This window comes from Canis lupus, chromosome 10 (assembly GCF_048164855.1).
Source record: "Canis lupus baileyi chromosome 10, mCanLup2.hap1, whole genome shotgun sequence".
Taxonomy (NCBI): Eukaryota; Metazoa; Chordata; class Mammalia; order Carnivora; family Canidae; genus Canis; species Canis lupus.
The window spans coordinates 6332854-6404942 of NC_132847.1; the positions used below are offsets into that span (position 1 = coordinate 6332854).

At 40.3% G+C, this 72089-nt stretch overlaps 2 long non-coding RNA genes and 1 pseudogene across 4 annotated transcripts in view; 2 read left to right on the plus strand and 1 right to left on the minus strand.

Moving 5' to 3' along the window:
* LOC140641174 (uncharacterized) overlaps positions 1-8342 on the plus strand; it is a 17914-nt gene extending 9572 nt beyond the window's left edge. The window contains exons 3-4 of one of the 2 annotated variants that reach the window (XR_012037692.1): positions 2017-2215; positions 7498-8342. This is a non-coding gene — a long non-coding RNA (uncharacterized lncRNA). The remainder of the gene's footprint in view (positions 1-2016; positions 2216-7497) is intronic. The other variant, XR_012037691.1, reaches the window with a different exon arrangement.
* On the plus strand, positions 670-1093 carry LOC140640848 (cytochrome c oxidase subunit NDUFA4 pseudogene; annotated as a pseudogene).
* Positions 8343-34717: 26375 nt separating the features above from the next.
* On the minus strand, positions 34718-55200 carry LOC140641173 (uncharacterized). Of its 2 annotated transcripts, XR_012037689.1 has the most exons (4): positions 53647-55200; positions 51032-52487; positions 46185-46251; positions 34718-35436 (listed from the first exon to the last, which is right to left on the minus strand). It is a non-coding gene; the product is annotated as an uncharacterized lncRNA (long non-coding RNA). The 2 variants fall into 2 exon arrangements; XR_012037690.1 differs by lacking the exon at positions 46185-46251 and having other exon boundaries at positions 53647-55199.
* Positions 55201-72089: the final 16889 nt, after the last annotated feature.

The following is a 72089-nucleotide window of genomic DNA, read 5'->3' on the forward strand; positions in this document are numbered from 1 at the left end:
GCAGACCTCAGGTCAGAGACTTTTACAGGCAAAAATATACAGGCTGAACTTAATAATATTGTTTAGTCCCCATTACATTTATATTTTACACTTAAATTCTATCACCAGAGAGGTAACAAGTGTCTGTTTATCTTTTAAAATTAAAAAAATATATAAAAATGTATAAAAAATGAGTTAATTTAAAGAAAACATTAGGGAATAATGATGGGTGATATTTGAATATGCAAAAAAATATGCAGGCAAGTTGCAAGTGACTGAAATTTGGAAAATTTTATTTTATTTTATTTAATCCTTCCAATAAATCTGTAAGGTAGGTTTCACTGAACACATGTTTTGTTTTGTTTTTCCATTAAGTTTTTGTATTACTCCAGTCACTTAACATACGGTGTTCTATTAATTTCAGGTATATGATATAGTGATTCAACACTTCCCTACATCACCCTGTGCTCATCACAAGTGCACTCCTAATCCCCATCACTTGTGTCACCCATCCCCCCATCTTCCCCTCTAGTGACCATGTTTGTTATCCACAGTTAAGAATCTGTTTCTTGGTTGGTCTTTCTCTCTCTCTCTCTCTCTCTCTCTCTCTCTCATTTTTTTCCTTTGCTAGTTTGTTTGTTTTTGCTAGTTTGTTTTGTTTCTTAAATTCCACATATGAAATCATACTACTTGTCTTTCTCTGACTGACTTATCTTGCTTAGCATAATATACTCTAGCTCCATTGGTTCCAGGCTGTGAAGACTTGGTTTTTAAATTCTGGACAGGAGGCCTCTGCCGTGACTATGTTACGCCAGATCATTGGTCAGACCAAGGAGCATCCAGCCTTGATCCCCTTCTTCTTATTTATTGGGGCAGGAGGTACTGGAGCAGCAATGTATGTCTTGCACTTGGCATTGTTCAATCCAGATATCAGTTGGGATAGGAAGAATAACCCAGAATTCTGGAACAAACTGGGTCCTAATGATCAATACAAATTCTATTTGGTGAATGTAGATTACAGCAAACTTAAGAAAGGAGGCCCAGACTTCTAAATGAAATGTTTCACTATAAAGTTGCTTAGAATGAAGGCCTTCCAGAAGCTATCTGCACAATTTTCCACTTATTCAGGAACTATTTCCCCTCTAAATGCATGAAATCATATTGGTGTATTGTGTTGGGGTTTACATTGAATAATAAATATCTGAAACTTGGGGGGGGGAACACTCTAGCTCCATCCAAGTGGTTAAAAATGGCAAAATTTCATTATTTTTGATGGTTGAATAATATTCCATTATACATATCATTTTATATATACCACATCTTCTTTATCCATTCATCAATCGATGGACACTTGGGCTGCTTCCATGTCTTGGCTATATTTTGTAAATAATGCTGCTATAAGCATTGGGTACATGTATCTCTTTGAATTAATGTTCTTGTTAATTCTTTGGGTAAATATCTAGTATTTACCCACACCTAGTATTTAATCACACCACAGTGTGATTCCTGGGCCATAAGGTAGTTCTATTTTTAACTTTTTAAAAAAAGATTTTATTTTTAAGTACTGTCTATATCCAACATGGGGCTTGAACTTACAACCCTGAGATCAAAAGTCACATGTTCCACTGACTGAGCCAGCCAAATGCCTTCTATTATTAACTTTTTAAGGAACCTCCATACTGGTTTCCAGAGTGGCTGACAGCAGTTTGTATTCCCACCAAGAGTATATGAGGGTTCCTTTTTTATCCACAGCCTCACCAACACCTGTTGTTTCAGCCATTCCGACAGGTGTGCGGTGATATCTCATTGTGGTTCCGATTTGCATTTTCCTGATGGTAAATGATGATGAGCATCTTTTCATGTGTCTATTGGCCATCTGGATGTCTTCTTTGGAGAAATGTCTGTTCATGTCTTTTACCCATTTTTTCATTGGGTTATTTGTTTTTTGGGTGTTGAGTTGTATAAGTTCTTTATATATTTTGGATACTAACCCTTTATCACGTAAGTCATTTGCAAATGTCTTCTTCTGTTCCCTAGGTAGCCTTCAGGTTTTGTTGATTAACATATGTTAATGAAGAAGAAACTGAGGTCTCAGATTTGTTCAAAATCACCCATCTTGTTATCTGCAGAACCAGAATTCACATGTTGGTATGTTTGGCTGCAAAGTTTTTGCTCTTAACTGCAAAACGATACCACTTGTTCATCAGGCCCATAGCAGCTTTTTGAGTAGAAAAAGGTAAATGCTTGGAGGAAAACACTCCACATATGGGAATGTGATTAAGGAGGCTAAAACAGCTTGGTAGGCGAAAAATCATTTCTTTAGTCAATCCATATACTTGTAGTGAATGTCTGCTATCTGCCAGCCAATAAACTTTGTACTACATTACAATTTTTCTGGGAGTAACCAGAGACATTAGTTCCCAGACTAGAAAAACAAAAATCAAACAAAGCAAAACAGAACACAAAAACAGGGAGATTTCTTTTTCCATGGAGATCACCAAGTGCCTTGAGAATGAAATAAATATCAAGGGTTCACCAAGACCTGTCTGCAGCAAAGTGTGCTGACCTTTTCCTCTGGATCAGAATGGAAATATTAACCATCTTCTCTACAGAGGAACACTGCACCATAACTATTTTTAAGGCATGGAACTTTAAAGAGAAAGGTAGGAGGTTCACTCATATCCAATCTCTGAGTTTCTGAGTGTGAGATTCTTAGTGTTGGCAACAGTTTCCCAGTAATTTTGCCAGAAAAGTCATTGCAGTCTTTTGAAGACTTTACCTAGGAGGACTGCCAAGACAGAAAATTCAAACTGCAACAGGGACCAGAATCCTGCTCACTCCTGCTTCCCCCACCCCACCCCCACCACATATTGTCATCTATTATAAAAAGAGGTGGTCTGAGAACTTAAACCTGCTGGTTCACAACTGGCCACAGGAGGATGAACAATTCCTAAACTCCCAAAGTACCAGAACAGCAGCAAGAAAAAGGGAATCAAATGCTTCTCTGCAAATTCTGGCTTTTTAGGGGGCCCTCAATTAGGAGCCATGTCCACAAGGCATCCACAGAAGTCCTGCCTTAGCAACCCAACCATGGAAACCCCCCTCCCCACCCTTCACTGATCCTGGGAATCTTAAAGACCTTCTCCCTCATCAGCTGGATAAAAGAAATAGAGTTTGCTGCTGAACAGAAGCCCTCTGTGTGTGGCCATTTTGGGAGTTTCTTTTTACTTCTTTTATGTGAAGGGTTCCCAACTTTTGGGGGGAGCACCTGAAAAATTTTGGTTAAATATTGCCTGAGCATTGGTCTCTATCCTGCAATATCTCAGTACTAACTGCCACTCTTCAGGGGCAGAATTTCCTTTGCCTAAGCAAACATGATTATTTGGGTTTCTATCACACCATGCTGTCCACTCAATTGATAGATCCGGATAGTTTAGCCATAAGAAGCACTTTTTGGTATCCTCCCAAAAATGTTGATAACCACCACATGATCACATCTATTCCCTTGATAATTGGTTGAGATAATATAGAATGACAAAAAATATGAAGTAAGGCATCCTTCTAAATGAAACCCCAAAGTAACCACATACGTTTTTAAAAATAAAGTATATATGTCTGAGGCGGATCATTTATTCAGTGTGATGAACAAATCAATTCTCAGAAAAATGTCTCCCCAAGGAATCTCCAGTCTACAGACCGAAAACCATTATATTATGTTACGAGCTCCTTGCTATGATTTGTTCAGCTTCATATAACCTGATGGCTTGCCCAGTGCTAGCCCATAGCAGGTGCTTAGAGAGGAAACAGGTATTTGGGCGGAGTTTTATTTTAGCTAGCACTGGTAAGTGCTCAGTGACATTCATGTGCCAGGCACTGTTCTAAGCACTGTATATGTATTAACTCATGTCACCACCAAATGACCCTGGGGGGTAGATGTTATTACCACCCATATTTTACAGATGACAAAATGGAGGCTCAGAGATCTTCAGTAATTTATTCAAAGTGCAAAGAATTTAAAAAACCAGGATACAAAGTAAGATTTTATTATTTTCCATGCCTTTATATATAACTTCATGGAGTCCATGGCTATGGGGATTCAATGGAGCCTTGGACCCTGCTGACCAATCATGGGAAGAGAATGCTCTTTGGGCACCCCTGTTCCATAAGAGGAGCAATGAATGTCCTTTGGAAGAAGTCTCTAGGGATCTCTGGGTGGCGCAGCGGTTTGGCGCCTGCCTTTGGCCCAGGGCGCGATCCTGGAGACCCGGGATCGAATCCCACGTCGGGCTCCCTGCATGGAGCCTGCTTCTCTCTCTGCCTCTCTCTCTCTCTCTCTCTCTCTCTCTCTGTGACTATCATGAATAAATAAATAAAATCTTAAAAAAAAAAAGAAAGAAGTCTCTAGGCTACAAAGAAACAGTTTCACAAACTTGTATCACAGCATGATCTGGCCTGATGTATTTCATACAGTAAGCTCTCACTTGGTGCAAGGGATTCCTAAGGGATTATAGGAATGAATGATTGAATAGATTAATATCCATATCTGGAGGAAGACTTTAAATGACATCAATTACCTTTCGGGCCAGGAGGTTTGTGCCTACACCATAAGCCCTTCTATGACAGAAAGGTTATGTCAGGGCTTTAGTTCTAGTGGTTGGAGAATGAGAAACCATATGTAAAATAGACAAAAACACAAGGCAGAGAGGCAGGGAGGCAGGGACTGTCTCCATACGATCAGCCTGAGTACCATGTCCCTTCAGCTCCGTGCACATGGAGTGCAGGTACTAGGGGAGCTGCAAAAAGAAACGTGGCTGTGTCCTGCCGTCCAGGAGCTCATGATGGATTGGAACAGTTGAAACATGCACATCAGTGAGCACAATACGAGCCAAAATGTGATCTGTGCTTTAAAAAACCCAACCAAACCACCACCACAACAAAAAAAAACAAACACAGACAAAGATTTGAACTAAGTGTTCTAGGAGCACAGACCAGGGCCCAATGACTTCCAGCTCAGGGAAGCAGGAAATGCCGACTTCTGAACTAGCTGAATTTTGGTTAATAGAGATTAGAGGGAAAGAACTTTCTACATAAGGGAAACTCTCTCGAGATGTGGCAGGGGAGGGCAGCAGGAGGAGGACTGGCAGTTCATTCTGGCTGATTAAACAGTAGTTGCACACCGGCCAACTCCTGGCTAATCTTTATTTGGCGAGTACATGACTGCATTTAAAAACAAAGAAGTGTTACTGGAATGCTCTGAGCAAAGACATGGGCTTTGTATCAGTCGTTAGAGTCCTCCACTCTGGCTTTTCCACCTAGTCACATATTCTTGTTACCTGCTGTCTCTGCAGCTTTAGGATGGGGAACTCTGCACTGAAACAGGGGCCTGTCAGGAGACTTGGGGGTAGGCAGGCATTTTTAACCTGGAGTGAAGGCAGAGGAGGAGTGGGTAAGGGACGGTATGTGTGGAGGGAGGTTGAATTTGATAGGGGAAAAATATGCACCTTTATTTTCATTGGCTTTTAACTGAAACTTAGCATCTCCTTCCATTGTGAATGTGGGCAAAGAACCATAAGACTATTAGCAGCATGCGTTACTTCCTCACCAATAAAACTCACAGAGTATTTCCTTTCACATGACATTTGCAGACATCATAAACTATCATTTTGCTCGTCAGTACTTTGAAACTATGGTAGTCATGAGATATATGTCATGAGTTAAGAAAGAACATAAATGGTTATATCACAAACTGTATAGGTATTTTGCTATAATTTCCATATAATTGGTTTCCTTTGTACTCCAATGTGTTTTGTCTTAGGTATTTAAAAACATTACTCTCAAAAGGAGTCCATGGTTTTTACCAGACCACCAAAAGGGTCCATAACATAAAGTAGGTTAATAACCATTGCTGAAGGTAGCTTGGGGCCATAGAGAAGAGAGATTTAAATACCTACTTCAGCAGTGTGAATTTAGTCTTATAGATAAATGGGAGCCACTGAAGAGTTTTGTTTTTAGTGTCAATTATTACTTTATTGAGAAGTAATCAAAAGCTGATTATAGCATCATTATTTTTAATCAGTTGTATTGAGATGTAACTAAGTGCATCCCTTTTAAGTGTAAAGTCAGTGAGTTTTGAAGTGTGTATGTGTGATACACACATGTAGCTACTACTACAATCAAGACTCAATTTGAGTAGTAGAAAATAAAGTTCCAGAATTATACATCCTGTTTTCCCATCCTCGAGAAATCCTTAGTTGGGCTCACAAGTGCACCAGCACTTCACTGAGGGCCCCAGTACCTGATGAGAGAGAACAGTCCTCAAAGAAGTTCAGGTAGACAGAGGGCTGGCATATTGAAAATCAGGGACTTGGACACAGACGTGACACATACACGAATAGTCAAATACCAGTCTTCAGATAGCTACTTAGGCAATAATTTATGTAACCACTATCACAACTTTTTACTGGTTAAGGGCCAAAATCTGATCATCTATTCTTATCTACTGATGGCATGCATGGCTGCTAACCAGATTGGCACATGGAGTGATGATATTTGTTCTATCAGCCACAACTTAAGCTCTATCTTGCTGAAACTTCTAAAAACTACAGACACGCAAACAAAAATTTTTAAGTTTTACCCTCTGGGACTCTGAGAAATCATCCCAATTTGGTTTGTCAGGTCCTACAGATATTTACCAAGATGGCATAAGAGAAAGTCATGAAACTGTTTGCATAAGGACTTGTCACTTTAGCTGCAATAGTGTGGGTCTCCACCACCCTAAGATAATTCAGCCTTTTCTCCTGTAAATACAGAGGCTAGGGGGAAAAATTCACTCACTTTAGAACAGCCCTTCTAATCTTCTTAAGGAATTTTGAAGTTATTATTAACACCCTCCAGACATATCTTTATAGTGTGAAATAAAACTGAAAAAAGGTCATTTTCTAGGAGCATACATGCAGAGGTCTACTATACAAGTCTTCAGTCATGTGCTTCCTTGTATTCATGGAAGACAAGCAGATTACACTCAATAAATACATTTTTTTCTCATATAAGATTTCTGTGAGAGTATTCATCATTGCATAATAATGATGATGGATATAAGTAATGTAACGATACAAGTGATTGTCTTCTCAATGTAGATGGTGCATCTTCTATTTCAATAATAATAGCTCACATTTATTGAATACTGGTGTGGTCCAGCAATGTGTAAGACACTCTTTTATTTATTTATTTATTTATTTATTTATTTATTTATTTATTTATTTATTTATTTTTAAAGATTTATTTATTCATGAGAGACATATACACGGAGAGGCAGACACAGGCAGAGGGAGAAGCAGGCTCCCTGCAGGGAGCCCGATATGGGACTGGATCCCAGATTCTGGGATCAGGCCCTGAGCCAAAGGCAGATGCTCAATCGCTGAGCCACCCAGGAGTACCAAGACACTGTATTTTATATGTATGTTCTCATTTAATCCACTCAATGATCAAAAGCAGTATTAATTTCCATATCTTTTACAGGTGAGACCATTGAGTTGCACAGAGCCTTAAGTGGAAGATCCTCCTTCCAAGATTGTACTCCCTCCACTTCCTTACTTGATTCAACAATGAATCACTAGTTCTCTCACCTACTAGAGTTTCTTAATTGTGCTCCAAAATCTCCTTTTACAACATCTGGATTAAAAGGTCTGAACTAAGAATAATGGGTTCTATTTTGCCAGGGAGAGGCCCCTGCTCTGTAACTGGTAAAGGGTAAATCCTCAAGGAGGGTTAAGATCCCACCACCAAGCTCCCCAGTATTACATGGCTCCATTCTTCCATCTAAGACCTTTTCTGTGAGCTCCTTCACTTCTTACTATAGACTGCTTGTGTCCCCCCACAACTCCTGTGTTGAAACCCTAATCCACAGTATGATTTGGAGATGGGGCCTTTGTTAGGGTGGAACCCTATGTTGGCATTAGTGAATTTTTAAGACCAGACAAAAGAAAACTTCCTTCCTCTCTGCTGTCTCTGCTATGTGAGGATAAAACAGGAGACAGTCATCTATAAACCAGAAAGAATGTCCTCGCCAGACACTAGATCTGCCAGTGCCTTGATCTTGGACTTCTCAGCCTCCGCAAGTGTGAGAAATAAATATTTGTTCTTTCAACCACTCTTTCGATGGTTATAGCAGCCTGAGCTAAGAAACTTTTTTAACTCTCAGGTACTATACACCACCATACAAATGCACCTAAGGCTATATTTAATAATTTTTTCCCCCACTCTTATGAACTATTCTCATTAGTTTTTCTTCCTAAGAGCAAGTTTTCTAGATAATTTAACACGAATTGCAGAGACTGGTCATAGGATTACTGCAGGGGCTGCTTTAGCTCTGGTTAATTAGGACACATAACAAGTACATTCGTGAGATGTGATAAAAAAAACAAAAAACCTCAAGCTTTGTCTCCTAGTGCCTTTAAAATGTGTTTTGTTTCCCCTTTCCCTTAGCAAAACCCAACATGTTCTATGCTTTTTCTGCTCTTAGGAAATAGGCCGTCCTAGGTCACTTTATGTCACAAAAACAGTTTTCATTTGATAATGAGAATGCTGAGTCCCATGTAATATGCAGAACTTTCTCTGCGGTTCATTGGATCTTTTGATTCTCCTGGCAAGGGCAGGCTTCAAACATTTATTTCTCTCTCCACCTGCTAAACCAGACCCCTCGGGTTGGAGGGGAGAAGAGAAAGGAGTACAGAAAGTTCTTTCATGACTCATGTCATTCTGAGGAGCTTTGCACTATCTGGCATGGCAGACGTCTAAAGCCGATTCTACCCTGAGAACTATGGTGGGTGCTTTAAAAGTGCTCATGATGGGTCCCTCCCACCACACTCTGCTGGACAAACCAGTTGTCCGGTGGTTCTTTGAGAGGTTTGCATTTTGATCAGCCTCATTACCCCCTTTGCTACCCGAGAGCTAGCCTATCTCAGAGCCTTAGTCCAAATCTCCTATTTAATAACCTATAACATTAATCCTTTCATAGTGTGACTCATTGTCACTTGAGTGGGTCCACAGAATGACATCCCTTTCAGCCAGCAAAACTACATGTAAAAAGTGTTGATGGACCCCTGTTGGAGTATCTGAAAATTTTCTTATGATTATTATTTTCCATTCAAAGTTTTGCTTTGACTTCAATTTGAAATGGGTTATTTGAAATTGATCATATCATCTCTGCCACAGGCATTGCTTCTTTTTTCAATTTGTACCACATTTTGGTGCTTTTCCATAAATAAGCACTCTCACCTCTTGTCAACCTGGGCCTAGACTTGAAATCAATTTTGTCCCTCCTCACTGATGCAAATTTTCACATAAGCTCATCAGATTTTACATTTTTTTATGGCATAAAAATACAGAAGAGAGCATAAACTCCAGTTCCCAATCCCCAGAAGAAATGCATTCGAATTGAAGATTATGCACTATTCTTAGCCAGTATCACCTGTGCATATCCCGGGCAATACGTTTTTCAATAAGAGTAGCATGTGAGTGCATAAACTCTCCAATCCATTTTCCTGTCTCTCACCCTGCCCTTGGAATCATGTCAGACACCACTGTGGCAAGTGAATCCCCAGGGCAGTGACTAAGGTGCGGAGGGTGTGGCATCTGGGAGACAAAGTAGAAGGAGGGACTCCCTCTGATGGTCCTGCCTCCATGCCCCCAGGAGGCCTCACCTTACTCTAACGAGTCCTGTCTCTGTGTATCAGACCTGCATCTATTCAATAACATTCCTGAGTACCTTCTGCAGGCCAAACACTGTTCTTGATGCTGGACATCCAGAGGTGGAGCAATTGGATCAAAGTTTCCACTCTCAATACTGGATAACAAGTAGTGCTAAAGAGAAGATAAAGCAGGGAAAAGGAACAAGGACGTACAGAGTGAGGCAGGGAGAGTCATTTAAAATAAGGTAGTCAGGGGAGCACCTGGGTGGCTTGCTCAGCTGAGCCTCTGACTCATGATTATGGCTCAGGTTATGATATCACAGGTTGTGGGATCAAGACCCACATGGGGCTCCGTGCTCATCAGGGAGTCTGCTTCAGATTTTGCCCTCTTTGTCCCTCCCCCTACTCTCTCTCTCTCTTTTAAATAAATAAATAAATAAATAAATAAATAAATAAATAAATAAATAAATATTTAAAAAAAAAAATAGGGGAGTCAGGGAAATCCTTACTGACAAGGTGACATTTGAGCAAAGCCTTGCTCTTGAACATCTGATGAAGTGTTGAAAATATTTTGAGTTTGTTGCCTACAGTGTATGATGAATAGATTTCCTGTAAGTATCTGGCCTTTCTTCGTCAAATCCAAAGATTTTGCAACATGGAGTCACATTCCTGGATGACAAGAATTACATGGAACAAAGAGGTGCTGGCTATTTTAAGCCAAGCCAGGACCTTTATATTGGGCAAGAGCTCTGCGGTTCTCTGCATCTCCATGTGCTTGCCTTGTTCAACTGTATCACCTATCTGTCCCCTGAAAACATTTAAGATTGCAAACTTTGGCTAGAACCCTTAAGAGAGACCTCAAATGCTGCTACCCTCCCTCTAAGCAGTAACTCAGATGCTTGGTGGCTGTTGCAATGAGAAGTCAGCTCACCAGACCACAGTGAAGTCATTCCTCCAGCTAAGCAAGGGAGGCCTTGATGCTAGACCCCAGAGATGAGTGCTGTTTACTTAGCTGCTTGAAGCTGAGGGACACAGATACCAGCGGGCTGTCCTCTTGCACAATGCCTGATATTCCCAGAACTGTGTTAAAACCCTACAATCCTAATCCAGACATGTTCTAACTTCCCTCTGGTCCCTCCCCCTCTTTGGGGGGAGAGAAGAAAAGAAACAAATTTTGGGGTGTGCAAGGCATCCTTTTCTGCATCAGCAGAATTTCAAGACAACAAGCAATCACAGGTCTTAGGGACCCCACCTATCTGTTGGCTTATGTCAAGGACAGTAACTTTCCACATGGATGAGATGCCCATATCATTCACTGAAACCACCCCCTGAGGGAGAAATCTGTGGTGGCAGCACCACGCAGAAGTGAGGTGATGACAGGGCATCATTCACTATAGGCCAAGAAAAGCAAAGGCACATTGCCATAGAAATGATCTCTCCTGATTTCTACAGTTTAGATGTATTTTGGCCTCTGCAACTCTCTGTCTAAATTATTTAAAAAAAAGATTTTAAACTAAAGCCAATTAGGTGAGAACAAGTTAAGATTTCTCAACTTCAGGGCGCCTGGGTGGCACAGACAATTAAGCCACTGACTCTTGGTTTTTGGCTCAGATCAGGCCTCACACATGGTCTCAGAGCTCAGTCTGCTTGAGATTCTCTCTTTCTCTCTCCCTCTGCTCCTCCCCAACTCATGCTTGCTCTCTCACTCTCTCTCTCTCAAATAAATAAATCTTAAAAAAGAGATTTCTCAACTTCAACTTATGTAAAAATCTCAACTATGAAATTGCACGAAAACCAGTTTTGCTGTAAAATGAACAGAACTGGGAATGCTGTGACTTTGAAGCAGATTACAGCATGAGTGCTTGACAAACAGTGTAGGAATCTGGATATATTTCTATCCACTGACTATTTGCACTGCATTTAAAAACCTCAAACCCTCCTTAGTATAGGGAATACATTATGTGTCTGCATTATTTCATAATAAGTTGAAAGGAAAGAAAAAGAAAGAGCATATTTTCAATCTTTAAATGAGGTATTGGAAAACTGAACTTCACTGTTAGTAGAAATGAAAACTATGAATTAAAACATTAGAACTATTTTTAAAACTAGTTCATAAATAAGTAGTGGCTCATTCCTATAACTTGAATACTAAGCTCACATGACTTGAAGGGAAATTTATTTTAGGGTGACTCCTAGAAAATTGTGAAACGGAAGAAATTTCTCTTCGGTGTGCAATGTCTCCTTATTTTCTTTCATCTTTGGTAGGTTCTCCTCCCTACTGGCTCAGAATCATGCTCTCCCACACTTCCGCCTCCCTGTATCAAAATATGGGCCAACAGGAAGACACAAGAAACTTATCTTTTTTTAAAGAAGTTCCGGTTCTAAAAAAAAAAAAAAAGAAGTTCCGGTTCTAAAGATTGCTTCTGATTTTAAGAGCATGAGAGAAAGAAGGTCAAGGGAAGATAGAGTTTGTCCCCTTCGCAAATTCTTATGATCTGTTCCTCCTATTGAGCAAATGTTTCTAAGAATGCCAATCATTTTTACAATGAAAGGTTTTTGTGATTTTCTTTTGGAAATCAAAGATCAAGTAGCAGCATCCGGCTTGCAGACTGTTCTGTTAACTCATACCTTCTTGTTACATGCATTGTATCAGTATAGGAGCTTTACAAATGTGTTCTTGCGACATCCTGGACAAATGTATGCTTTAATTATATAGTAGACTTGGGCTTGAAAAGTAAGATTTTTATTTTTAAGTAATCTCTACACCCATCGTGGGGCTTGAACTTACAACCCTGAAATCAAGAGTCACATGCTCTACCGACTGAGCTAGACTGGCACTCCAATCAGAGTTCTTTTTTAACCTGTATGCCTTTTTATTCTTGTTTTGTTTAATCTGAACATAGGTTTGCAAAAACATGCTTAGGAGCCCCCACTCAGAGCTTGAATACTAAAATCATATTAATTGCAGGAAAACTTAATTTTAGTGTGAACTTCTGCTTTAAGGAAGTCACATGTGAGAGAGGTTAATTTATTTTAAAATATCACTTAAGATGCAATAAAGCCATTTAATAAGAAAAAGAATCTTAAGGATTGAGGAAATAATTTGGGGAAAGAGTCTCTGTGGTGCCCTCAAAATTATGACAATGACAATGGGGAATTCTGCTTTTGCTGAGGTATACCCTGCTCACCTGTTTTCCTTCCATGAATTGTGACTAAGAGGCAACAATGTCTTAGGATGGTCCAAAGATAGATGACCCAAGCCAGCCCCTCTGCTCATGGCTGTGCATTATGTGAGAAAACAACCATCTTCTCTCCACTTCTGTGACCACACTGTCTCCTTCTCCTCTCTCCCATCTTCCTTCCTTCGTCAGAGGGAGAAGCTTCTCTCCTCCCACTCCTGGGCCCATCCATTTCCTTCCTCCAGCTCTCTTTTGAATATCTTCTCCACCTCTTATCCCTTCCTTTCCAACCAAAAACCTGTGCCCATCTTCCCTATTCTGAAAAACTCTTCCTTATGATATGCTGTCACCTCAAGATACTACTGTCAACGTCCTGTCCCATCAATCACCTTGAACAAATAATCTGCAGCTTCTTAAATATGATCATGCATGTGAATCACCTGGGGAATGGTGTTAGAACAGATTCTGATTCAGTAAGGGCAGAGAATCTGTGTTTCTACTGAGCACCCAGGGGTCATTGAGCTAGAGGACTCCTCTAGAGGACTCCCGGATATCTTTACTCTGCATTGTCTATTCCTTCACTACCAGCTGATATCCATTTCTTCTACCTCACTAAAATGGTTCTTAAACATCACCGTTGATATTCTTTTCCCCAAATCTAATTTTTGTCTTCAACTTCTTTAATCTGTTCACAAAGTCATTCATCACCATTGGTGGCCTACCATACTCTCTTGACATTTTCTTCTCTTGGGTTCACTGACACCACATTTTTCTGGCTCTTCCTTCAAAGACAACTCCAGTAGACAACTCCAGTTTCCTTGATTGTACCTCTTCCTCCTCTTACCACCTGAAAGAACCACTTACGTGATGACCTCAAAATTCAGTATTGATTCTTTGGCTTATCTTTATCTTTGTTCCTTTCCTCAGGAACTATTCAATTTCATGGCTTCAGTATACATTATTCAAATGTTTATTTCCAAAGGGAACTTGTCTCCAATGCACATTACAACCACTATCTAGCAGTTAGTTATTTCCACCTGGACAAGCTGCTCATGCCTGGAATATAAGTTTGAAACTAAACCTGAGACCTAATTTCTATGCCTAACTTGTATTTCTATGAACAGTGTCATGATGGCTCCAGTAGGAGTGAGTCATCCTTGGTTTCTTCTGTTTCTTCCCATCCCATCACTAAACTCTGAGAAGGACAGGAAAGGGAGCTTGCAGGATCTGGCAGCAAGTGAGTTGGTAGACTGTGAGATTTGCTTACCAAATATCCAGTTACAATCTAGTGACACTTTTTGTCCTGATGCTATTTTAGATGTATCTCAGCTAACCCACTAGCCAAATGCCTGCCTGCTCTTCACCTCCCCCTTCTCTTCTTCCTCTTTTAATTTTCATATGCATCTATACCCCCCATTTCATTTATTTATTTATTTATTTATTTATTTATTTATTTATTTATTTATGAGAGAGCCAAAGGGAGAGCATGAGCTGGGGGAGAGGCACTTTTTAAGATTTTATTTATTTATTTGAGAGGGAGAGAATAAGCACAAATGGGGAGAGGGGTAGAGAGAGGAGAGGCAGATTCCCCACGGAGCAGGGACCCTGACGTAGGGCTTGATCCCAGGACCCTGGGATCATGACCTGAGCCAAAATCAGACACTTAACCAAGTGAGCCACCCAGAAGTCCCTGCCTATCCTCTCCTCTCCAATCCATCTCTCATGTATCTATCTATCTTATATTATATCCCATTACCACACTCCATTCTTATCACCCACCTTAATCTTAAAAGAGTCTCAAGAGAACAAAGACCATTCCTATACTATTCATTATTTTATCTTGTATCTTACCCCAGGAAGGGACAAATACATACAAGACAAGGACTCTGTCCTCAAGTTGTCTGCAATTTATTAAGAGAGAAAAATGCACAAATCACTATAATATAAAGTAGGGTGTAATTGTAATTTCGTGCTTTTTAAAAAGATTTGATCTGGACAAGTAATTATAGTGTGTGATGGAATAAAACAAGTTCATAAACAGTGTTCAGACTGTTTCTAGACTGTTCAGACTGTTCTCCTTTTCCCTGGACCCTTGTGGTTGACATTACTGAGAACAAGAGTCCTGAAATCCAAGCAAAGAAAAATCTCCAAACATCCTTTGCAGAGGCCCAAGTGAATGGAGATTCCAGTAGAGTACCTAAAATCAGATCCATGGTGCTTAGAAGCAAATCTTAAGTGCTATTTGGCAAGAGCAGAAACAGTGTCAGCCAACTTATTGTCTTTTACAAGTTGGTTCAAAGGAAGAAATTTCTCTATGGTTTAGAAGGATGGAAAGTGAGTTTTTTTAAGCCTCGAGACAACAAACAGGGTAGGTCTTATAATTTATCATTTTCAAAGGGTTTATCACAAAACAAAGAAAAACTGGGCATGATCTTCTGGCTGCTAAGTGTACAGAGTATATGGGTAATGTTCTCAAAATTTTGCAGGGCTGCTAGGGTATAATAAAAATAGCATGCAAGTATTCTGAAGGAGTTAGTGTGGAATGCAGCTCCTGGAATGCAAAACTTTAAAATAGGATAAGGGTAGCATTAGCCATAGACAGGTGGCTTCTATATGTGTTTCTTACACTTCTCTGTTGCCACCAATCTGGGACCAAAATAAGATTGTCATCAATTAGCCATTTGAAATCAGAGGTAATGATGGTGCTATGGCAACTGACTACCTATTTGCAAGATATATGAAATAAAGTTAAATCGTTGACCTAAACTTCTAAGAAAAAGATATATCAGGTATGTTCAAACGTTTAAGTAAAATATCAACCTGTAGAAGTACTAGAAAAAAACATGAAATAGGTGAATAATTTTTACTCATAGGGGAAGTAAGTTCATAACACCAAAGACAGAACCATGAAGCATAAAATTATATGTAAGCACAGTCAAAAAGGAAAAAGGAAATACTTTTATACTGCCAAAAATAAGTGCAATAAAGCAATATCAAAATTTTTAAAAAACTGAAAAAACGTATTTAAAATATATGTGATGAAGAATTTACATTTTAACAGTCACCCAATTCAAAAAGGAGGAAATAAATCCTGGCTATAATCAACTGAAGTATAACAGTTTTTTTGAAGAGCTAAAATTCAGGGCACCTGGCTCGCTCAGTTGGTAGAGCATGCAACTCTTGATCTCAGGGTAGAGGTTAAGCTTCATGTTGGGTATAGAATTTACTTAAAAAATAAAAATTTAGAAAATAGGCTCTCTGCTCAGAGGAGAGTCTGCTTCTCCCTCTACTCCTCCCCCTGCTTGTACTCTCTCTTTCATATAAATAAAATTTTTCAAAAAGTAAACATAAAAATAAATTTTAAAAATAGATTGAAAAAATAAAAAATTCCTTAACAGACTGCTAAAACTACTTAACAATAACCTTATCCATGGACAGTAAGCATATATCTAAGAAAATGAGCCCTCATACAGAAGAATAGTTGCTACCATTTTTGTGAAGGGGCTTTGGTAATTTGTAACACAAACCCTTCAAAATGGACATACTCTATGACCCAGCAATCCTGCCTGTAGGAATTTATCCTAGAAAATTATTAGATAATTATTCATCAATATATGTGCAAAACATTTATTGTGAAAAACTGAGGGAATCTAAATGTTCCATCACAGAAGAGTCACATATATTGTGATCCAATCATATAGAATATCATACCACTATGAAAAAGTCACCATCTGGATATGTTTTTATTGCCATAGAAAGTTATTTAAGATCCACTAAGTGAAAAAAAATCCCATTATACAACTTGTGCAATAACTTCTTTTTTAAAAAAGCACCATCACCCGACACAATAGGTTGTATGATAATTCTAAAATCATGTAAAATTTTGTAAAATATGTAATACATACATATCTATATAATTATACATAATATATACATACATGCATATGTATCAATACATACATATGCAGGGAAAGAGAGAGAGAGAGGGCCAAATAGTAGCTATGCTGCCCACTGGAGTTGAATGGGCTTTGGATGTGGTGACTGGTTTGATTAAAACCAACACCAAGGCCTTTGAGAGCTTGACTTCTTCCCAGAAGTTTACTTCATCTTTCCACCTGCCCTTGCAATTATGTACCCAAGTGCACTGGTCTTGTTTCACCTCATAGAACTCCAATGTGAAACTTAATCTTTCACAAGAACTCCAGTCTGCATAAGCCTTTGTGAGTTTTTGCCGACTTTATTCAAGGCTTCAAGGGCATCATGGTGATCTCTTAGATTCCCTCAGTCTTTAACCTGATTCCCTGGAAGCCTTGGTGTGAGCCCACATCCAGTCTTGTGAGGAAGGTAACAGAATAAGATGTCTTCATCATGAGATATGTGGATGCTGATGTATGTATACACATACATAATGTATATTTGCACATATATACATGTATATATAAATTTATATAATATATAGTATATTCCATACTATATGTGTTATAGTATAGATATAATATATCTTGGCTCCCTAAATACTAAAAGATCTAGGAAGATATTCTTCAGAAGTTAATAGTGGCTACCTCTACATAGTGGAAGCTCCAATGACTTTTACATTAGTCTTCACACTTTCCTAAATTTTCTGAATTTTACAAGTTTGTATGACTATTATAACAAGAAAAAAAAACAAAGGTTTTTTTTTTTATTTTAAAGGATAGAGGCATAATACTGAAAACAAAGCAATATTTCTCTGGGCCTATTCACACCTGTTCTGCAGAATCTCAGCTCCTTCAAATTCATCCCATGCTGAGGAGTCTGCAGGGGGTCTCCCACATGTGCCCTAAAACTACCATCTTGGCTACCATGTGGGTCTCCCATTTGCCACCTCTCCTGTGGTGATGTGCCCTGCCAGGATGCCAAAGGGGAGCTCTCCTCACATGGTCCTCAGAGAGCTTGCACTACTGCTGGTGAGTGCCTGCCAGCATCTCAGCCAAAGGACTGAAGGTTTCATGAGGTTACCATCGCCTATCTTTACCCCAACTGACCTATCATTATTGACTTTCCCTTTGCATGGAGAACACTGTTAACTTCCAGAGCTGGCAATGGCCCCTTTTACCCTTTCTCTACCTCTGATAGGAAATAAAAAATAAACAGGGCTTAATGTCCAAACCAGTCCTGCAGTGTTCCCTCCTCCTCATGTCAAAGAGAACAAAATATCCATGTTTTCCAGTCTTCCTGGAAATCTCACTAATAAAATTCCTTCAGGAGGCCACTTGTGGGAGCTAAGAGATTAGGGTGGGGGGGGGCATCCATACAGATATGAAAGAAGCTGCCTGACTCTCAGTTGGCTTTTCTGGTGGAGTGGTAGGGGATCAAACTGAAGTACCCCAGGTAAGCACTCCAAACAGACTTACGACAACTGTCCTGACTGGTCCAGTCCATTGGAGGAGATATGCCAGGGTATCCTCTTGTCTCTAGAACCCAAGCTTTCCATGGAAGGGACAACCTCTTACAGCTGACCCCTCTTGAGGGTCCCTGGCCTGAGGAGCAATACCTAGGCCATAAGTTATGGCCTCCTATCATGGTCTCCCCATGACTTAACTTCAAAGTGGTGAATGCAGATATCTAGGCTCAAGTCTCAGGTCAGTGTAACTAAAGAACCACTGGGATACATGTGTTACCAAAAAGAAAAGCATAGAACACCAGTACTGACCACAAAGTGGTCAGGCACAGGCTGGTTTTGGCTGGCAGCTATGTTTTGTTTGAACCCCTCATTATTGGCCTGATTCGGTTTGAAATTTTTTTTACATTAGTTACCCATATTTAAAAATCAGGAGAATTAAAGAGAAATGAGAATATAGCTCCCTGCAAAGACTTGGACATGAATATTCACAGCAGCTTTATTTGTCATTGCCAAAACCAGAAACAACTCGGATGCCCATCAACAGGTGAATGGATACACAAATTGTGGCATATTCATCCCAGAAAGCACTACTTGACGATTTTTAAAAAAATGAATTATATATACATTATGATCGAATCTCAAGGTCATTATGCTACGTGAAAGAGGCCAGAAAACAAAAGCATATATTGCATGATTCCATTTGTATAATATTCTAGAAAATGCAAATCAGTATGTATTGACAGAGAGCAGATCAGTGGCTCAAGGATGGAGGGGTGGGAGGAAAGGACTGCAAAGCTATATAGGAAAACTTTTGAGACAATCAGAATATTCTGTTTCTTAATTGTGGTGATGGTTGTATACATACAGCAAAACTCATCAAGGAGCACCTGGCTGGCTTAGTCTGGAACATGCAAATCTTGATCTTGAGGGTATAAGTTCAAGTCCCATGTTGGGTGTAGAGAGTACTTAAAAATATAAAATCTTCCCAAAAAAAATCCCTCATCAAATTGAACACTCATCCCATATCAAATATACTTTGTTATACATAAAATATACCTCAATAAAATAGAAATATTAAAAACTGGGAACATTTATATGCAATTTAAGATATCTAGATTTTCCTGAAAATTAAAATATCTGGGGAAGCCCTGGTGGCGCAGCGGTTTGGCGCCGCCTGCGGCCTGGGGTGTGATCCTGGAGACCTGGGATCGAGTCCCACATCGGGCTCCCTGCATGGAGCCTGCTTCTCCCTCTGCTGTGTCTCTGCCTTTCTCTCTCTGTGTCTATGAATAAATTTTTTAAAAAAAGAAAAAAAAAACAGAAAATTAAAATGTCTGGTATCATTTGATCTCTATTTTCATGTGCCCCAAATCACAGGAAATGGGTCATACCTGCCCTTTAGAAGGGGCACACCCTTTGTGTTCTGCTACAGACTTCCACACTTACTACTCTTTATCTAACACGTGTTTCTTATCATCCACTTAACACTTGTCTGTTGAGAACCTAATAGGGGACAGTCCTCATTCTAGGAATTGGAGATAAAGCAGTGACAAACAAGCAAAAATGCATAACCATCATGAAGTTTATGTGGTTTCCATTTTAGTGGAGTTGGAGAGAGATATTAAATAACATAATAAGTAAAATATATAGTTTATTGGATGAGATATGTACTAAGTAAAAAGATTAAGTCCAGGAAGAAATCCAGAGCAATCCAGGGGTAAAGTATTAACTATGGAGCCAGGGAAGCCCTCACTCAGAGGGGACTTTTGGGAAGAAACCTGACAAGGTGAGGGAGTGAGCCATATATATATCCCGGGGAAGAGCAATTCTCACCACAGGCAACACCCCAGGAGGAGATTCCAAGCAGGAGAAACTGCCAGGTCTTTTTATCTTCAACGAAAAGCAATTATGGTTTGGAGCAGAGTACATAAAATAAGAAATCAGAGAGATACCAGGGAAGAGATAGTATAAGGTCTTACAGACTATTGACATGAATCTGTCATTTCCTGGGTGAGATGGGAAGTCTTTGTCAACTATAATCAGAGTTTTGTCAATTATAATCAGGCTGGAGTTACTGATTTTATTACGGTAAAGCTAAGAAGAAAGGGAAATATCTTTTTTTAACTGTGTCATCACCATGGCTCCCATAGCCATCTGAGTCTGAAATTCCTGGCATAGTTTATCTTATTATAATAATACAATACAAAATACCTGACTTCCACCACCCTGATAGGCAAAGTTCGTCATGTTGACTAACTTCCAGGAATATGCCACCTTTGGTGGCCTCCTTTCTCTAGCCTTTGGGGCTTCGCTCACATTACCGGTTCTCTCACATCTTATAGTACATTCTTCCCTCCCTTTCTTTGTCATCCCCTAAGCTCTTCCTTGATCCCCTTCCCAAAGCCACCACTCTGGAGACTCCTTCCAGGCACATAATCTGTGTTCTTAATCTGGAGTTGCCTTACTCTAGAATGCACATCGCTGTAGCAAGAGTTATGATCTCTTGAGAAGGAATTTACAACATTCCGAAATTTACTCAGCAAAACACACTTTACAGGTAAACTCAATGGAACCCATATTTGAAATGTGCTTTGAGATTAGAGAAAGTGGTTTTGTAGCCAGGCTCCAGGGGTCCCAAAAAGACCAGGTTTGTCTACTGGCCAGTGACAAAATCCAATGGCAGAAATATAAAGTGGGTGATGAAATAAGAAATGGATTTATTTCAGTTGAAGCCAAAATCAGGAAGACAGAGGAGTAGCATCCCAAAGACCATCTCCCAAGTGCTGAAAATACTTCCAGGTTGATTTAAGGAAAACGTGGGACAAAGGTGGGTGGATATAGGCAAGTAGGCAGGGAAAGTCAAGTTGATCAGTCTTGGGGTCAGTCACAGGGGTCTTGCGGACTCAGGGTGGTCCTTATTTCCTAAGGGGCTAGTTTTCCTTCCCATCAGCAGATGTTTCGCCCTCAGGGTCTTCCACCTGAGCCAAGAGACAAGCTGGAAAAAAGAACCCAACTAGAAAGTTTGATAGCAAAATGGAGGCAACTAAAGTCCTCTTTCAGTTTCACTTCTAAATCCAAAGCAAACTTTTCAGAAATTATTTCACCAATTAGGAAAAAAGTCAATATTTGCTCTCAAGGTAAGAATTTGTCTATGATGGGGGTGGGGGGGAAATATGGCTGAAAATAATCTGGCAGAATGCAATTTGAAAAGGCAAATTAGGGGGATCCCTGGGTGGCTCAGTGGTTTGGCGCCTGCCTTTGGCCCAGGGTGCGATCCTGGAGTCCGGGGATTGAGTCCCGCATGGGGCTCCCGGCATGGAGCCTGCTTCTCTCTCCTCCTGTGTCTCTGCCTCTCTCTCTCTCTCTCTCTATGTCTATTATAAATAAATATATAGATAAATCTTTAAAAAAAAAAAAAGAAAAGGCAAATTAGACCAAGGTAAGTCAGACAATATACATTTTCTCCTAAATTAATATCCCTACTTACAATGACACCTCAACTGTATATGAATATTTGGTGGAACCAGCTGACATAGGGATTCACATGCCTACCACGGTACTGGAACTTTGTGGAGCTCAGAGTTATTTCAAAATTTTGGACCTTGTGGGTGTAGGAAATGAGTTAAAAGATTATGGCTAGAAGACAGAGTGGACACACTTCCTATTCCTTTCTCTAGGTACAGCTAGATTTCTGTGACGAAGGATAGCTGGCAGGCAGGCAGCGACAAGCCTCCCCACCCCCCAACCTCACCCTAAGAAGAAATCACCCTTAAAAGGATTTTACACCCCTTGGAAGAAGCCCTCCCTCCACCCTCTCCCATGTAATAGGTGGGCCATGAAGCATTAATCAGATTAAAATAGCACCAGCAAGCCCATAAAAACCCCTAAACTTAGAAACTCAAGTGGCAACCCTCTTGGGTCACCTCCTTCTTTAAGAGCTTTGTACTATCACTCAATAAACTTTAGTATAACTCAATAAACTTTACTTTGCTGCCCACCGCTCTTTGTCTGGTCTACCTCTTCATTCTTCAAAGTGGTGTGACCAAGAACTGCAGGCACCCAAGGAAAAGAAATCCTATAACACCTGTACATTGTATATAAAACAAACAAGAATACTTGGAAAGAAGGGCACTTGGGTGGCTCAGTCAGTTAAGCATTTGCCTTCGGCTTGGATCATGATCCTGGAGTCCTGGGATCAAGCCCTGCACTGGGCTCCCTGCTCAGTGGGAAATTTGCATTTCTCTCTGCTTCTTCCCCCCGCCCATGTTCCCTCTCTTGCTCTCTTACATTCTCTCTCTCTCTCTCTCTCTCAAATAAATAATGTCTTAAAAAAAGAATACTTGGAAAGATTGAGGGAAGATGGATCAGTGACAGACCGAGAAACCTTAGAAACAACATGGAAGTCAATTATCTGGATTTTCTTTGCCTTACATATTCTGGATTCAGTGCCTGGAACCCAGAAACACCAACAAGCACAGACAGAAAGAAAAAAAGTAAAAGCCCAGAGAAATCCTCTTTTCCCTAGCCAAAGGACCAAGAAACAGCCAAGCCAGCAAGATGGAAAATTTTTTTTACAATAATCACCCAACTCCAGCCAAACACCATGGAGAAAACTGGAAACCCACCCTACTCCTGTCAGCAAAGACCTAGTGGGGAGCCTAACACTTCCACTCTCACCCAGCTGTAATGAGGTGCCTCTCCCTCTCCTGAGGATATCAAAAAAGGCTGAATTGAGAACTTAGATCTCTAACCCCACCCAGCACTCCCTCCCTTCCCCTGCTGGTGTGATGTCAGAGGAGGCCTCCCAGAGCAGAAGATTTAAATAAGATCCAGACTCTCATAATAACCAAAATGTCCAAAACACCCAATAAGAAAATGACTCTTCATACCAAAATAAGGAAAACCTTAACTTGAATTAGAAAAAGCAATAAACAGAGACCAAGACTACATGACATCAATATTGTTTGAATTATATGACAAGGATTTTAAAATAGCTCTCATAAAATTGCATCAATGAGATTTACAACTCTATTTGAAATAAATGGAGAAAAGAAAAAGTCTCGGGAAAAAAAGGATATAAAGAAGAAACAAATGGATATTTTGTTATTTTATTTTAAGATGTTTTCATTAATTTATTTGACACAGAGAGAGAGCACAAGCAGGGAGAGCAACAGGGAGAGGGAGAGAGAGAAGCAGGCTCTTTGCTGAGCAGGAAGCCCCAGGCAGGGCTCGATCCCAGGACTCTGAGATCATGGCCTGAGATGAAGGCAGACACTTAACTGACTGAACCACCCAGGCATCCCCTTAAAATAGACATTTTAAGTGCAAATACATAGCTAAAATAAAAAACTCAATGCATGGGCTCAACAGCACAATCAGGAGGAAAGAGGAAAGAATCAGTAAAGTTGCAGATAGAACAATAGAATTACCCAATGTTATCTACAGAAAGAAAATAAAGGGAAAATGAAAGAGAAGAATGAAACATAGAGCCTCAGGGACCTATGTAACCACAACAAAATTGCTAACTTTTGCATCACTGGAGTCCTAGAAGGAGAGGAAAGAGAGGATGGGAACAAAAAAGCACATGAAGAAATAATGGCTGAAAATTTCCCCAAATTTGGCAAGACAGATAAGCATCTACATATAGCATTAGGAACTACATGAATTCCAAATAGGATAAACCTAAGAAAACCCGAACCAGACATCATAATCAAACTTCTAAAACCTGAAGACATAGGGAAATCTTGAAATCAACCAGAAAGAAACAACACCTCACCAATAAACATGATTTAACTGATATGAGATTTTGCATCAGAACATGGAGGCCTGAAGAAAGTGGCTAATACTTCCCAAGTGCTAAAAGAACTGTCAACTCAGAATCCTACACTCAGAAAAATATCCTTCAGAAATGACGGGGAAATCAAGACATTCTCAGATGAAGGAAAACAAAGAGGGTTTGTTACCAGCCAAACTACCCTTAATGAATATCTACAGGAGGTTTTTTGTTTTTTTAAAGATTTTATTAATTTATTTGAGAGACAGTGAGAGAGATCACAGAGGGAGAGGAAGAAACAGACTCACTACTGAATGGCGAGTCCAATGTGGGGCTCCATCCCAGGACCTCGAGTCCATGACCTTGGCTGAAGGCAAGTGCTTAACCAACTGCTCAACCAACTTATTTGAGAGATTTTATTAATTTATTTGAGAGAGTGAGAGAGATCACAGAGGGAGATCCCAGGTGCCCCATACGGGAGGTTCTTGACACAGAAAGGAGAAGAAGAGAAGAATCTTGGAATATCAAGAAGGAAGAAAGAACAATAGAGTACAAATATGGGTAAATACAATCGACTTTCCTTCTCTTGAGGTCCTTAATTATGTTTGACCGCTGAAGCAAAAATTATGACATTGGGTGATAATGGTTTTCACTCTTTACAGAGGAAATATACGGCAATTATATTACAAATGGAAAAAAACTAGAACTATTCCTCACCAGAATTAGTAAAATGTTGACACCAGTAGACTACTATTTATGCATCTATAATGTCAACCAGGAAAAAAGTCTATAATAGAAATATACACTAAAAAATGCTAGATAAATCAAAATGAAATTCCAAAAAAATGTTCAAATAACCTGCAGAAAGGCAGAAAAAAGAAAACAGGGAAATGAAAAAAAACACGGGAAAAAAAACAATACACAAAAACACAATGGCTTAAGCCCTAGCATACCAATACATTTTTGTAAATGTTTATGTATAGACTGGGTACTATCCCATATTCCTCAGAATCCTATCATTTTGTGCTCTAAACTTTCATTTGTTTAAATGAAGGCTGACATTCTCTGATACACTCAGAATGGTTGAAGTCACATTTTTCCCCATAATTTTCCATTCCTTTGCCTTATTATATGCTTGAAAATGTTTTTCAAAGCCACAGGCCTTAGAAACTAGAGCAATGATTAGTCGGGTAGGGTTTACAATTAACTAAAGCTATGATATAATGTTCAGCACTTCCTCAAATCAAGGCTTTCCAAATATTTCAGAATTAAATCAAGGCTGTTTTTGTTTTTCTACCCCATCTTTGCCCTTCAACTAAGTGTGAGGAAGATGTTATAATGTTACCAGGAAGAGGTACATCGTGGTTGGAAAGCATTGAAAGAATCTGACCTAAATCCATCTGCAGTACAAAATTTTTCTTTCCTTTTCTTCTGTCATCCTTGAGGTTTGTGAGCTAATTCCTGAAGACTTGTTTCACATAAAGGGGAATTATATCTATCTTGAGGATTAAACAAGTTTGGTAAATGTGAATGCATCTAACAAAGCAAAGTAAACAGTGGGTATTAATATTAGTTTGCCTTCTGGGGCACCTGGGTGATGCAGTCAGTTAAGCATTCGACTCTTGGTTTTGGCTCAGGTCATGCTGTCAGGGTCTTGAAATTAAACCTCATATTGTGCTCCATGCTCAGCAGAGTCAGCTTGAGAGGCCTTCTCTCTCCATTTGCCCCTCTCCCCAGCTCTCTCCTGCTCTCTCTCAAATAAGTAAACAAATCTGTTTTTTTTTTTACTTAGTTTGCCTTCTCCCATCTCAGTTTTCTATTGAGCAGACAAATCAAGAAATATTTAGAATGAAACATGGCTATATATTTTTAAACATTTTTTTTGTGAGCCTGAGTATAATCCTTTCTCATAGATCACTTGGAAAAGAAACTAGTATATACTGTTTAGTCAGGCTGATGCTATCACTCATCTGTAAGGTGACCATTTAATCTATGATCCTATCTGGAACAATTTTGAGAATGAAGGAGGACACTATTGATATACTTCTCCAGGACATCAGGACTGTCATGGAAATATCAGGATGTATAGGCACACATCAGAAATTGAGCTGTTACCCAAGAGCTAAATCACAAAGGCATCAGAGTAGCTGAAACCAAGAGCCCCAAATGAAAACTCCCCAGATTCACTCAAGGTCATGCATTTACAGGAAAACTATTATTTTTCAGCAGAACCCATTTACTCTTTGGAATGTGATTGATTTATTTTGAATAATTAAAAGATCATTTTAAATACAATATATTTACCATGAAAAATAGTCATGCATAATACTGGGATCTGAGGAAAGTCCAAGAATGACGCCCTTCTTCTCCTTGAGTTTTGAAATAAGATTATAACAACCACCACCAGATGTGAGTTTTTTTTTTTCAGATGTGAGATCTTAACATCACCTTTGTCATTGATAAAACTGATCCTGGAGAAAGGGGCTTGTATCTGTGGAGAAGCAAGCTTCCTGATGTTAGAACCAGGGTTAGCCCCTCTCCCCACAGCCCTGGATAGGGCTGTCCTCTGTACATGGAAGGTGCATGTTCTCTCTTGGCACATCGCTCTCAGCAAGAAGGGAAAATGCATAGTCTACACTATCCATGCCCATTTTCTCCTTCCAAGTTCATGGGTCTGATAAGTGAGAGTGGAGAGTTATCTGATAGAATATCCTTCACAGAGAAGGAAACATCAGGAATGTTTCTCAAATGTATTCTCTGCTTTTGTGTTCTATTACCATTAATGCTGGGGGAACCACCCCTTTTGCGGGAAAATATCTGCATTCTACCTGTAAAGTCCTATGAGTGGTAAATAAGTGCTTCAATACCAAAGGGGATGCCCTTTGAATAGCATGCTGGAACCACCTACGGGCAGTTTTGATTTAGCCTCCAGAAGGCTCATCAATGCATTAGAACAATACAATAGGTAGGGCATATTGGTGGCTCAGTGGTTGAGCATCTGCCTTTGGCTCAGGTTGTGATCCCAGGGTCCTGGGATCAAGTCCCACATCTGGCTCCTTGCAGGAAGCCTGCTTCTCCCTCTGCCTATGTCTCTGCCTCTGTGTGTGTGTGTGTCTGTCATGAATAAATAAATAAAATCTTAAAAGAAAGGAATAATACATTAGATAGATTAAGGCTGAGGCCACTTTCCATCATATTATACCAGTTAACTCCCTGTTTTGTTCCCCACCACAATTTCTGAGCAGCCTCGTTGTCCAACATAGTTTGTTAGCAGTCCCCAATGACAGTAAATGACCACATTAGCATAGTCCAACAGAAAGTGGTAAAAATAATAATATGTATATAAACTCCCTTCCATTAACAGTTCTCAAGGAGCAAGTGAGGTCTACAAACCAAGCTGTGCTTACAAGGGAAATAGAAAGCTACCGCTTCAAAGGAATTAAAAGTCCAGAATCAATTTTCTTTGCCTTTCAGTGTTAAAGTTCAAAGACATTAATGTACACAGTGCACCCCTCTCAATTTCTTATTTTTTTCAGTTTTGATAGAGTGATTTTCCATCTTGGGTAAAGTTAGGACGCTTCCAGTGGCTAAGTTTTGGCTGTTTCCTACCATAAATAGGAATGTAGTTTGTAAGAAGTGGTACCACTTAGTGCTAAATCTTTCACAAACCACCCTTGAAAAAGGTCCAGAGTAAATTATTAGCAGGACGTATAAGATTACCATAGCATTGGCCCCACATCTACCAAATTTAGAAAATGACTCAATTCTCCAGTCCTTAGGGCTGCCATTAGCCCAGAGCCAAATTATTTTCTTCAAACTCAGTAACTCAGTGCTTAGTTTAAACCAAAGAGGGGGTTGGCAAGGATCACTGTAGAAATTCAGGGGACTTTGAAAGAAAAAGGAGTATAGCTCCTCGGGTTGAGCTCCAACAGTGTGCCAAATTTTGTACACCTATCCGAAAGCTGTGCTCTGGGATCTTCACATCAATTGGGAAATATCTCTTGGCAAGAGATCATTTTTGCAACTGCAAATTTTCTAGATTGGGAGAAAAATCTGCTTATGCAAACCGTGTTCTGTCAGAGAAGAACACTTAAGATATTGCTGCTTTGAGTAAAGTCTAGAAATTTGACTGGGTGACACTGCCAGTTTTATTTAAGCTACCTTTCTTCCCCATCCCATCTATTAAAAACCTAACTTGTCATTTCTCCTGTGAACTCCATGTTTCTAGTGTTAAGAGATATTTTTAAAAGAAGCAGAATCCTGACTGACATACAGATAGAAGATGAACAGGTCTTAAAGATTTTATTTAACTCCCAGATTAAATGGAAGAGCCAGGCAATGGGTTCAAATGAGAAGAAGTCAAGGAAGTACAAATTTTTATGGAGTAGGGAATGCTGAAAGGAACGTACAAATGGATACAACTGGCTTTTGCACAAGATAGGGGGTAAGGGTGATTATTTCCATGACTGTAGACAAGAACTGTTGCGTAGTTTTCATAGTTTGAAGCATACATTTTCCTTCACTAGAATGTCAATATTGAATTGAAGGTTGGCCCCATCCCAGTTCCACGGCATTCACATTCCTATCTGAGCAGAGCTTTTCTGCTCATATACATAAGAGGCTGTTTATACTACCTCTTGCTGCTGGTTCACTATTCCTAAGACCTTGCCTTCTAATTCTAATCTGAGTCACAGTAATATCACATGGCAGCAAGGAGTGGTCCTTAAATCTGTGCACAAGGGCTGTGAATCTGAGGTTGGCTTCCTCACAGATGCCTCCTTGGTCCTGGAGGCAGAATGGAGATGAGGCAGCTCAGCTAGCACTCCCTGCAAGGTTCTGGCACACTCAGGACCCTCTGCAGCACAAATGCATGCATTTGTGTGACTTAGCTGCATTACACTTTGGCAAGAGAATGCTACTTTAAAAGCATGGCCAAAGAATCTTTTTTCCTAAAATTGGATGACTGCCTTGCCAACTCCAGCTATTAATCCCTCTGAGACCTACTGAAATTTCGAGAAGCCCAGGAAGCCAGAACATGTATGCTTCTGTAATCTCAACACCAGCTGCAGCCTGCACAGTAGAGCCTCCATCTGGGGACAGTGCCCTCGCTGAGCACAACAGGGCAGGTGTCTTGCTGCTCACCAGGCCCCATACATTTGTCTGCTGAGGCCAACTGTAGGCCCCATACATTTGTTGAACTCCCTTCTGTAAAAGACAATCACTGGTCTGTGAGTAGAGCCTCAGTTCAGCAGTAACCTGCAAGTTCACACAACATACAAGGGAAGGAGATGCTGACCTGGATGCAGCAGTTAAAAGTTGATTGTTCAGTTGTTTCAGATGCACAGCATCAAACCACCATGGTCCAAAACCTGTGTGATCTGGCTTCACCTAAAGCTTCCATCGAAGGCTGCCACTTGGCTACCCAAATAGTTCTGCTTCTTATCTATTATTCCAGGTCTGCTGCCAACACTATCTGCATTCAACTCGCCCTCTCCAAACTGCAGTCCCATGAGGACCAGGCAAGAAAGAAGTGAGTCTCTGCAGCCCAGCTGGTGCCATACTCTGTAGTCGGGGAGGCACTCTGATCCTGGGAGGCTAGACGATCAGGGCTAAATGCTTCAAATCCTTCATGAGAAATACAAGGATTGGAAAGAACTACTTGCCCAACACCAAGTGATAACATCAGCTAATGATGCATTTTTGTTTTATGTATCACTAAAATTAAAAAAAAAAGCAGTCAAGTAAGCCATGCATGTTATCAAGTGGAAGATATGTCCTAATTAGACAGAAGTTATAAATTAGAAAGAGAAAAAATAGTGAGTCTTAGAATCAATGAAAGCTAAAGTAATAATAGCTGTAAGATTTGAGGGTGCTTACTATGTGCCAGGCACTGTTTACACTCTTGTATTATCTTGTTTAATCCTCATAAGAGCCTCAGGGAGGCAGACACTATTAGTGCTGTTATCCCCATTTAACAGAAGGAAATGAAGTAGAGTGGGATTAGTAACTTGCCCAAGGCCACCTGGGCATTAGACAGTGGAGCCAACTGTCTGAGTCTAAATCCCTGCTCTTGAGGACGCCTGGGTGGCTCAGTTGGTCAAGCATCTGCCTTTGGCTCAGGTATGATCTCAGGGTTCTGGGATCAAGCCCCACATCATGCTTCCTATTCTGAGGGGCGTCTGCTTCTCCCTCTCCTCTCCGTGCTCTCTCTCGCTATCTCCGTCTCTCTCTCTCTTAAATAAATAGAATCTAAAAAGAGAAAAAATAATAAATCCCTGCTCTGAGTCATTACAGCTCATTTGGAAAACACAGAAAATATAAAGAAGAAGGAAAAAGAAATCACTAGTCATCCTACCACTGAAAAACAATCACAGATTTGATGCTATTTCTTCCAGTAATAATGACAATAAATTTTCTATGAAATTTTTAATCATCAGTATTTTTGAAGCAATGGTTTTTATAGGAAACAAATGGAACTATTAATAGATATAACTCTAAAATTTCTGTCCAACATTTTATTTGTGTATTTTCTTAAAGATTTTATTTATTTATTTGAGAGCAAGAGAGAGCAAGCAGGGTGAGGGCCAGAGGAAGAAGCAGGCTCCCCACAGAGCAGGGAGCCTGATGTAAGGCTCCATCCCAGGACTCCGGGATCATGACCTGAACCAAAGGCAGACGCTTAGCCAACTGAGCCACCAGGTGCCCCTCTGTCCAACATTTTAGAATAGTCCTACAATGAGTCTTTTGAACCACCAAGTTTTGGTTGGGAATCCCAGCCATTTTTTTCTTTGCTTTGCCCCTTACTGAGTGAAGCCAAGCCTTCATCCCCATAGTTTGCCCCATTTCCATATGCTTCAGAAGGCCATCCATTCATGTCTTTCTGACGTCAGTACCAGTACGGAGTGTCTCTCTTTAGACCATGGACACTGTAACATGATTCTGCAGAATTATTGAAGGAAAGGATCCCAGACCCATCGTGACACACGTGCCATGCAACCTCTTGTCATCACAAAATCAGATTTCTGGGCAGCCAGTAGTCTCTGAGGACAAAGCTCTCCTAAGGCCTTGGAGCTCTTGTAACACTGGTAACTGACAGAATGGGTATCTCCATGTGACAGAGTCCACCCCAGAGGGTGACTGACACTTGAAAATGGAAGTGTGGCTTGAAACCTCATGCAAAAGAAAGATGAAGACCTTGCCTGTCGCTATGACATCAGGCTCCCTCATACCTAGCAAACCCAGACAATGGAATGCAGACTACCTATATTTTACAGGAATAAATTGAAGCATTGTGCTGGGGTTTATTCCCCTTAAGTCCACATACAAGGAAATAGGTGTGGTGCCTTACTCTGTCAGGGAAAATTGGAGATTTTTGTATGGAAATAACCTTGCGGTTTGTATAAGTTTCCTGAAACTAGGAGGTGGTAAGAGGGACTTAATTGTATTCTTAAAGGCTTGGGAGTTTTGTGAGGAAGTTTAAATGTTCAGTTTCTGCTTTAAAGATGGATTAAGAAATCATCTTACTGGTTATAAAGAGATAATCCATTTGTAGTGATAATTCACATCTGAAAAACTATTTTTGTAGAAGACTTTTGTCCCTTTTTTCATCTTTTCTTACTTTTTTCTTTTTTTGTTTTGTTTCTTAGATTCCATACACAAGTCAAATCATATGGTAATTGTCTTTCTCTGACTGGCTTATTTCTCTTAGTATTATACTCTCTATTTCTATCTGTGTTATTGCAAATGGCAAGATTTCATTTTTTATGGCTGAATAATATTCTCTTGTGTATATGTACTACCTCTTCTTTATTCATTCATCAGTTAATAGACATTTGGCCTCCTGCCATAATTTGGCAATTGTAAACAATGCTGCAATAAATATAGTGGTGCATATATCTTTTCTAATTAGTGTTTTTGTGTTCTTTGGTTAAACACTCAATAATGTGATTATTGGATAGTAGGGTAGTTCTATTTTTAGCTTTTTGAGGAGCCTCCATACTGTTTTCCACAGTAGCTGTGTCTGTTTGCACCAACTGTGCATGAGGGTTCCTTTCTGTCTACATCCTTGCCAACACTTGTTTCTTAAGTTTTTGATTTTAGCTATTCTGACAGGTGTGAGGTGTTATCTCAATGTAGTTTTGATTTGCATTCCCATGATTATGAATGAGGTTGAGCATTTTCTTGTGTCTGTAGGCCATCTGTAATTCTTCTTTGGAGAAATGTCTGTTTGTGTCTTCTGCACATTTTTAGTTGAGTTATCTGTAGGCCTTGGGGTGCTGAGTTAAGTTCTTTTTCTAAAAAAAGGTTTTGTTTATTTATTTGGGAGAGAGAGAGAGTATGCACAAGGCAGGAGAAAGGCAGAGGGAGAAGCAGACTCCCCACTGAGCAGGGACCCCCCCCCAATGTGGGACTCCATCTCAGGACTCTGGGATCATGACCTGAGCTGAAGGCAGATCCTTAACCAACTGAGTCACCCAGGCGCCCCATATAAGTTCTTTATATATCTTGGATACTCATGACTTTTATTTCTTAAAGTAGTGTTTCTCCCACTGAAATAAATGGGGCATATTCTTGGGATCTTATGAGCAATTTTTTCCTCTTGAAAAGGTTAATATAATTCTTCAATTTGAGAAACATCAGTCTTATATATTAAAAACATTTTTAAAAATTATAATATCTAATTATAATTTGGGATGAGTCTCTCTTTATCTCAGTGTCTCCACTAAATCAGTGGGATCTCATCCTCTTAAATGAGATATAAAATCAGGTGAAGTTTATAGGCTATTGCTCTTTCAGTGGAAAGATGTGGAATTAATAGAGGATATTGTTTCAGGCTTAAGTGTAGTTCTTGAGTAGCAATGCACAGCAGTACAGAGAAGGGAACTATATGTTCTTACCCAGAAGGCTTGTGAGGAAAGGGAGACAAGGAACACACCCTCAGAGCCAGCGGGTCAGCTCCTCTGCGGGGATAGAACATCCCAAGCTTGATCAGCACAGGAGGCCTTGCCAGCACACGGGCTTCTGTTTTGGCCTGCTGAGCAGAGGAAACTCCTAAAGTGAGGACTGTTGCAAGAAGCAGGTGAATGTATCTGTGAAAGTACTGAGCACAGTGCTGGGCATAAGAGACTCCCTAAGTGTTCATTTTGAATCACTCAATTCAAATTTTGGAGATTTATACAGAACACTTGCCTTGACAGGACTGTTGTTTTGACTTATGTTCTGGATAAGTTTTTTTTTTTTTTTTTTTTTAAGATTTATTCATGAAAGATACAGAGAGAGAGGCAGAGATAGGCAGAGGGAGAAGCAGGTTCCCTGCAGGGAACCTGATGCGGGACCCAATCCCAGAACTCCAGGATCATGACCTGAGCCGAAGGCAGATGCTCACCTGCTAAGCCACCCAGGTGTCCCTGGGTAAGCTGTTCTATTACACTGAACCTTTCGTGAGTATAGTCAAACAAACGTCTTCGCATTAACACGCCTACAGTGGGTATCGACCCCATGCCAGACACATGTGCTAGGTGATTTTCCAGATGAAACCCCAGTCCTTCCCAAATCCTCCAATGTTTTAGGGTCAGCTTGGCCAATAATACTCAAATGAATAATTGCAATCCCATCTCATGCTACTCTGGAAACCCAAAGCCCTAAGTTTCTAGTAGGAAACTCTCATTATCCTAGTACTTTCTGTCCAGTTCACTTTACACTGCAATGAATCAGATCCAGCCTCTTTTACATCATTTCTCAAAACATACAAAAATAGGGCTGTTGTGCCCATAAATTGAATTCAGCTGCTTCTCTAGAACACTGTCTCTGCATTAAGATATTTATGCCAAACTCCAAGAGCATTTTTCCATTTTTAACTCTACCTTTAATTCCTGTCTCCAAGGAAGCCACCCTGCTTCGAAAAAGAGAAGCCCTTGCTCAGGCCAAACTCTGTACAGTTAACTGTACGTAGATTCAGAATACCAGATGCACAGATTTATCCTGATGCTTATCAATGCCTAAATAGAAGTTAAGGATTATCAGAAAAGAGGAAACTGCCTTAAATTGGAAATTTCACAAAGTTTTTCTATTTTAAGGTCTTATCTCAGTTGTTTCATTTTGGAAAATAAAGTATTATTTGGTAAGTGTTCCATCAATACTAATATTGATGCCTAGAGAGGTCACCTGATGCACTCGCTTAAAAAATAGAGGAAGAAAATAAATTAACATAGATTTAGTCATTATTCCTGGCTATGACCACAGGACTAAATTAAACATTCTCATAAACAAGTCTTTTAAAATTACTTTTCAAAGAAGTATAGTAAGTAGTTAAATTTTGACAATCAGAGAAGTATCCCTACTGAAGGAATGCAAAACAATACTGGCCTGCTATTAAATGAATATGTGTTTGTGGTCCTGAGATCAAGCCCTGTATTGGGTTCTGCACTCAGGATGGAGTCTGCTTGAGATCCTCTCTCTCCCTCTCCCTTTGCCCCTACCTATCCCTTGCTTACTCTCTCTCTAAAATAAATATATTTCTCTTTTTAAAAAAAATGCATTGTGATTCAAGGCAGTCTGGGACAGAGCTTGAGATTCTGCATTTATAACAAGCTCTCAGAGCATGCCCATGCTGTTGATCCATGGATATTAGTAGCAAGAATGTAAAGGATGCATATGGAGAATGTCAATAAAATGGTTTATTGATTTGTTAAATAACATTTCTAAGTCAGTGAATTATTTTACATAGTATCAACTTAAAATATGTACAGCAGATTTAATAAGTGAAATTGTTTAAGTGAACACTTAAAATTATCATCTACTTCAGTAAAAGTTTATATACTCAAGATGGCCCCTTGAAACTTTAAAAAAGTAATCCCAATTAGAAATTAGAAAAACAGCCTTTTATTGGAAGTTGCTTTCTAACTGGGGCATACTGAGAATTTTCGAGTCAAATACTCTCCTGGATTCCATACCTTACTCCTGGGGCAACTGTTTGAGTCATGCTCAGTAATACAAGCTATTTTTTAGTAAAAGTAGCAAGGGAGAAAAAAAAAGAGAACTGTTTTTTAAGTCAGACAAATCTGCATTCTGATCCCAATTGTATAAATGATCTATTTCTACATAATAAATTATTTTAAAATTTAGTAGATTAACACGACCATAATCATTTATTATCTCATGTATTTCTATGGTCAGGAATTTAGGTGTGGCTTGGCTGGGCAGTTCTGGTTTGGGGTCTCTCATGAAGTTGCTGTTGGATGTCCACTGGGGCTGATGTCATCTGAAGGCTTGACCAAGGGCTGCAAATCCACTTCTAAGGTGACTAATTTGGTTGATGCTGGCTTTTCATGGGAGATTCAGTTCTTCTTCACAGAAATGCTTGAGTGTCTTCACAGAATAGCAGCTGGTTTCATCAAGTGAGTAGAAGATCAAGGTTGAAGCTACAGTTGTTAACTAGAATGCAATGGGAAGTTACTCAAATAAGAAGGTTGAGAGCTATCAGCAGAAAGGAGGAAGCAAGGGACTAAAGCAGGGAAGGAATCTATTTTGTTTTGCAGAACCAACAGTTCCAGTCAATGAGACACCCAGCTAGGTATTTCACCTGATAACCTTTCATGTGAACCAGTGTGAGCTGGACTAGAGCAAAGGATGTGTAGAAGCCCCCCAGAGTTGTCCTGAAGTTACTTTTAGCTCATTATAATGCTAAGATCTCCACCTTAGTATTATAGGCAGAGTTTTCCTGATGTGTGTGCTAGCATGTTGATATGCTAAGCATGCACAATTGAACCAAAGAGCCTGTGCAAGCTCCCTGCCCCCACAGCTAATACATTGAATATGTCTTCCTGTACTACTTCATGGGGACACTGTTTTGAGAGCTATCTCCCTGTCTCCTTATTTGTCATAACAAATAATACAAAATTCTTTGCTTTCAACACTTCTCAGATTGCGTTCAATATGATGGTGACAAACTCCTTAAGCTCAGCCTCTGAAGTCATACACCATCACTTGTACCATGTTCTATTTATTTTAATCAAATCAGCTCTGATTTTAATATGGGAGTAAAGAAGGGTGGGAATGGCTGGAGGTAAAGATCACTGAGAGCCTTCATAGACATTAGCCGGCTGTCATAGTTCAGCTGTCAAAGTGTCAAACTCACTCTGAGAAGGTCCCATAGACCCTCTCTGCATTAATGTCCTTATCTATAAAACGGAAATTCATAATAGTCTCTAACTCACGAGTTGTTTGAAGATGAGATAATGTACGTCAAGTGCTTTTCCCTAGTAAGAACCCAGTACACATTAGCCATAATCATAATAATAGTGTTATCAACACTGTTAGATGATGGCTGTGATACTGTGATTTCTGAAAAATAGAAATTTGGTCTTCCTCTCCTACACACAGCTTCTAAACTGCTTGTAGTTTCCTAGGTAATCAGAGAAAAGGGAGTACCTTTTGTTCTTTTGTACTAGTTACTGAAACAGCTCCAGAACATAAAGGTAAAAAGGAGTGTCTTGTTTTTCACGAGGATCCCCTATCAACCACGTCTCAGTTTACGTTACTGACTTACGTCAATTTTGGAAAGCCTTTAGATAACAAGAATGGGGGCTGATTGCCAGGGAAATCAACCTTGTGAATAGAGAGTTTGAACTTTCAGCCTGCCCTCCAACCACTAGGGAGGGGGAGGGGCTGGAGGCTGAGTTAGTCACCAATGGCTAATGATTTAATCAATCATACTTAAATAGGGAAGCCACCATAAAAATCCTCAAAAGTATGAAACTTGGAGTTCAGAGCGCTTCTGGGTTGGTGAAGACGTGGAAGTGCTGGGAGCGTGGTATGAATGAAAAGGACATGGAAACTCTGCCTCCTTCCCAGATATCTTGCCCTATGCATGTATCTCTTATACTCAGCGGTTCCTTTCACAGTAAACCAGCAACCTCATAAGTGAAACTGTTTTCCTCAGTTCCGTGAGCCATTCTAGCAAATTATCAAACCTGAGGAGGATGTTGTGGGAACCTCTAATTTATAGCCAGTCAATCCAAAGCACAGGTGACAACCAAGCTTTGCAGTTGGAGTCTGGAGTGAAGGGATAGTCTTGTGGGGCTGATCCCTTTATTTGTGGGATCTGACAGTAATTCCATGTAGTAACCCCATTCCAGAATGGGGTTAAATTTATAGGATAACAACATCTGTTGGAGAACTGGTCAGTGTGAGAAAAAACTATACAGTCAGTGACTAGAAGTGAAGTATTGAGTGTGTGGAGAAGGGAAACAATAGTTTCTTCCTTTTATGGCTAACAACCTTCCCACACAAAAACTATATCTATCAATCCCGTTCACAGACAAGCCCACCCTGTGTTGGTAGTCATGTAGAAGGGTGGCACAAAGCCACTCATTTCTTAATAGATTCATAGAATGTTAGAGCTTCCCATCTCTTCTACACACCTCTCCCTGCCCTACGGATCACAAACTCCGGCTGTCTTTATTGAACAACTTACATGTAGATGTTATTCCATATTTTATACCTTTGTACCTGCTCTTCCCTCTGCCTGGAACACTAGATTTCTGTCTCTCTAAAACTTCAAATAATATCAACTCACTCTTCTTTTCTCAAAAGTATATTGATTTGAGGGCACCTATATGGCTCAGCGGTTTAGCGCCTGCCTTCAGCTCAGGTGGTGATCCCGGGGTCCTAGGATAGAGTCCTGCATCAGGCGCCCTGCATAGAGCCTGCTTCTCCATCTGCCTATGTCCCTGCCTCTCTGCGTCATTCATGAATAAATAAATAAATATTTTTTAAAGTATATCGATCTCTTTTCCTATGCATTCTCCTTCTTTCTCTTTCTTTCCCCTGTACCATCTTTTTTACCTTTTTTCTTTCATTCATTCAACAAGTAGTTACTGGATGTCACCCATGTGCCAGGAAGAAGACTGGTCAACAAGACAGAGTCCCTGTCTTCCTAAAACTAATAGTTTATTGAGGAGGAAGATAATAAGTATCCCCCCCCCCAAATAAATACAGAAACATATAATATATCATGTGATGATAAGGGCTATGAAGAAATACTTAGTGAAGAGATAAACAGTTGTGGACATGGGGAGCTGATTTAAGTCAGAGTAACTTAAATAATTTAAATACATTTATCTTCCTTGTAGCTTGTGAAAACCTCAGTGTCAGACATTAAATTATTTACCTCCATAATCTCCAGTACTTAATGTGTCTTGACTCAAGGAGATATGGAAATATTTGTTGAATAAAAAAAGAAAAAAGGAATAAATATATGCATGCATGCATGAATGAATGAATGTTAGATTCCAATATAAATCTCAGATGAGAAACTTACAGTCCAGAGGTTTGATTTTTCCCAGGAAGAAACAGAAAGCAGGAAATAGAAATCTTATCTCCAAGAATGCTCGCTTCAAGACAATGCTGTTTTTACTGTGTCATATTATGCATGCCTAAAACATCTTTGTTTTGATAATGCCCCATCTGTTCCTTTTTCAGTGTTGACTAGACTCGGCTACTTGAATGGAATTCTGAGAGCTTGTTTTTCCAGTTTTTTACTTAATCTTCATGGAAACCATCACTGTTTACTTGTGAATAGACAAAGGGCTTCACCAAAGTCTCAACAGTATATTTTTCCACCTGGTCAAGCTTGGTTGGTTATAAATCACAGGGATCCGGAATGCACAGCAGATCAGGAACCATCACAATCCCCTAAGATTTTTTATCAAGGAAAAATAAATCTGGGACAATAGTTCTTAAACTTTTTGGCTCAAGAAAACTGTCTTAAAAATTATTGAACACATGAAGTGCCTCAGTGGCTCAGTCAGTTAAGCATCCAACTCTTGATTTCAGGTCAGGTCAGGACCTCAGAGTCATGAGATGAAGCCCTGGGTGGGACTCTGTGCTGAGTGTAGAGCCTGCTTAAGACTCTCACTTCCTCTCCCTCTGCACCTCCCCTGTTCTTTAAAAAAACTGAACACCCAAACAGCCTTTGTGTATGTGAATTATATTTATTGACATTTGCTGTATTTGAAATTAAAATATTTTAAAAAGACATTTATGAATTTATTTTAAAGTAACAATAGAAAATGCATTATGTGTTAACATAAAATTTTTATGAAAACTGTGTTTTTCAAAACAAAAATTACATAATGAGGAGAGTGGCATTGTTTTATATTTTGAAAATCTCTTTAATATCTAGCTTGACAGGAGAAAGCTGGATCCTCCTATCTGCTGCATTCAGTTGTTGTGATACTACTCATCATTTGACCTCTGGAAAACTTCACTGCACATCCATGGGAGAATAAGTATGATATAGTCAAATAACATTCTGTGCTTATTGCACAGACAACAAGTATTTTTGGTAGCAGGTGGCATGTGGGATTTTCCTGTTCCTTAGATTTCACTGTAGCTAAAAATCCCTTAAACTCATCCAAACACAGTTCTCCATACTACTAAGATATTTACTTTATAATATGAAAGAACCAAAAACAATCTTTTTTTCTAGAGGGAGCTAAAGATGAATACTTATGAGAAAAAAACACACTAAGAAAAAGTAAACATAAAATAAGGACTTGAAAATCAGTGAACATTAAGGCAACTGCCTTTTGCTCAATACAGTGATGGAAATTAAATTCACCATTTCATCCATTCACTTATCAAATAATCATAAAGCATTCAGGCCAGGTTTTGGAAATACCAACATATTTTCCCTGTAGGCTCTCCCATTTCTGCCGCTGGTATCACCATCCACCTGGTTGTTTAGGCTGGAAATCTGTGAACCACTGGACTTCTTCTGTTTCTTTATACCATATTTCCCACCTGTCATTCAGTGCTATTGACAAACTCCAAAAGTTGCCTCAAACCCATTGACTCTTTTCCATCCTCATCACCTCCACTTTAACCAAGTCTGAACTCCTGCAATAGTTCTAACTGTACTAACCATTCATTCATTCATTCATTCATTCATTCAATATTTATGAATACCTGCTAAGTACCAGGAAATTTTCAACATAGTTGAAGACACAGCTGGGAAACAGACAAAATCCCTGCCTTTATGGAACTTTTATTTAGTGGTGAGGAGAGAAACAAAAAAATCCAGTTACACAAACACATGCAAATATGTCAAACGAATGAATGATAGGTATAGTATCAGAATTCCAGGGGAGATATCAGAATACTGATTACTTTCCTGTCTTCTGGTAATTCCAGGAAGAGGCCAAACACTCATCTGTTCCCAGGGCCTTTGCATGTACTATTCTTTCTGCCAAGGACTGTCTGCATTTTTCTTATTTTTTAAAAAGATTATTTATTTACTTATTCATTAGAGACACACAGAGAGAGATAGAGGCAGAGACACAGGCAGAGGGAGAAGCAGGCTCCATGCAAGGAGCCCGATGTGGGACTCGATCCTGGGACTCCAGGATCACACCCTGGGCCAAAGGCAGACGCTCAACCGCTGAGCCACCCAGGGATCCCCATGTCTGCATTTTTAAAAATTTAATTTATTTACTCATAGAGGCAGAGAGAGAGAGAGGCAGAGACACAGGCAGAGGGAGAAGCAGTCTCCATGCAGGGAGCCCGACGTGGGACTCGATCCAGGGTCTCCAGGATCATGCCCTGGGCTGCAGGCGGCGCTAAACCGCTGCACCACCGGGGCTGCCCCATGTCTGCATTTTTAAATGCCGATGCCATTTCATGCTTCATCTTATACATCACTTCCCTAGAGGGGCTATCCCTCACCACCTGGTTTAAATTAGGTCCCTCCTATAATTTCCACTCAATAACCTGTTCGTTTTTCTTCTCAGTACATGCCACTTGAAAATACATACTGCTTACCTATTTACCATTTCTCCCAATACTAAACTGTAAATCTACCTTTGTTTTGCTTAACGTTGAATAAAAGGGCCCATCACATCATGGACATGTGTATTAGTTGGGTTTCCTCCAGAGAATAGAATCAATAGGAGATTCCATATTGTATGTATGAGATTTATTGCTGAATTTATTTATGTAAGATGTATTACAAGCAAAGTAAACTATTACAACTAGCAAAGCAACTATGACATCCTAAGGGATGCAGTTAGTGCCATGGTACCCTGAAATGGGACCCAAAAAAGTCACATTTGCTGTGGCCTCAATGCTAGTTCTTAATTAGCTATGAGATTAGCAAAAACACTCACTAGTGTCAGAGAAAGTTGGAAATCATTTATTCCTAAAATTAGCTAGACACTTCCAACTTGCCCTGGAACATTTTATATGATAATTTTGGTTCATAGTGTTTTCTGGTTTTATTTACACTATGAACCAGTGAAACAGCCCATAGATGTGAAAAGCCATGTCTTCCCTAGCCTACAGCATTATACATTAGGATCAAAGCCAATGATAGATAGATAGATAAAAGATAGATCCTGTAGTTATACACTTGTACTTCTAGAAAGCATGGAGTTTTATTTTTTTAAAAGCTTTTATTTAAATTCCAGCATGGAATCTTTCCTGGAGATAAGTGTCAGTGATTGTCAAATGTGCTGAATATCACCAGTGTTCTCTGTCATCATTTATTTTAAAAAAGGGGAAAAAATTAATGTTTTTACAAACTTATGAGGTCTTATTGAAAGTTATGAAAGATGTAGAATTGCTAGAAGAATCACGCAGTTTGGTGTAGTATAATGAACTGTACATTTTCTTTTGAAAGGGGGCAGAGGGAGAAGGAGAGAATCCCAGGCAGTCTCCACACCCAGTGCAGAGCCCCACCCAGGGCTGATCTCATGACCCTGAGATCATGACCTGAGCTGAAATCAAGAGTCAAATGCTTAACCGACTGAGCCATCCAGGCACTCCTGAATTGTACATTTTCTTAAACACAAGATTAATGTATGGCTTCAATCACATTGTAAAATATTTAAAAACACATAATGATGAAAAATAAAACATAAAAGTGGGATCTTGCATTTCTATACCCATACTCCCACTTTCTTCTCCAGAGCTATGTGTCCTAACAGTTCTATTTGTAGGCATTTGAAAACAAATGTTTACATATATATAATTTTTTTATGTTTTTAAAGATTTTATTTATTTATTAGAGAGAGACCGAGAGAGCACAAGTAGGGGGGAGCTGCAAAGGGAGAGGGAGAAGCAGACTTCCCGCTGAGCAGGGAGCCCAATGTGGGGCTCAATCCCAGGACCCTCAGATCCTGACCTGAGCGAAAGGCAGACACTTAACTGCCTTTGAGCCACTCAGGCGGCCACATATATATTTTATAAAATATCAATGGGATTACATAGATGTATTGTTTCAAGATTTGTTTCAATCACTTATTAAGGTCTTGAAGACTTTTGCAAATCCATACACAGAGATCTACCTTATTTTAGTGACTGCTTAATATTCCACCATAAGGAATATACCAGAATTTATTTAAGCACTCCTCTGCTTAGAAGCATTTAGGTTGGTTGGCTGTTACCTCTATTCCTAACAGTGCTTCAGTGTACACTACATCAATAAGGATACCTTCAGCTGAAAGTGACAGAAACTCTGACTCAAACCGCTTTAACAATAAAGACATTTTTAGCTCACAGAACCACAATTTGAGAGACAAAGCAGGCTTTCTTGCCGATGTATTGATGTATTGGCTCAACAAAGCCATCATAAAGCCAGCCCTTTCCATTTCTCTGCCCTTCCATTCTCAGCATCGATTTCATACCAAGGCTGGCTTACCTCTGCACATATGAAATAACTGACAGAGCTACATGCTTTCTTATTTGCACAGTCAAATGGAGAAAGAGATTTGCTGCCCTCAGTTCTCCAGAATGAAAAAGAACTTTCCCAGAAATCTTCACTAAAGATACCTCACATCTGATTGACTAAATTTGGGCCACCTGCCCATTTCTGAACCCATCAATTTCAGTGGGGTCGGGATTGCTCTTAGACCATTCAGGCATCCTATGTGACCCTGAGTCAGTTCCCCAAATTGCTCTGCAGCTTTCAATAATAGAGAGACGGAATGGATATTGCAAAAACTGAATCAAAGTGCCCAAGTTTTCAAACTATTACCTCATTGAACTATACACCTTTGAGAATTTGTGTAATTAGAATTTCTTTTTTTTAATTTTTATTTATTTATGATAGTCACAGAGAGAGAGAGAGAGAGGCAGAGACACAGGCAGAGAGAGAAGCTGGCTCCATGCACCGGGAGCCCGACGTGGGATTCGATCCCCAGTCTCCAGGATCGTGCCCTGGGCCAAAGGCAGGCGCCAAACCGCTGCACCACCCAGGGATCCCTAGAATTTCTTTTCTTTTTAAGATTAGTGTATCATTAGTTTCAAAGGTAGAGTTCAGGGGGATCTCTGGGTGGCTCAGCGGCTTGGCGCCTGCCTTTGACCCAGGGCGCGATCCTGTACTCCCGGGATCGAGTCCCACGTCAGGCTCCTGGCATGGAGCCTGCTTCTCCCTCCTCCTGTGTCTCTGCCTCTCTCTCTCTCTCTCTCTATGTCTATCATAAATAAATAAATCTTTAAAAAAAAAAAAAGGTAGAGTTCAGCGATTCATGAGTCCTATATAACACCCAATGCTCATTTCATCTTGTGCCCTCCTTAATGTCCTTCTCCCAGTTACCCCATCCCCTCAACCCCTCCCCTCGATGAGTATTTCTTTAGGATAGATTCCTAGAAGTACAGTCGGTGATTCAAAAAGTATGCACATATAATGTGTTAATAGATTCAGACAAATTGACCCAAAAACAAGAAAAAAAAAAAAGAGAGAGAGAGAGAAAAAGAAGGGGCCTTGAGTGGCTCAGTCAGTTAAGCATCTGCCTTCACTCCAGTCATGATTCTGGGGTCCTGGGATGGAGTCCCTGCATTAGGCTCCCTGCTCAGCAGGGAGTCTGCTTCTCCCTCTCCCTTTGCAGCACCACTCCCCACGCTTGTGCTTCTCTCTCTCTCTTTCTCTCTCTCTCTGTCAAATAAATAAATAAAATCTTTAGAAATAACAACAACAAACCAAATCCATTTGAAAGGATGAGAGAATACCTTTTACTCCATGCATTGCCAAAATGGCTTTCTTGAGTCTTAGTCAAGTGATATTTTTCTCACCTCAAGATCATAAAATGCATTCTCTAGGATCTGTTACTGTTGTAAATAACATTAATGTATCTTTTAATATGGAGTCATCCTTGCATTCCTAAGATAAACTCTATTTGCTAATACACTGATGCATGTTATTTGCTAATACTTCATTTGTGCTTTTTACAGCTGGATACCCAGCTGAAGTTGGGTATAGTTTTGTTTGTTTGTTATTTATTGTTGGTAATGCTATTCCAGCTTTAAAGAATGAAACAGGGAACTTTTCATCTTTGTATATGTCTGGATCACTTTCTCTGGCCCGAATTATCTGTTCCTTGAAGATTTGGGATAATCTGTCCACAGAATAATGTAGCATGGTGACACTTTCATGGATAAATGTTTGGCTCTAGAAATGTTTCTTCTATTTCTCCCACTCAGATGTTCTATTTTTCTACCATTTTACTATTTTCTTTAAAGAAACACTGGATTTAAAATTACAATGTCATAAAATTCTATATAATATCCTCAAAACAGAAAAATATCCTTCATATGTAAAGTCCCATACTTTATTTCTATGTTTTCTCCTTATCAGATTTTTCAAAATTGGATTCTTCTTCAATTTTTTTCTTTGTTTTGCTTTTATTTGCTTACGTATTTGCTTACTTATTAAAAAGCACAACAAAACAAAGCTTTAGCTATTTTCTCCTAAAAAACAGCTGAGTCCGGTTTTAATCTGTCCACTTTATCCAATAAATGTGAATGTATCACCAGTAATGTGAAGATTATATCTGTTAACTTACAAATATTGTCATTGATAGGTGATGAGTTACATTATGTATAAGGATTGCAGTATTTCTGATCATTTATTTTCTTCATTGTTTATAAATTAAGGTTTATAAATGGTAAAGCACATAATGGTAAACTCCTATACCTATACTGAACTAAATTCAAAGTATTAAGATGCATATAAAAACTGCATTTTCGGGCAGCCCGGGTGGCTCAGCAGTTTAGCGCCACCTTCGGCCCAGGGCCTGGTCCTGGGGACCCAGGATCAAGTCCCACGTCAGGCTCCCTGCGCGGAGCCTGTTTCTCCCTCTGCCTGTGTCTCTGCCTCTCTCTCTCTCTGTCTCTCATGAATAAATAAATAAAATCTTTTTAAAAAAACCCTGCATTTTCCTGGGGCACCTGAGTGGCTAAGTGTCAGACTCTTGATTTTGGCTCAGGTCATGATCTCAGGGTCCTGAGATCGAGTCCTGTGTGGGGCTCTGGGCTGAGCATGGAACCTGCTTGGAATTCTCTCTCTCTCTCCCTCTGCCCTTCCCACTTATACTCTCTCTCTCTTTCTAAAATAAAAAAAATGAGTGGGAAAAATTTGAGAGGGTGACAAAACATGAGAGACTCCTAACTCTGGGAAACGAACAAGGGGTAGTGGAAGGGGAGGTGGGCGGGGGGATGGGGTGATTGGGTGACAGACACTGAGGGGGGCACTTGACAGGATAAGCACTGGGTATTATACTATACGTTGGCAAATCGAACTCCAATAAAATAAAATAAATTTTAAAAATCTTTTTTAAAAAGTATTTTCCTGATGGTTTTACCTAATCAGATATTTGGAAGTTTTAATATACTTGAATATAATTGAGTCATTGGTAAGAAGGGTGACAGTGTAGAAGAGCAGAGGACACAACAGTAGAGGGAAGGTCTATTAGGCTATAATAATGGAATGTAATGCTCCCATCATGAAGGTGGGCAAGAGAATCAATCAGTAGGGAGTCTGCTTCTCCCTCTTCCTTGGCCACTCCCTTTGTTCTCTCTCTCCCTCTTTCTCTTAAATAAATAAATCTTTAAAATAAAAAGAATAAAATCCTCTTGAAAAAAAAGAAAGAAGAATATGCTAGAACTCATCAAACAGAAGTACAGAATGAGATCAACACAAAGGGGCAAAATTTAGGAAATAACCGTTTTATCTGTGAACACTCAAGGTTTAGGATCTGTTCTTGCACAACACATACCCCTTGTCTCATCTCATCTGACCTGTGCATTTTCCCTGTTCAAATAAAGCCTTCATTCCCCACATGTACTTAGACTTCAGTGCCTCTCAATAGGTCATAGAGGCACAATTTGACAGAATCTGCTCATACCTCTCCAAAATGCTTCGTTTTATCTGTTACTCCTTCATAAGTCTGGTCATTTGACTTGTCTATTTACCTGAGAAGGATAATAGGTTGTGTTACACTAAGGTCTGTGAATAAATACATAAAATGTGTTAATACTTGCTAGTATCTACTAAAGGCTTATTTAATTATTTTTATCCATTCTTTACTTAAATCTTTCTTCAAAGACTTTTCTGGAGCCTTCCTCCCTCTGGCACCTCCTCCCTACCTTCCCTCCCACCTTCCCTCCCCTGAGGCAGACATCAGAACTTCCATACTATGCTAGGTTATGAGCAAATTCTTCATCTAGATCTTCTTATCAACATTTAATCTTCAATTTTGTCCATTCTTCTATAGAACTTATTTACTGAGTTTTTATGTTTTCTATGATTATCTCTAAGAATTGTTCCTATTCATAATCGCACATCTTGTTATATATGAATATATATCTATGTTCCTCTTTAATTATACAAAGATATTCATTAGAACTACCTTGGAATCTTTTCTTCAACTGTTGATTTTTTTGTTGGGGTTGATGCTTTCTTTCCCAGTATTACTCAAATGATGAATCTTGGTTATGTGGCTTATCTTTGTATCTATGTTACGGTTCTGTGTATACACGTCTGTGGATTTGGCTTCTGTTCCCTACATCTTGCCTTCAGGGTTTGTAGGGGTGGGGCAGGAAATGTGGCTGAAGGAGGTGTCCCAACCGGTGTCTTCTGTGTGAGAGTCCTTTCTCTCTCTCATGAGTCAGCAGCTGTGGGGGGTACTGCTCTGATGTTTCAGACTGAGAGTCCATCATGGAGGTCAAGAGCTGCTGCCACTGCTTTGTGTGAGTGGGAGAAAGGAGATGGGCCAATCTGCCCAGCTGTTCTGCACAGGATTCCCTAATTAATAACTAGGATCTCCCAGACACCTGGGTGGCTCAGTGGTTGAGCATCTCCCTTTGGCTCAGGTCGTGATCCCGGGGTCCTGAGATTGAGTTCTGCATCAGGCTCCCCACAGGGAGCCTACTTCTCCCTCTGCCTATGTCTCTGCCTCCCTCTGTGTGTCTCTCATGAATAAATAAAATCTTAAAAGAAAAAAAAAAGGATCCTTTCTGCTCTATAGCACTGGCTGAATGGGCTTGCAGGTTCCTGGAACTATAGTTAGGTCTCACAATAGATTTCAATTAGACCACAACTATTATTCTAGAATATTTATATATAGCATAAAATGAAGCAAGCATATTTATATCAGTATTTTCATGATTTGATCTTTGAGAGATTTATTGAAGCCCATTTAAAAATGCTTTTGCTTGGAGTGCCTGGGTGGTTCAATTGGTTAAGTATTTGCTTTGGCTCAGGTCATGATCTCAGGAACCTGGGATCCAGCCTAGAGTCAGGCTTCCTTTTTCTCCCTCTCCCTCTGCCCCACCCCCAGCTTGCATTCTCTATCTCTATCTCTCTCTCAAATAAATAAATAAATTCTTTTAAAAAGATTTTAAATAGAATTTTAAGAAAATTCTACAGAAATATGAAATTCTCAACTTACTGTTTTAAAAAGGCAACACTACCTGTTAATCACACTCCTGGTGGTATTTATTGATCTAATAGAGAGGGTAGAGTCACAGTTTTTAGTAAAGCAAAGAGTTAAGCAGAAGCAAAGGGGTTAATGGCAAAGTCAGACCTTATTTTAAGAATCTTTCAGTGGGAAACTATTTCCATCATCAACAAAAAGAAACCTAATACCTCCTCTTTTACAAAATAGATCTTAATTATCTCTGTATAGTTTGGGGAGATTAAATGAGATAGAGAAAAAAGGCATATTTTCAATATAATTTATGTTTTTAAAGAAACCCAGGCCATTTGACATTTTTAATTCTTTTTTTAAATTTTTGAAAGCAAGTCTTCTTACTGTTATGTAAAATGTTTAATGTTTGTTACAGCTAGAATATTATATTTAGGTGTGGTTGCCGCTTATCCTGTACATACAAAACATGGCCTGTACTTAATTATGTTGTCTTGTGTCCTATATTGACTTTGTCATGACACTTTAAGTGCCCTATATTCAGCTTTAAAAAAAAAATTACAAAATTCAGGGATGCCTGTGTGGCTCAGTAGTTGAGCGTCTGCCTTTGGCTCAAGTCATGATCTCAGGGTCCTGGAATTGAGTCCCGCTTGTGTCTTTTCCCTTTGCTTGTGTCTTTACCTCTGTGTGTCTCTCATGAATAAATAAAATCTTAAAAAAAAAAAGAAATTACAAAATTCAGCAGTTAGAGCTATTTTTCTGCCACAGTAATTGGTGCTTACACCACTTACATGGCAATACCAGCTGAAAACCATCCACAACATCTGAACAATTTCTTATGGTCTCTCCTGAGCTTTGGCTCCAGGGAGACCAACAGCGGGATCTCAGAATTAAAAGTAGTTATTTTTCGTACTCAAGAAAAAACTATTCTTCGACCAAATTCCCAACCTGTGAACAAAAAAGCACTGTTAACTCAAGTTAACTTTATATCAGTGCACATGCCCTGAAAACCAGCCAAACAGCTGGAGCCTCACTCCTGTGGCCCTGCTCCTGGCAAGCAGCTATTTAACAGCCTTATTACTCCAAGTGTCTAAAAGTGAGCAAATCAGTAACAGCCCCCAGCTTCTGAAAGCCATTCAGTGATAACTCATCCTGAACCCCGTCCCTGAAGTCAACAGCCTGTGACGGCTCATGCTTCTAGACAACAGCCATTCAAAAAGGACCTCACTCCAGTAGCCATGCTCCTAAATGTCATGGTTAGCTGGCCATCAACAGCCTTCCTCCAGGGAACACACTAATGCAGCTGAAGATCCTTCCATCTCTACATACTCCTACTTCTGAAAGCCCACCAGTCCCCAAATGTCAAGCTTCTCAAAACCCTATGTAAGACCAACTCTGGCTTTCTCAGGGAAACAGGTCTTACAAGCACAGCTGACCTTTGAACAATCCAGGGTTTAGACCCTGTAGTTAAAAATTTGTATGACTTTGACTCCCTAAAAACTTAACAGCTACTGTTGGCCAGAAGCCTTACTGTTAACATAAACAGTTGATTAGCACATATTTTTATGTTATGTATACTTCAATCTTACAATAAAATAAGTTAGAGAAAAAATATTAAGAAAACTATAAAGGGGATGCCTGGCTGGCTCATTTGGAAGAGTGACTCTTGATCTCAGGGCTGTGAGTTCAAACCCATGTTGGGTGTAGAGATTACTTAAAAATAAAATCTTTAAAAGAAGAAAGAGAAAAGAAAAGAAAAAAGAAAAGAAAAGAAAAGAAAAGAAAAGAAAAGAAAAGAAAAGAAAGAGAAAGAAAGAAAGAAAAAGAAAGAACGAAAGAAAGAAAGAAAGAAAGAAAAGAAAGAAAGAAAGAAAAGAAAAGAAAAGAAAAGAAAAGAAAAGAAAAGAAAAGAAAAGAAAAGAAAAGAAAACCACAAGGAAGAGATAATACATTTACGGTACTATACCATATTTATCTTTAAAAAGCTGCCTGTAAATGGACACATGCAGCTCCAACCCATGTTGTTCAAAGGTCCACTGTATAGATCTTCCTTGTAGGCAAACAGAAAGTTTACCCTTCCTGCATCAGAGTTCAATGGGTTCCATTTATTGTTAGCTGGCAAGCTTGCAACCCTTCAGCTCCTGTTTACAGGTCATTATGAGTTTAGATTTGTGAGTGACCTGATGGCAATGACATGGCCATAAGATTACCAAATTCAATCTTTAAATTTTGCAGTGATTGGTAATAGCAAATTGGTGATGTCTTATTTATGTATATTTGAAACCCCAAATGCCAAAACACAATGTTTTTTTTTAAATTTTTTTTTTATTTATTTATGATAGTCATACAGAGAGAGAGAGAGAGAGGCAGAGACAGAGGCAGAGGGAGAAGCAGGCTCCATGCACCGGGAGCCCGACGTGGGATTCGATCCCCGGACTCCAGGATCGCGCCCTGGGCCAAAGGCAGACGCCAAACCGCTGCGCCACCCAGGGATAAAACACAATGTTTTATGATGAATTTCTGAACGGTAGACACTTATTAAATGAGAAACTAAAAGTCCTTTGAAGTTTTTGTATGATACCCAACTGTTCATTCAATATAAAAACTGTCCAATATAAAGCAGCATATACTAGCAGCTGAACTTAAAACATGTATTACCTCAATTAGTACCAAAGAAAATGATAAAATGACACTTTTTTGATTTAATGAAATTCAGATGAAGATAAAATAATCACAGCAGAGGTTGTAAAATGGCCTTCTACCATCTGTATCATTAGACATCCAGCTTGAATGAGTCTTTAAATGTACTGCTATCGGAAGTATTTTCTGATTTCAAAACTGCAAGCTAATATTCAATTGCCAGGACAAAATCTACAGCAATAATCAAAAGTGTAATAACTGCATTCATTACTACCGGTAATCAAAGATCAAAACGCCTCATCTTTCTGCGGCACAGCCACAGATGCAAACAACCACAACCAGAAAACATTTTCCTTTTATTTGTGCAATATTTTCCTTGTGAAAGAGGCTTGCTTAGAAGGCCTTTGTGAGTAGAATCCCTTCTAGATGCTAATTCATAAACATTAGCAGATTTTAACATGGACTCTCCAATAAGCCTGGAGTTAGTAAGATACGTTGTATTGCTTTTGACACACACCAGACAGTTGTGTGGGCAAAGGTGCAGAAAAAGTTGATTCAGAGCATAGGCAGGTTCCATAGAAAGCACTGGCTGTCCTGCCCACACTCTGCATAATGCTATTCAAATAGCACGTGATGCTCTTTCTGTTGACAACTATCACGATATTGTTATGAAACCGTTCTCTTACCTCAGCAGTTATCCCAATGCTGTTCCGCAGCATTATACTCTTTGTACTGGGCCATTGAAGAGACTATGACTATGTTGGCATTATTTACTTCTTTTAACACAGCTCTCAAAACAGAATTATTTAAATCTCTCTCTCTCTCTCAAAAAAAAAAAAAAAAAAAGGCTCCCTAACAAACCTATTTGAAGGGATTCTCAGTCTATCACTTAAAGTATACAATCACACTTTAATTATGAAGAAAAGGCCCCCCAAATTCTGGTTTGGGTTTTTTATACAGTAGTCCCGCCCTCATCCACGGGGTTTAGACACATTGCAAGAACTTCAGTCGGAAACCTCCAATAGTACCGAATCCTTGGTTTTTCCACCTGGACGATAAAATTTAATTTGTAAATTAGGCACAGTTAGAGATTAACAGTGACTACCAGGGCCCCCGGGTGGCTCAGCGGTTGGGCGCCTGCCTTGGGCTCAGGGCGTGATCCCGGGGTCCCGGGATCGAGTCCCCCATCGGGCGGCTTCTCCCTCTGCCTGTGTCTCTGCCTCTCTCTGTGGGTCTCTTATAAATATTAAATTTCTAAAACAACAACAGTAGCTACTAATAGAACTATTATAGCAATACACTATAATAAAATTTACGTAAACGTGGCCTCTTTCTCTATCTTACTGTACTCAACCTTCTTGCGATGATGGGAGACGAGAAAACGGCGGTAAGAAATGATGACGTGAGGGAAATGACGCAGACGACGCGGGGAAATGACGTCACTGACGCGGGGTCAGGCTCCTGCTGACCTCGCGACCGCCTGGTCAGGGGGCCGTCTGCTTCCGGTGCGGGCTGACTGCCTGGAAGGAAGGCTGTGGGGAGCCGCGCCCCGGGAAGGCGGGACTGGCGTCCTCAGTGGAAGCTGCCGACTTCTTGTCCGACCTCTTGTCCGTAGCCGTCAGTCACTTTAGTAAGGATTATGGCAAGTGAAAGAAGAGCTACAATGTTTTCACTGTGCTCCATCGCTCGTTTGAAGGAACTATTTGAGTGCATTAAGGAGAGACTCGATGATAGATTTATCCTTTTCGTTCCCAAGGCTGTTCCTGAAAAAGGCGACAGTACTTTTGAAGAGGAAAAGAAATTCCAACTGGAAGTAGATCATTATTATGGCACTTGTTATAACTTGGCTTTGAAGTCAGTGTTATCCTTTGAAGAATTTGATTCGTTTACTGGACATTACGAAATATTCTTCTAGCCCGGGAATAAGTGAATCCCGTGTATCGTCAAAGAAGTAGGAAATAAAAAGGGACAATTCTCTTTTATATCAGTGGACAATGTTTTTAAAGGTCATTGATCAAAAGATGAAACATAATCTGAAAGAATATAAAACCAGCTCTGGGGGCATCTGGCTGGCTCAGTCGGTAGAGTATGCAGCTCGTGATCTCCGGGTCGCAAGTTCAGGCCGCATGAGGGATGTGGAGCCTACGTAAAAACATACAATATAAATACATATACACATACGTATACATATAAATATGAATAAAAGCAAACTATGCCATGAAAGATGATATGTGTTTCAACAAAAGAAATTTGAGGACAGTGGTCAGAATTTTAGTTTTATGCTGGTATATATTTAGCACGCTGGCTTATAATGCTAATACCGACCATGTCTTCTCATTGATGGATGTGAATGAACAAAAGAATAAAATGAGCTGAATGTGACCACCACTGTACATGGTATGTTACAATGTAAGTGGAATATAGACTGTAGACAGGAATTTTATAAGAAAATTTGGCAAAGCAAAGATCTATTAAGGAGAGCCGAGTCACCAGGGATATAAAATTAAAGAAAGTGGTATATAATTTTGGTGGTTGTAACTTGTTTCAGGTAAATAAGAAATAATTTTATAGTGAGGTGTCTCCCATGCAATATTTTTCATTTATTTAAATGTATGCATACATTTAGGCAATTAGACATAAATCAAATTTAAATGGGCATCCTGAGTTCTTATTTGCTAGATTTGAAACCCCACAGTTAGATCAAATTTAAATTTTCATGGAGTTTTAGTTTTATGTATGATATTTATAGTTTATAACAAATTGTACCACTTTGTATATCAATGTGTACATTGTAATTTTGCCCATTTTGGAAGACTTGAGAACACTGCTTTTCTTTTTATTGATTACACAGGCTTGGTGTTATTTTAATCTTTGTCCTTGCATAATATCATTAGCAATATTATTATTTTTTTCATAATAGGATATTTTAATAAGAGCTTTATTGAGAGATAGTTGACATGTCATATATTCTACCCCTTTAGTGTACAGTTCTATGCTTTTTACAATTGTTACAGATATGTACAACCACAACCACAGTCCATTTTAGAACATTTTCGGCACTTCAAAAGAAACTTTAACCCTTTAGCTATTGTTTTTGTCCCCTATCCTCCCTCACCACTGTCCCCAACCCCCAACTACAACCAGCCCTGGGCATCACTAATCTGTTTCCTGTCTCTATAAGATTTGCCGATTCTGCACATTTCATATAAGTGGAATCATATAACATGCAATCTTTTGGACTGGGTTCCTTCATTTAGCATTATATTTTTAAGGTCATCCATGCTGTAGCAAGTATTCGTACCTTAGTCCTTTGTATGGTCAAATAATATTCCATCCTATGGATATATCACATTTTGTTTTTCTATTCATCAGTTGATGGATACTTGGGTTGTTTCCACGGAGGCTGTTACTCAGGACTGGAATTGCTGGATCAAATGGAAACTCTAAATTGTATCATTTGAGGAACTGCCAGTGGCTACATCGTTTCACATTCCCACCAGTAGTGTATGAGGGTTCTGATTTCTCCACCTCCTTACCAGCTCTTATCATTAGATTATTTTTTTATTCTAGCCATTCTAGTGAGGGTGAAGTGGTATCTCATTGTGGTTTTGATTCGCATGTTTCTGATGATTAATGATGTCCAGCATCGTTTCAGGTTTATTGGTCATTTCTCCTTTGGAGAAATGTCCATTCAGATCACTTACTCATTTAAAAATTCCATTCTTTGTCTGTTTATTATGAAGTACTAACACCTCTTTATGTGGTCTAGCTGCAAGTCTCTCAACAGATATATTATTTCCAAATATTTTCTTCCGTTCTGTATGTGGTCTTTTCACTTTCCTGGTAATGTCCCTAGAAGCATCGAAGTCTTTAATTCTGATTAAATCCAATGCTTGCATTTTTTTCATTTATTGATTGTGCTTTTGGCATTATATCTAAATGCATTGCCAAATCTAAGGTACTACAGATTTACCCCTCAGTTTTCTTCTAAGAATTTTATAGTTTCAGCTCTGATGTTTAGGTCTTTGATCCATTTTGAGTTAATTTCTATATATTGTATGAAGTACCCATTAAATTTCATTCCTTTGCTCATGGCTATCCAGCTGTCCAGTGCTTTTTGTTGACAATTCTTTTCTCATTAAATAGTCTTGGCACCCTTGTTAAAAACCAGACCAGCTTCTGAGAAGTATGGGGGAAGAATCATATGATAAGAATTGGATTTGAGAGTGAGAGATTGCCTTGAAAAGATCCGTAGCTCTCCACTCAAGAGGACAGACTGGCCAATGTGCCTCCAAGTAGGCCAGGGAGTACTGCTAGATACCCTGGGGCAGTTGAACAGAGCACATCCTTCTCTCTCTCTCTCTGAAGAACACCAGCCTTTACTGGAAAGAAGAAAGGGAGCAGGAAGCTCGTCTCTGGTCCTTGACCAAGGAAGGAGTCACGGCTTGTCCTCTTGTTCATCACAGTTCTACCCCTGCATCTACTTATCCTTTGTGGCTTTCCCTCTGCCTAATGAACCTCCATAGCATGACTAACCCTCAGGGGAAGAGAGAGCCAAGAGTAAACAAAGAAATTCTCTTAATCTTGATGAGCCCTGCGAAATGTACAGAATTGTTGAATCACTATAATACTTTGTATACACTAACATAACACTGTATGTTCCTTATACTTGAATTTGAAAAAGAAAGAAAGAAAACAGGGCACCCAGGTGTCTCAGTTGGTTGAGTCAACTCTTGATTTTGGCTCATGTCATGATCCTAGGATGCTGGGATTGAGCCCCACCTGGGGATCCCCAGGGACTCTGCTTCTTCCTGTCTGCAGCTCCTCCTGCTTGGCTTGTGCTCTACCATTCTTTCTCTGTGTCAAATAAATAAATAAATAAATAAATAAATAAATAAATAAATAAATAAATAAATCTTAAAGATTTTAGGGAACCCACCAGCCAAAACAAAACAAAACCCCCCAAAACAAAACCCAATAAAGAGCCATGGGAACACTTAGAATTGGGTTAACTTTGACTGCATTCATTTACTGGAAGAGACAGAAGAGAACTTTAATATGAAACACACAAATAATAGATATGCACTCCCTCAAGCACTCTCTGGGCCAAACAAGCACTATTTTGAGGCTAAATTATTCAGTCAAAACATAAAAAGGGATGAAAGATGAAATTGAGAATCTCATTACTGGGGCAATGGTCAAGCAGAAGAAATTTCTCAAAACAAAGAACAAAAGTTTTGGTTTAAGTAAACTGAAGTTATCACCTTGAAAAGGTTTGGTGAGTTCCAGGCAGGGTTAGAAAAATTAATATGTGTCTATTCCTAGATATCTCCTGGTTAGTTTTCTGAGTTGCAAGGATAAAGAGAAATTTCACATGCTTCTGGACAGAAGACAAAGTATTTGATTGGCCCTAGACTAGGATTCGATGGCAGCAAGGGAAGGTAGGAGGCTGGAATCATATCTACTACACATTGAAAGAAAGGAAGGTCATCTCAAAAGCCTGCTCTCAGCCAAGATGCCCTTGGCCTCCCAGTGCAAGAAGAAACCTCCTGATGAATGTGTGATGATTTACATGATGTAGTCCACATCTGTCCTAGCTGAGGAAAATACTAAGAGCATTTCAAGCTAAGGAAAGCTCAAGAGAAGATGGAAGAGTGATGAACAACGCACTCTGAAGCACAAGCTGTTACGTCTATTTTGTTTAAAAGATTTTATTTATTTATTTAGGGAGGAGGGGCAGACGGAGAGGGAGAGAGAGAGAATCTCAAGCAGGCTCCACATCCAGCATGGAGCCCAATCTCATGACCCTGAAATCCTGACCTGAGCCAAAATTGAGTGTTGGAGGCTTAACTGTCTGAGCCCACCCAGGCACCCCAAAGCAGGCATTGTTAAATCTAAATACGCAGCGGCAGAGAGCCTGGAAATGCACAAGTCAAGTGTCAAAGAGTCTCAGGATTAAAGAGCTGAGGCCAGATATAACAAGACCAAATGTAATAGTTCAGAAGTAAAGTGACCAAAGAATCAAAACAGGAAGCAAATTCGGAGAGAGCGGGTGACAGGGAAGGATGAGCATTCTAAAGCTGGCCTTCAGAGTGCAAGGAAGCAAAAACACAAGGATTAGCAGAAGGGCAACACAACTGTGTATCTCATTTTCATTGAACTGCAGAAAAATATTTATTTTGTTATGAGCAAGAGAAATTAGAAAATAATCTCTGGTGCCATGGAAAAGTAGGAATTTCTAAAATGAAGAACCCCTCACCAGAAGAATTTGGAAAGAGTCTCAGTTTTATGCCCAAGGGCTCGGTTTGCTGGCCATCAATAGCTGAACAGCTCAGCCGGCTGCCTGGATTCCTAGCTGGCCTCCTTCTCGAAGTGTGTGAGAAAAACTTGCTGGGGCAGCACAATGTAGAGCCAGGCAAATGGTCCAGATCATAAATCTGCCACTTTGCAGCTTTCTGGGAGGCTTTGATGTCCTTATCTGTAAAATGAGATTGAAAAACACACCCTCACCCTCCCAGAGCTGTTGTGCACAGGGCGAAATCACACTGTGAATACACAGTGCCTGGCATCCGTCGCTGTACTGCAGCAGCGAGGTTGACTTTTCATACTGGTCTTATTATTTTTTGGGGTTATTGCAGCCTGCGGATGCTCTGGAGTCCAAGAGTCCAGGGGCTTTGGTTCCAGCCCTGCAAGCCCTCATTTTAGCTCATTCCTGTAGGATTTTGCTCAGCAACCTCTCATGCTGAGACCCAAGGCTTCCGTGGGCTTTCACCTCCTGTCTTGGAGGTAGTCTGGACTGACCTTCTGAATCTCTGTTTACTTGAATCTCTGAAATATCTATAGATGAATTTAGTCATCAGTTTCTTTACATTTTGTGGAGGGAGGGTAAAGGGAGTAAAAAAGATTATTTTATGGCTATTCTGGAAAAACTCTGTGAAAATTACTCATAAAATAAAAGAGTTCAGGGGCACCTGGGTGGCTCAGTGGTTGAGCATCTGCCTCCAGCTCAAGGCATGATCTTGGGGCTGTGACATGGAGTCCAACATCAGGCTTCCCATGGTGACTGATGAATAAATAAATACAATATTTTTTTTAAAATTTTAAAAATAAAAGAGTTCTATTTCCAGCCATTTTGGACTTTGAAGTTTAAAAAAATGAAGTTAAGTTTGACTTTCCAAGACTAACAGTGGAACCTATAAATTAAAGGCAATTATTTTCTTCCAGTTCAGACCACTACACATTCCTGCCTGTGGTCTGGTATGGGTCAAGAAAGAGCACACCAGCATTAAGAGTAGTTCGATTGTATTGATCTTAAAATATTATAGGTGGAAAAAATCTTGAAGTTATTGCAAATTATGGCTGAATAAAATATGCAGACAAATTTGTATCTTGGAGGAAGAAAAGACATAACGACATAAGTGGAACTAGATTTTCATGCAGCGTTAAAAGCAACTTTAATGACTCACATGGAGATTTTTTTAAAGACTCATTATTTATTTTAGAAAGAGAGAGTGGGAGGAGGGACAGAGGAAGAAAGAACCTCCAGCATACTCCCCACTATGTGTGGAGCCCCATGCCGGGCTTGATCTCGTGACCCTGAGATCCTAACCTGAGCTGAAACCAAGAGTTGGATGTTTAGCCTACCGAGCCATCTAGGTGCCCCCATATTGTACACTTTAAATAAATTACAATTGTATTCATCAATTATACCTCAGAAAAATTGAAAAAAGTTATTAATAGAACAGGAAAAACTAATTAAGTGAATCTGCACTCTCTTATCTGGGCCAATCACACAGAATAGACTGTCCCTATAAAGCATTTTTCATTCCTTCAGTGGGTACATGGATTTTCTTTACCCCACTCCAATCACATTTCCCTTCAGGCTTTATTTTACTGATAGCAGCAGTGCAATTCAGTTTGATAAGAGAATTAATAGAAGGCAGGTCAGTTCATACATTCTATTTCTCTAAGAAACTTCTCAGAATAAAACTTAATTTTAGCTTCCCAAGATATGTTTCTTCCTGACTTGTCTGTGTTAAATACATCTGACACAGAGTAGAGGGTTCAATCCCTCTGATTACTTGCTTCGGGCAGCCAGCCCACAACCAAGTTCTGAGGATTCAACCTCAGCAACAGTTCTTCTGTCCCTTGCTTCCTGTCTGTTTCCATGGCCAACTCCTGATCCAGATCTCCCTGTCAAGATTCTTGCAGGGTCCTCTAAAATGGCCTTCCTGCCTTTGCTTCTCTCCTTCCCCAAACCCACTCACACCAAGAACCAGGTCAAATTTCCTAATACCCAGCTCTGATCACATAACTATTCGTTTTGGATCACTTTCCATTGCTTTGAGAATTAAGCCTAAAGTCCTCAGTCTTTGCCTTCTGTTTTTTCCCCTGGCCTTCTACTCCCACCCCGCCCTGTGGTCAAATTGGATTCTAAATAGTAAAGTAATTTTCCTAAATAGAAAGTAAATGTATGTAACTCAAAAGGTTGTGAACCTTGGCTATTGGGAAAACTTTCTTCTCCCCAATATACTATCCTCCATTTCTACCTGTAAAAATCCTACCCATCCTTTGGACAGAAGACCTCCCCATTCTCAATTTCCACAGTGCTTGGTTTATATCTTTCATTACATCATTCTTATTAGTTTTATATTTTTTTTGTGTATGTAAGTGTGTGAGTTACATACTCCTATTCAGGATAGGAGCTGTGTTCTGTCTGGATTTCCTGCAACTCTTCACACAATGTCTGGCGCCTAACAGGAGCCGATAGACATCTGTTGAATAAATGAATAAATGAATAAATGAATTCATTTGTTGAATTGGGTTTTGCCAAAGCAGACTTTCTTTCTGCAGTTTATTGAATCACACTTTTAGTTTCCTAATAGGGTTTCCTGAAATTTAGGCAACGTTTGTTGCATTATAAAGTAAGTTTTAATTATATATAGGCAGAGTTTTTAAAATATATATATGGGTGGTAGCTATATGTATTTTTTCTATTGGTGGCAATCCAAACAGCCAACTTGTGGACTGCATATGATGATATATGTCCTACTGGCCAGGAAGTGATTAGAGTGGTGTGGGCACCCCATTAGTCCAGGCTCAGGTCAGTGCTTGTGGCTGCCAGGCTGTGTTCTGTAGAGAAGGTGTTTGATGTGGAGGACAGCACTTCCCAGCAGCTGCTGCTGCTGACAAACTGGGGCAGGTGCCATTTGTGTCTTTCCAACATGTACAGAGATAGCAAGTCTTTCTTTGTACGCACTGCCATTATTTATCCACATGGATGAGAAAGATGCCTACTGATCTTTCAATCAATGGGAGTCACTCATCCCTTCAGTCCTTCATTCCCTCTGGTCAAAGAAAGAACTTTGTCTGCTCTTGCACTTTGCAGGAGCCTCACCTCTCCGGTTAGCAGATACCATGGCTGAACGTGGTCACTGCTGCCCAACCTGGGAGGAGGTCTCCCTTGTTTGCTGCCCTTGATACTAGGGTGACAGCACACTGTCCTTGAACAGAGAGAAAGAAGTCAGAGGGATTATCTTGTTTTGAGATGATATGATGCCTTTTAGAGTGGAATTGTACCTTTAAATGCCCTGGCAGTCCACTGCACAAAATCTGTTGCCTTTGAAGGCAACTTGAAGTAGTTCATCAGGGACATCACTATGACAGGGAGTGGGGGGGCGCAGGAGGAGACATGGAGGAGAAGAAGTAACTCAAGTAACTCTGGTGGAGACTGAGCAGAATCAGATGGACCAGTTTCCTCTGATAAGTAGGCTTAAGTGACTCTTGAGTTGATTCCCTGGTGAGCACTGATCATCACAATGCCCACGTCACCCACTCATTAAACCCACTCAGTTTAATAAAATCAGGTATGGCATGGGACCAAAAAGAAAAAGAAATCCCACAAAGAAGGATTAGTGCCATGGATTCCATCTAGGGTTTCTGGAATCTTCTGGAATCATAGGCACCAGAGATCAAAGGGACTCTTTAAGGACCTCTTTAAGTTCTGTGGATTAAAAGCAAGAGAAAAGATCAGCAGTGAGTTTTCTCCCTAGATCAAACAAAACTGTTATTAGAATTCCTAGATATAAAGTAGAAATTCACAGCCAAGCTGGTTTGGTTGCTGGAGCGGTTGGGTGTTACAGGGGGAAGGAGGATGTGCTTAATCCCAGACTATCAGCCTATTCTTTGACCCTCATAATTTTTGCCCTTCATTAAATTAAGTCTGGGAAGGGGTACCTGAGTGGCTTAGTCGGGTGAGCATCTGACTCTTGACTTCAGCTCAGGTCATGATCTCAGGATTGTGGGATTGAGCCCCTCATTGGACTCTGCTCAGCGTTGAGTCTGCTTAGGATCCTCTTTCCCTCTCCCTCTGCCCCTTCCCTACTCACACACTGAAAATAAACAAACAAACAAACATAAATAAATTCATTAAAAAATTAATTAAGCCTGAGGGGAAATCCAGGGATCCTAGGGTTCTGTGAAGCTCAGTATGAAAAAAAATTCCTTTCATCAAAAGATATAGAAACCAAGACCCAAAGAACTTGGAAGCCTAATATCCTAGGAGCAGCTGGTAGCAGAGCGAAGTCAGAACCCAGCTCCTGGCTGTATTCCCCTCTACCCAGCAGAGCAGAATACATTGCTCTGTATTCTCTGAAGTTCAGAAAAGTTCCTAAGAAATAGTGAGAAACAATCGTCTAACCCTCAGCCGAGTATGTCCTTCTTGGCAAAGAAAGGTCGGTGGTACAAGAGGGCATTTCTCACCACTGTTTTGTACTTCTAGGGCCTGGCTGGCTTCCAGAGCTCCCCCTCTTTGTGCAGTGAGTCAGGAAACCAAGTGACAAGGACATTCCAGTGTGGGCTGTCAGGATGAAAGGAGGTTATCTTCTCTCTCAAATTGATATTTCAATCACATATGGAAATAGTCCCAGAGGCCACGATTAGCAACCAAGAACACTCTAACCCCCGTCCTGCTGTGGTTTGGTGACTGCACTCTAGGCGGGCACCCCCCTGTCTGGCATCTTTCCCCGAAGGCTCTGAGAGTGAGAAAAAGAAAAAAGGGAGAGAAAAAAAATGGGGCAGCAGTTATTGTCACCAAGGATGACGAGAGCACATATAAGGCAGCAAATTCTTGTCTCAAAGGCTCGTAGAACAGCTTTTGGCACATAAACACACAGAGGTTCAGAATCCAGCATAATCTGAAGACATTCTGAATCATCCCACAATTGCTGGCATTATAGGAGGAATCAGGAGTCTCCATTTTTTTTTCAAAACTGAGATTTTTTTTTAAGGGTTTTATGTATTTTTTCAATAGAGAGAGAGAGAGTGAGAGCGTGCATTTACAAGCAGGGGGAGCTGGAGTAGAAGCGGTAGAGGGAGAAGGAGGCTTCTTTTTTTTTTTTTTAATTTGCCCAAATGTATAGATTTATTTTTTTAAAATTTTTTTATTGGAGTTCAATTTGCCAACATGTAGCATAACACCCAGTGCTTATCCCGCCAAGTGCCCCCCTCAGTGCCCATCACCCAGTCACCCCAACCCCCACCCACCTCCCTTTCCACTACCCCTTGTTCATTTCCCAGAGTTAGGTGTCTCTCATGTTCTGTCACCCTCACTGATATTTTCACTCATTTTCTCTCCTTTCCCATTATTCCCTTTCACTAATTTTTATATTCCCCAAATGAATGAGACCATATAATGTTTGTCCTTCTCCGATTGACTTATTTCACTCAGCATAATACCCTCCAGTTCCATCCACGTCAAAGCCAATGGGTGGGTATTTGTCGTTTCTAATGGCTGAGTAATATTCCATCGTATACATAGACCACACCAGAAGCAGGCTTCTTGCTGAATAGGGAACCTTACTTGGGGCTCGATCCCAGAACCCTGAGATCACGACCTGAGTTGAAGGCAGATGTTTGACCGACTCAGCCACCCAGGCACCCCTGTTTTTTTATTTTTTGTTATTCTACTGGGCCAGTGCTCACAAATGAGTGACCATGTCTAATGGAGGACTGATATATTAGCAAACCTGCTTGACCATAGTTTTCAAGCCGTATTTACCAATCAACGTACCAGTGACAAAATTGATATTCTCCAACTTTGTATGTCTGACTCCTAAGGATATCTCTGGACTGTTCCAAATTCAGGGCCTCTGAAGCCCCATCCCCATCCCCAGTATGTGCAGCCATGAAAGGAATCTCAGAAATAGGGAAGTGCAAATTCTCTTTTTTTTTTCTTTTAAGATTTTATTTATTTATTGGAGAGAGAGCACGAGTGGGGAGGAGAGGAAGAAGCAGATTCCTCGCTGAGCAGAGAGCCTGACAGGGGTGTGTGTGTGGGGTGGATCCCAGGACCCTGGGATCATGACCTGAGCTGAAGGCAGATGCTTAACTGACTGAGCCACCCAGGTGCATGGGGGGAGTCTAAATTCAATGAAAAAAAAAATAGATTCAGTCACTATCTGTATATCCAACCTACCAGCATATTTCAATTATTATGGCTTGGTAACAAATTACCCCAAAAATGTAAAGGTGTAAAGTGACTATTTGTTATGTTCACAATTATGACAGTCATGAATTCCAACAGGGCACAGAGAGGATGCTTTTTCTTTGCTCTCTGATACCTAGAATCATCTGGAAGCTCAATCACTGATATAGCTTGCTGTTTATGCTGACTGTTTGGGGGGGGGTGCTCAATTCCTGTGCACATGGGCCTTCTCCATGTGGTCTCTCTGCATGGGCTGGTTTTAGCTTCCTAGATGCATCATGGTGGATGGTTTCTAAGAGTGAGCATTTTGAGAGAAAGAGCACAAGCAAGCAGGTAGAAAGTGGTAGTCTAGCCTTAGATAGCATGTGGTATCACTTCTGTCACATTCTATTCATTCAGGCAATCACAGGCCCTGCCCAGGTTTGGGGAGAGGAAATAAGAATAGGTTCTGGAAGAGCATGTAGGCCCAAAAATATTGCTCTAGCCATTTTGGAAAATACAATCTAGCACACAGAGTAGCAGAATATAAGAGAAACTGTCTTCCTCTTAATACATTTAGTGTCTGACTCTTCGTTTCAGTTCAGATTGAGATCTCAGTCATGAGATTGAGCTCCTCATTAGGCTGTGCCCTGAGCTAAAAAATATATGCCGTTGCTTGTGGTATTGTGGATCTATATAGCCATTCCTGTGTCAGTCTACTCTGAACCGGGGTGTGCGTGCATGTGTGTGTGTGTGTGTGTATGCATTTTTAAAGATTTTATTTATTTATTCATGAGAGACACACAGAGAGAGGCAGAGACAGGCAGAGGGAGAAGCAGGCTCCCTACGGGAGGATGCAGGACTCCATGTAGGACTCAATCCCAGGACCCCCAGATCATGACCTGAGCCAAAGGCAGACACTCAACCTTTGAGCCACCCAGACATCCCTACTACTCTGAACTGTTAATCAACTCTGAAAAAGGTCTATAGTATGGACATGATGGGGCAAGCCACCAATGTGGGTGACTGGGACAATTAAAGAATGCGGCATTCAAAACACCACTGCAGTATGGCAGAGAATATGATGGCATTTGGCCCATGGAGACAGGATGGAGTATATAAAAAGAATTCAGGGATGTCTGTAAAATTGCCCCAGTGCTGAAGTGAAATTACTGTAGGATCTGGATTTGCATATTGAAAAACGTTGCGTTATTTATAATATCTTTTTTAAAATATTTTATTTATTTATTTGAGAGAGAGAGAGAGCACAAGCAGGAGGAACAGCAGAGAGAGAGGGAGAAGCAGACTCCCCACTGAGTAGGGGCCCCAATGTGAGATTTGATCCCATGATCCTGGGATTATGACCTGAGCTGAAGGCAGCTACTTAATGGACTGAGCCACCCAGGCAGGCCTATAATATCTTTTTTTATCATGTATTTTTGCCAATAGGCAAATATTTTGCCAATATGAAAAATTAAAAACATATAGCCTAAAGTAATTCAAACTTTTTATAATTAGAGTTCAGTATTTGTTTCAAATCCCCTTTGAAGTCAAATTTAAAATTAATTTGAGTATGAGTTGACTTCTTTTAGTGCTGAGATAATACCATACTCAAGAGATTTAAGAAGAGTAGTTTTATCCTTGCTCAGGCCCAAGAACAGAAGAGGGAGAGCCGCATTCCTTGGGACCAGGCTTGAAGGTGGCAGCAGGAAATTGGGATGGAAGAGTCTTGCAAGAAGGTGGGACCCAAGGACATGGGATGACGGCTCCTTGGCCAGGTGGCCTCACCAAGAGATACTGCTCAGGCAATAAGCCCACAGAAGCTCTCAAAGGCCTGCGACTATAACCTTAGATCATCACATTTCTATTAATATTCCCAGGAAGGAGATTCCAGACCCCACCAGCATGATCTCAGACCCTAGTTTTTGCAAAGCAACCCCCAGGCATGTTGAAGAAGGTGTGGGATGCAGACAGAGTGCCTGGGTGGTACAGTCAGTTAAGCATCTGACTCGGTTTTGGCTCACGTTGTGATCCCAGGATCCTGGGATTGAACCCTTCATTGGCCTCCATGCTCAACTCAGAGTCTGCTTGAGATTCTCTCTCTCCCTCGACTTGTCCCACTCATGCTGTCTCTCTCTCTCAAATAAATAAATCTAAAATAAAAAAAGAATGTGTAGGATGCTAGCTCATGCAGGTGCGACACACCTTCTTCATTCTTCCTTGCTCTCTTGCCTAATGTTATTGCCCATGATTCTTGGGAATGACTCGTCCTTGGGCTTATCACTACATCCCCAACTCTGGCCTCAGATCAGAGAGAGAAATCAAGCCCTTTTGTGAGTCTGACTCAAACCTTCCCTTGGTCCCTTACAGTCCCTCAAAGACTAAGTTGAAAGGAAGACGATGTCTCTGAGGGTTTGGGTACAATGAAATGAACTTGGGTTAGGACAGAGACTCATAGTCCTGCTAGCTGTGGCTTCTCTGAGAACTCACATCTGCTCTGGGATTCCTCACGGGGCTACCTCCTGCCTTTACCCGGAGGGTACAGCCCTGCCTCTCCTCCCCAAAATCTCAAAATGCATCACATTTTGCAATGTCTGCTGGAAAAGGAAGGGATTTTTCTGTCCCCTTCCTGTCGTTCACCTCCTCCTTCCCTCAGCCAGAATCTGCCTCCTCCCAGAATGACCAAGAGGAAAGCCTGCTTGTCTGCCACCCCCTGCCTCCTGATATGATTGGCCCTTTGGCTGCAGCAGGACACTCAACAGAAAATAGCTCAATAGCAATACCTTACTGAAGTTGGGCTTTACTCTTTCTTTCTGTCTTTCGTTTGAAAGATCTTATTTATTCATGAGAGACACACAGAGAGAGAGAAGCAGAGGAAGAAGCAGGGTCCCTACGGGGAGCCCAATGGGGGACTAGATCCCAGGACCCCAGGATCACGCCCTGAGCCAAAGGCAGACACTTAACCACTGAGCCACGCAGGTGTCCCAGGGCCCACAACTTTAAATCATACTTTTACCCCAATGTTTTTGTTATTAAAGTTTCTAGAAATAGCAGGGCATCCCATAACATTTACTCATCTCCTCCTACCTGAGAAATCTTTGAAAGCTTCCATGTGTCACACATATTTATATAGGAAGTACCTAAACCAGTATTTTATTTGTGGGTGATGATGATCAGAACCTCTGATAAGTGCCTGTTGCCTGCCAAGGACCAAGAATGACTATTTTATGAGCTGCCATATTGCAAAATGCACATTTGCAGAAGGAAAGCCAAACAAAGTGCGTCTCTCAGCTCCACAGCTTGCAGGGCCTCACTTGATCCCTGAATGACATCATCTTCTATTCTTATACTATTTACCTGCACTTTTTTGCTCCAGACTTGAACTGTTTCTGGATTAGAAACCCAGGTGTTCTTAGCAGATTCTCCCTGGGGTCCAGTGCAGTGCAAGTCAACACATAATGATCCTAGCTTAGAGTAAACTCCCTTTTGATTCAGCATTTGGTTCAACAGCCAACATAGAAAGCTGTATTATTTTATTTTTCTGTAAATCAAATTAATTGCAACTCTTGGCCAATATCCTACCAGGGTTTTAGCTTTTATTGGAGGGAGTTCCTTCCCCTCTGAGGACTACAGAAGAATTTGAGAACTTGAATGCTGACAATAGAAGTATCTCTAGTTCATCCTGGTTATCACTGATACACTTGTTGCTTAAATCTATAAAATCCCGGGAAAGACCCTGCTTTGTGCCAAAGCTGGAGACACTAGTTCCTAGTCTGGCCTTTTTAGGTGCACCATGGACCTACTCTTTTTTGAAATACTTATAGGGAATGAAGTGCAGATCCTACTCAAAGAAACCATGTCCTTTCCATTCAGCTACTGTCCACAAAGAACTTCTAAGAGCCTGCTTCCCGCCCTACTCAACCCCCCAAACACCCACCATCATCTCTTCAATCAGTTTAGCCTTTAAGGGTAGAAAAAGGCCAGGAGGAGAGGTTGTTCAGAAGCCACTTCTTTAGTCTTTGAGGCAAGAGTTTTCAAAGGCAACTACTCTCTTGGAATGAGGGAAAATAGAATTAAAAAAAACAAAAACAAAAACTCAGCACCTGGTATTCTCTCTGATTTCTCTAAAGTAGCATAAGCAAGACACAAATTAATACTCACAAAACAAAACAAAACAAAACAAAACAAAACTGTCTTGCTACAATTCAGTACAAGAATAAGCTGGGCCCCGCTGAATAAGGCTCTACCTTAGGGGCTGTCCAGCCCTCAGGCGGCCCTTATCTGGGAGTAGATCAGACAGGAATTCTTGTAGCAGAGCAGAACCTGCAACAGCTGCCAGAAAGTGAGAGTGAAATTCTATGGAATCCCAGAGATGGAGAGAGAGTCCTTCCCACAGGGGGAGCTTCTGAAAGACATGATACTTGATACTCCGAGGGGAGTATCATACTTGACACTCCGAGGGGAGTATCACCTTGGAGAGGAGTTGCTATTTCTCCCAGATGGCAGGGTCCTGGGACAGGGCGCATTTCAGGCAAGAGACAGGAGAACAAAGCTAGTGAGGCAGGGAAGTATGATGTGGCCAAAGCTCCGGGATGCCTAAGATCTAAATGGAAGACCTGGTTCTGTTGCGGGTGGGTGAGGGCCAAGTGTGGCCACAACAGGAGCTGGAATGTGTTTCTTACAGACTTACTATAGTCCTAGCTTGGGAATGAACATTGAACACTCCCAGTGAACATTCTGAAGAGCGATTTGACCAACTCACAACTACAATGTAAAGACTCCCAACTCCTCCACCCTATTTTATGTAGACTGGGGAGTAGAAGGGATAGGTTGTTGCTAGGACAGCAGGATCTGCCAACTCCTGATAAGCTCCGAACAGAGATGCCTGACTCCAACCTCTTAGTGACTTTTGTCTGTCCGCTTTTGAATATGAGAGTACTTGATACCTTCTGTTTTGTTCTCAGCCTTAAGACCTGGTTAGATTCTGGGACAATGAAAAAAAGCCCACTTGCCCCCAATTACACAAGGCTGCAATTCTGGTGGGAGAATTTTGATATGGGCTTGATGGAGGATATTTAGTTATCAGAGATTTTCTTGGACAACACCTATGAGTCTATCTGTAAAGTCCTCTGTCTTTGGAGCGATGGAGTGTTTTTTAAGTTTCACCAGTAAAAGAAGAGAACGAAAAACAACTAGTATTACATTCTTTAAAATGGTGTTATCAGGGCAGCTCGGGTGGCTCAGTGGTTTAGCGCTGCCTTCAGCCCAGGGTGTGGTCCTGGAGACCCAGGATCAAGTCTCACGTCAGGCTCTCTGCATGGAATGGAGCCTGCTTCTCCCTCTGCCTGTGTCTGTGCCTCTGTGTGTGTGTGTATGTGTGTGTCTCATAAATAAATAAATCTTGAAAAAAAATAAAATGGTGTTATCAGGGGTAAAAGGTAATGGTGATTTAGTTGCTGTGATCTTTCGTTCATTTCTTCACTCATATATTCAACATCTAGCTATCGAGCTTCTATGTTGTGGAAACCCATTGATTTTCTGCCTACCATGTAGTCTCCTCTTTCTTCTTTATTCTTATAACAGAATTGTCATTTTCCTTGATGATCCCAAGCCCCACACCAATCCATTTGATTTGGTGGAACTGACTCCAGCCTTGACTTCAGAGGCAGACACACGACTCAAGCCAGGCAGAGATCCTACCTTGGCAAATGGGTCAGGGATGGGCATGTGATGCAACCGAAGCCTGTGTAGCTGGAGCCCTTGACTTCTATGGACAGACTGTGGAGAAATAACCCTTTATCTTACCAAAATTCAAATTGGAGCTGTAAGCCTGGAGATATTAATGCCACAAGGGTAGTCTTTAGACTTAAAAAATATGGAGAGCAAGAAAGTCCTAAAAATCAGTTTGGATCCCTTGATCCACCCTTGCCTGGGAAGCCCCTGGATTTCACAGTTACATGAGCTTGTTTTCTTCAAGTCAGCCTGGCTTACATTTTGGCAATTGCATTTGAACGAGTCTTAAGGGGAACCTGGGTGGCTCAGTGGTTGAGCATCTGCCTTCAGCTCAGGTCCTGATCCTGGGGCCCTGGGATCAAGTCCCACATCAGGCTCCCCACAGGGAGCCTGCTTCTCCCTCTGCCTGGGTCTCTGCCTCTTATTCTGTGTCTCTCATGAATGAATAAACTCTTTTTTTTTTTTTAAATAAATGAGTCTTAATGGAAACAACCTGGAATCCTGGTCTGGTGCCATAGGGTCTAACTATGAACATAGCTCTAAAGATTGTAATCCTAAATAAGAATAATGCACAGCCCAGTCTCAAACTTTGCTATGACATAGTAACTAATTGGATCCACTTAGGAAAAAGAAGACCCTTCACTGGCCCATTGAGACTGAGTTCCTCCTGTATATATATTTTTTTGAAACTATGATGTCACAACCAGTTGGCAGATTTCATGTCAAAGTACTAAAGTATCGTGCATCACAAGTGCAAAGCCATAGGGTCACTGCTGCGTGGGGCACCTCATTGATTTTCTGTCCTTGCTCAATCGTTTTTCTCTTTTGCCAACAATCCATCGTGTCCTGAGCAGGACAGATAGCCAAAACACCAACCAGTCTGTTTTGTTTTTTCCATTACGTAGCTGGGTGTCCTGGGGCAACATATTTCATCTGTGTTGTACCTAAATGTCCTCATCTCTGAAATGGGAGAGGGGAAGAAATAATATTCCTACCTTACCTTAAAGGATTTCTCTGAAGTGAGAAAAATAGATCTATGTCTGCAAAAGCAACCTAAAAATTTAAAAGCACAGTAAACATGAAAGGGTGAAAACACATACTTGCATAGTCCAGGCAAACCTTGTCTTTATTTTGAATTGGCTGAATAGCCTTAGATACGGCAAATGTTTAACAGGGTCTCTGGGGGAAGAGAACCACCCTGATTTACAGCCTCGACAGATTCCCACGGTGTAAACACTCCCACTGTGATCACTTTTCATCTACCGATCAGCTTGCAAAATCACTGAGTCTCAGCTCCCGTGTGTGAACCTGTACAGGTGCAACATTGCTCAGGCATCCTGTGCACCTGCTGCAGTGTCATTTATAATAAAGTTTGTTTGGCTAAATGTTCCCTGAAGTACATTTCATCTTCATGATGGCACAATCTCATTATTTTATCTTTATCTGTGAGATGAGTCCTGCATAAACGTATAATACTATGGCTCTTGCTGGAAGGTACATCGCGGTGATCTGTAGTTGTAATGACACTTTTTGTCTTATCTGAGCGTGCTTAGGAGGGCTCTTGACATTGAAGGCTAATCAATCCTTAATTGCATTAATTTCTAGTTCTATAATATTTCGACCCCTCTGGCGCAAGGAATTTTTCTGTTTGCACTTTTAGGTAAGCGTTATACATATCACTATAGTGTATGGATATATAAGTATAAATATTTAAAACAGACAGTCACTTCCTGAGCTGGTGGAAGGATGTCCCTCAGACCACCGATCTAGGTTTACATCAGTGTTCAGAACCATGCTCACTGGGCCTGAGTCTCTCACAGTTCCTTTATGTCTTTCTGTAAATTACTTGAAAAACAAAATGCCCCGCATTAAGCAACTGTGAGGCATGTTTTTGAAGCTACCACATCTTCTCCTGTCTTCCCAGCTCTCCTGCTGAGCATGGACAGAATTCTAAACTGACCGTGACTAAGACATTAGTTTTCTCATGAGCAGGTGGGCTTCCGCAGGCTTTCTTGCCTGTGATAAGGAATCTCTGTGAGTGTTAAGCTTCTGAAAGTGCTGGAGGCTTCATCTGAGTGCATTTGACCACCGAGCAGGGCAGAAACACTAAAAGGAAAAGTGGTGACACGAGGTGACAGGTTCTGCCCTGGGAGGGGTGCTCTTCAGCTATGGCGGTTTGCCCTGACCTTGTGCTGTTGCCTCATTTCCGGGGGCTGAGGTATCTTGTTTGTTTTATAAAAATGAAATGGGTCAGCTGATACTTGTGAAATGACATTATGCACATGGTTATTCATTGGGATTGTATGTAATTGTAAGAGTCTGGAAATCGTATCAAAGTCCACCAACAGAGGACTGATGAACTAAACTATGATATGTTCATACAATGGAATACCATGACCCCCTCTGTACGAAAGAAAGAAGGAAGTGTTTGTGTTCTGATATGGAAAGCTCTCCTCGTAGGTGCATAGCATGGACTGCAAAACGCTACCCTCTGTATAAATAATAAAAATAAATAAGCAAACACAGAGAGTGGTAATATAGATTACATCTAGAGAGGGGAAAAAGAGAGCCTGGGGATAGGAATGGGAAGGATGCTCTTCATCATATGCTTTTTATCTTGTGTTTTCTTTTTTAAATTTTTAGTTATTTATGATAGTCACAGAGAGAGAGAGACAGAGAGGCAGAGACACAGGCAGAGGGAGAAGCAGGCCCCATGCACCGGGAGCCCGACGTGGGATTCGATCCCGGGTCTCCAGGATCGCACCCTGGGCCAAAGGCAGGCGCCAAACCGCTGCGCCACCCAGGGATCCCTATCTTGTGTTTTCTATGACAGTACGTGTCACCTATTCCAACACACACACACACACACACACACACACAATTCTCCCCACACACACACACTTTTTTTTTTTTTAAGATATTGGAGCTTTAAGAGAAAGACAAATCCCTATGATTTCACTCATATGTGGAATTTAAGAAACAAAACAGATTAACATAGGGAAGGAAAGGAAAAATAAAATTAGATAAAGCAGGGAGGGAGACAAATCATAAGAGATCCTTAACTCTAGGAAACAAACTGAGGGTTGCTAGAGAGGAGGTGGGTGGGGGGATGGGGTAATTGGGTGATGGACATTAAGGGGGGCATGTGATGTAATGATCACTGGGTTTTGCATACAACTGATGAATCACTAAATTTTACCTCTGAAAGTAATACTCCACTATATGTGAACTAACTTGAATTTTATTTAAACTCTTGAAATCTTGAGTGGAATAAAAAAAAGATATTGCAGTTTCCCTTGGGGAACACCCATGAGTATTTGTAAAGTCCTCTGTCTTTGAAATGATGGTTTTATAAAAATTGAAGAATAGGGGCACCTGGCTATCCTCAGTAGAGTATGCATCTCTTGACCTCGGTGTTGTGAGTTTGAGCCCCACGTTGGTGCCTGGGTGGCTCAGTCAGTTAAGCATCTGCCTTCAGCTTCTGTCATGATCTCAGGGTCTTGGGATCGAGTCCCATATTGGGCTCCCTGCTCAGTGGGGAGTCTGCT